We start from the raw sequence: 72089 nt of genomic DNA on the forward strand, positions 1-72089 counted from the left end.
TGCGTGAAACTTTGCACGCACACTCCCTAGAGGCCAAGGAAAAACATTTGCCCTGCATTTTTCACATACATGTATGCCTTTTAGAGTGCCACCAGGAGGCTGAGTTTTGTAAAACAAATTTTTGCTCTTACTCCTTCAGATTCTGTCCAAAAATCACGCAAATCGGTACACAGTATCTCTATAGTCATGTCATCAAGATGGATGCGTCCGATATTTCATATTCCATCCTACTTGGCTAACATTGGCTTCCAAAGTTTGCAGGAGAGGTCCGTTTTGAACAAAATTCCTCAAATCATGAACGCAGTGTGCGATTTCCGTGAAATTTTCCCATTCCCACTAGGCCGAGGAAGAAATGCCACCCTTTTCACATTGGCCTGTTATAGCGCCACCAGCAGGTCCAATTTAGCAAACCACATTTTTGGAACAAAATGCCTCAAATCATGAATGCAGTGTCTGATTGCCGTGCAAGGCCTAAGAAGGAATGTCCCTTTTCACATTGGCCTATTATAGCGCCACCAGGACGCCACAATAATCTACCTGACCTGGCGGAGACCTGTGCTCCGAGGAGCACTTTTTCTAGTTAGATTTGAATTTAGGTTAGTACTGTACATTTAGGCAATGATTTGTTGTGGTTAACCACTATTATGGAAAATATTAATATCCAGACAACAGTTGACAATTTATTGAATAATATTCAAACAGAAAAAAAAAGGAGGGGGCCAAGTACAGACCCCTGGGGGACCCCAGCTAACAAAGTATATTGTCTCTGTCGGGTGGAAACCTCACGTCCAAAACTGTTACTTTTCAGGATTCAAAGCAAAAGTAGCAAAAGTAGCAGATCTACAAGCTCGAAACGTGTCGTTTCGCACCGCGTTTCGAGCCGCGTTTCGAGCTTGCGGATCTGCTACTTTTGATGTTCCTCAAGGAACCTCTGGGTTCCTTGAGGGTCCCTGGGGACTCTTACAGATCTGTAACTCTGAGAGTTATGCGGGGGTCCTTGAAATTACAAGGTTGAGAACCACTGGCATTAGTGTGTCTCTTGACTCTCTTGTCTTCAGCATAACAACCATATCTCTGCTGTCCAGCCTGAAACCGCTAACTCCAAAACGCTCATTGTTCAGGAAACGAGAAAACAAAATATAAGTTTTTCAGGAAATGAAGAAAACCTTATATTTTTAAAACAAATTAATACTGCCTCATCAAAGTTGGTATAGTGACTTTATATATTGTCAGATACTTGCATGTGTCATTATATTATCAACACTTTACCCAAATCGCGGGTAAATCAACACTTTACCCAGCGCTAGTGGAGATAGTAGTTTCAGGCGAGCAGAAATCAAGCTGAAATGGAGTTGTTGTCCAAACAATAGCTCCACTCGCTGCTGAGGGAGAGGTTTCAGCGCGACAGAAATGCTATGAACGCCTTTCTTCTTGTCACATTGCTCTCCTCATTGAACACTTCATAGATTTTAGAAATATAATTACTTGTTTTCATAACATTAGCGTCAGTGCTAAGTTTGATAAACAGGTACACTGCATAGTTTTAACAGACTACGGGGAGTTTGTAACGTGATCCTCCTCCTCGTTCACTGCGCAGTGCGCTCTACTGCTCATGCTGTTAAAAGGCAGCGCTGTAGAGGAGAGGGGGGAGTTGTTTGTTTTTGACGGACAGTTTGAGGATCCAATGGAGTTGGGAGTTTTCGTCAGAGGCGCTTTTTAATACTTTTCATTGGTTCAAATGTTTAGATTTTTTACACAGACGTAAAGGGTGTTCAATAGCGTTGATTTATGAAAAAAAAAAAAAAGCTGAAAATGGAGTTAGCTGGTTCGTCCCGGACACTGACGATATGTTGAATTTAGACCTCTGCGTTTGCAGTTAACATTCTAAACATGTTCTAGGTGTGAACCCAACCAGATGAGGAAGAATGTAATGGCCAGGCTGAAACACCTCAGGACTGCGTGCAGGAGCAGCACCATTTTGCCGGGAGAGGACTGTGAATAAGCTACTGTTACACATGCACACACACTCACAGGTATACATTTTGGAGGTTTGGGCGACAGCGGTGTCTATAGGGAAAACGGTAAAATAAAATATCAGACGTGCCTTCCGTTAAGATGGCAACGGCGTAATCGGAGGTTGAAAACGTAACAAAGTGAAAACCCCCTTGCAGAGTGGAAATCTTTGAAAGCGCTCCACCTCGCGTGTCCATGTAAACGGGCTATACGGGGGAATCCGCAAAACGCGTGATGTCATGGCTCATGTCGCGCATGCTACGTAGTATGCTATTACATTGGTGCAGAGCCGTAGAACCACGCTGCATTGGCGTGTGTAAACCATAGACTGTATAAAAAGAATGGACAAGCGTCACGCCATTGGTTACTACAGACCGTAAATGAAGCCGATTGTTCAGCAATTTTCAAATCCGCCATGTTTCAATATCGCGTCATATCCTGCAGAATGCCACCAGACCATTATTAGTTGGGTAGCTTGTCAATCAAGAGCGGGGGTGGGGAATGAATGCTATTGGTTGTGTAGCTTGTCAATCAAATCATCCCGCCCCTCCTAGAGCATAAACTACTTTATCGTTAATTTTATAATAAATGGGACCATAGTTCACCAAAACGCATATCATGATGATTGAAAGGAGACTTTAAACTAACGACTGGAAGCATATAGTATTTATGAAAAAATGTATTAAGGTAAGAAAATCTAGTCTAAAGTTTGTCAAAAACCCATCCGCTTGCATTAAGATAAATTCTTTCTGACACCAGCAGGGGTATAAACAGCGAAACTACAGGCCATTCATATGAACTGTCTCTTCCGTATTAGCCTCAATGTAAAACTTTCAAGCTGGACCCTTGGTGTAAATAAACAGCTGTGATAGGAAGTAGAACGGAAGCGGTTCTACACATGCGTGGAGTGGTCTGGATCTGGCAGTGCGTCACACCGCCACCTAGCCACCTGGCATGCGCACTACAGCGTTTTTTTAATCACTGTTGCGCCTCCTTCTAAAAACGCAGAATAAAAACTGAGAACGCAACGGCACTTTGTCGTTTTCTCGAGACACCGTCGTCGTCTTAAACGTGGTCTAAGCTATACCTCCCCATCAGCCGGAAAACAAGACCACCAAATGTCTGCCCTCCAACAACACACAGGCAAAATAAAACGGCAAATTGCCTCTCTCACGGTCGCATTGATCGCCTCACCTGAGCAACAGGGCTTGAAATAAGCCACCTTATTGCATGTTACACAGTGGTACACACAGGGTCTGCAAATAATACACACAACTGCGTGAGACTCTGAATTGGCCCGCTCTCCCTATTTGTGCAAAACGAATCCATTGACCACCCGCTCACAGCTCGCACACCTTCAAGCTATATACGTCCCACAATGCACGAAATTACCAATACAAGTTTATTTCCCACGAAGAGACTTTGCAGCTGTGCGCCCAGATTAAACCATTCAATCCAGGAACGCATCTGTGTCGTTTTAAGCTTTCTTTGGCTATTCAAAAATAGCAGATCTACAAGCTCATAGCGCGGCACTGAGTGCCGCGCTATGAGCTTGTAGATCTGCTATTTTTTTTTAAATCGTGAAAATGTGTGCAAATCTTTGAATATATATATTTTTAACCGTTTTTTAAAAAAACGTATGTTGCTATAATATCAGTGGTTCTCAAACTTTTTTCATGTCAAGGATTATAACTCCCAAAATTATATATATTTGGCCACGGACCCCCATCTCAAAATATGTTGTTCTAGGGACCCCCAGAAGGACAGATCAGAGTTAAAAATGTTCGCTTTAAAACATGTATATATATTCAAAGATTTGCACACATTTTCCACGATTTTTCGAAAAATAGCAGATCTACAGCTATGAGCTTGTATATCTGCTATTTTTGAATAGCCAAAGACATCTTAAAATGACTCAGATGCGTGCCCTTCCCGGTCTCAATGGGTTAAGGTTCTGAGAATGAGGAAATGCACTGCTGGGCAGATGATTGGCTGTGGCGACTCATATCTCCCGGCGCAGTGTGTATCGGACCACCGGTGAATCCCTGACCTTATGTTCTGTGAGGGCCAAGTTTGGCACTTTCGAAAGGCTTCTTTGCCAAGTGGCAAATGCTCAACCAGTTGAAACCCAGCATGCCTATTCTTGAGTTGGAGTTTGGAGTTGGCCAAAAATAGCCGATCTACAAGCTCAAAACGCAGCGCGTTTTGAGCTTGTAGATCGTTTCTCATCTTTCTTACAAGGTTTAAAGCGGCACTGTGTCATTTCTTTTATGAATAAAATGTAATTTTGTCCAATCTTGTATGGTAGAGTATGTTAATACAATATAACTTATACATTTGGGGTGGTTGTATTTTATCTCCCTGCTCTTCTATTGAGACATTTAGATCTTGTCAAAGGTCATTTCTCGCCTAGACACAGGATCTGACACAAATTGGGACCTGATGGTCAAGATTCAAGGTATTCCCTGAGCAAGCAGGCAGGCCCTATTAGCTCAATGGTACAAAATGTCAGCACTTGCGAAGGAAACCGAGTTCAAATCCGAGGTAGAAGAGGAAAGTTACATGGTGCAACTTTAAGTGGTTAAGTTGTTAAAAGCTAAGGGGCTTTAGGGTGACATGGATATAAGTGAGCGTGATGCAACCGTTACATATCATCACGTCAGAAACTGCAGTGCAATTACTGTACTGTTCTTTTCCCTTAAATAAAAGTGCATGTTTGTGACCGGGATGCGAAAGAAGTCGTCTCTAAATCAAAGTTAATCCCGCTGCGATTCCTGTGGTGGTGTTGACATCAGAGGATGTCGATTCTTGTGTTGCCAAAATAATGAACATTTGGCTCGGCTGTGCACGTGAATTGTTAATAAAATCTGTTGTTCCGCCGCCTCTGTGATTTGACACCAGTCTGCGTTTGATGCCGTAATTCAATATTTAAAACCGGATCATCATTTATTAATTGGTTTGCAGAAAGAATAGTAGGAAAAAATATTCCTCAGAGGTAGGGCTGCACACATTGATTATTTTCTTATTTATTTCTTCTCTTTTTTTAATACCAAGTGATTAATCTCTTAAGCCTTAAAGGGATATTTCACTTTCAAACGTGTTTGGGGTCATTTTATCTAGTCTACTCTTTTCATGTATTTTATTACATTTTTCTATTTTTTTTCATTTTGCCCCAAAAATTCAAAAAATAAAAAAGTCATTGAAAAAACACGGTCTCCTCACGCAGAAGGACAATATCAGTCAACAGAACCAAGGACTGGTGTTTTCAATGAATCTAACACGGTTAAAATGGTAACGAAGTAATTTTGAGGTACTTTTACTTTACTGGAGTACTTCCAATGTTCAGTACTTTTACTTATACTCCACTACATCTCAGAGGCAAATATTGTACTTTTACCCCACTATTTATTTGAAAACTTTAGTTACTAGTTACTTTGTAGATTTTGATTATTATTACAAAACATATATTAACCACTTCAGCCCTATATACATTTCGGCCATTTGAAAATAGCCGATCTACAAGCTCATAATCCATAATGCGTCGCATCCGAGCTTGTAGATATTGTAGATATTTTCAAAGACTTTTATACATTTGAAAACTTGTGAAATGGGACATTCTGCATAATGATGAGTATACTTTCTACTTTTGGTACTTTAAGTACATTTTTAATTCCGCACTTTTACTTGTAACCGAGTACTTCTACATTGCAGTATTGATACTTTTACTTAAGTAGAAAATATGAGTACTTTTTTCCACCACTGTCGATTAGTTGGGTTACCTGCTGCAACCCTCCTGCAACCCAGCATGTCTCCACTCTCCCCCCTAGAGGGCGCTCTCCATCTATCCCTGCTGCCATGGTAGAGCCTCTAATGATGCTAATATGTGCAAGTGTTGAGAGGCAGACCCACGTGCACACACACACACACACACACACTTACACTTTAGTATTATTATACTTGTGAAGACAAGGTCAACATTTTAGTCAATTTTAGGAATTACATTTACTTTTTTTTTTGCCATTTTCAAATGTAAACCAAAGTTGCCGATCTACAAGCTCTACAGCGGGACACGCTGCGACGCATTGTGATGCGCTGTAAGCTTGGAGATAATCTATTTTCGGTGCACGACAACCGGCATGCAACTACACTGTAAGTGTAAATCAAGCATAACTCCACCTCTAACCCCTACTTAACCTCTAGATGCCTAATTGTAAGTAAAAAAAAAAAAAAAAAAAAAAGAAAGTTTAAACCGTAATTTTTTTTAAATTGTTGCTGTCTGGTAGAAAGCTTGCAAACTCGCCGGCAGGAGCCCCCCCCCTCGACACACACATTAGTGGGGGTGGGGGGGGGGGGGGGGGGGTTAGACGGTGATGTCTTTACCACTGGTAATTATAGTCTTGGTGTAGATCCGAAGAGTGTAGGCTATACGAATGTAACCAAATGGACAATGAGTCCTCGGAATTTAATTAACCAACTATAAGCACTAAGTAGCTCTGGATGAAGACCAGATTGTAAATGTTAAAGTAATTTTCAATGCTGTTCTAACACAGTATAGGCGAGATCTCGGCTTTCACTATAACTGATGGGGGAACAACTTTGTTACCCCTTATATTGCCTGATGTAGGGGGACATTCAGGCCCTTCTAACCCGCAAACACCCCCCCCCCCCTTATGAAACCTTGTATCTACGTATTTCAATGTTTTATATATATTTTTTGGTTTTGGACAAGGTTTCCACACCACAGCGACAATTTGTCTTATGAGGACCAGTATACCTGTTGGGGACATTCGGCACTCACAAGTATAGTAACACACACACACACGCACGCACACACGCACGCACCTGCGTGGGCACAGCTTTGCGTGACTGTTGTGACTGCGTGTCCACACACACAGAGTTCAGAGAGTGGAGGTCATGGGCGGTGAACCCGTGTGGGAGTTGTTGAGGACGGTGGAATAAAATGTCAGAAGACATGGAAATAACAGCCCAGGCTGCTCTTAACGAGGACAGCGGATCTCACCTTCGCTGCAGCTCCAAATGTCACTGCAGAGGATCGCTTTGAATTATTAAACCCTCCGTCCGTCTTTGTTTTATATTTGTTTTTTGGTTTCTTTTGCAGATTTAGACCGCATTGAGCCGCTGCTACACGTTTGATCAACACTGCAGCTGTGGTTCTCAAACCTATTAATGTCAAGGACTCCCAAATTGATATTTGGCTGCGGACTCCCCATCTGAATTTCTTTCCCCGATATTTTTCAAAAATAGCAGATGTACAAGCTCGCAGCACGGCACAAAGTGGCGCGCTGTGATGTTGTTTTTGGCAAGCTAGAAGACTTGTTTAGGTCCAGTTGCAAATTGCAGACAGGTGCTCTTTTATTGTGACCGGACCAATAGACCAATTATTTGTTTACTAACATTGAGACTGGATGCACAGGTGATTGTTTCATGCAATCAATTCCCAACCTGTTGTTTTGGGTTACGCTGGTTTCAGCGCACCCCAACCCCCCCTTGTGTGTTGGCTAGTGAGGCGCGTCCTAGCGAGACCTGACAGAATGGGTTTCATTTGCAACCAGTATGACGCTTGCAACCAGTCTGACGTCATCTGTTAAGGGGTCTATAAGTGGTCTGAAAAGGGTTTTAGTTTAGGTTCTCTCTCTCTCTCTCTCTCTCTCTCTCTCTCTCCCCCCCCTTTCTGTCCACCCACGTTCATTACTCCATAGGGCATAGATATGGCAGCTGCAACATTTCCCTCTCCTCAATATGTCTATCACTCCATCACTTCTGTCTGTGTCCATCAATCAATTTATTCCCCGCAAGTATAGTAGAATATGAGAAATTGACGTTGTGAAGCTCATTTTCCTGGTCCTCACAAGAGAAACGGTTGTTTTAGGATTAATTGTATTTATTTACTTTCAGATAGATTTACAATAAAACAAATGTTCAGTTTGGGTTTAGGCTGAAGACATTTATAGGTTAGGTTTAGAGTTAGAATAATGCTTGATTATACCTAGTTTCGTGTTGGTGTTGTGCACCGAAAAATAGCTGATATATACAAGCTAACAACGCGTCGCAGTGTGACGCATTGTGTGGTTGTACGTTAGATCTGCTATTTTCCGGCTTTAGCCTTACGGTTAAAAATTGTAAAAAACGAAAATGGCATCCATCCTAAAATGTTGATGTCCTCAGAAGCATAGTATTACAAACGTGTGTGTGTGTGTGTGTGTGTGTGTGTGCGCCTGCGTGCCTGCAAGCGTGTGTGAGTTTGTGCGTGTGTGAGTGTTTAATTGTATCACTCTATTTTGTGAGGGCCAAATATCTAGTAGAATTTGAGAAATGGCTATTGTGAGAACAATTTTCCTGGTCCTACCAATAGAAATGGTTGTTTTATGTTTACAAATAGTTTTAAAGTTAGGCTTACAATAAGAAAATTCTAAGGTTGGGGTTAGAGTAAGAATCAAACAGGGTTATGCTAATAGTGTATAGTTGCACCTCAGTGTCGCGCAGATCTACAAGCTCACAAACAAAGCCTTACGGATCTGCAATTTTTTACAACAATAATAAAATCAACTACACTTTAAAAACAAGCCCAAAAGAACGCAACTCGCAAGTACCAATATTTACAAGCAAATTTACAAAAAAACAAGCCGAAAGTCGCTTATAATAAGCGGACATGGCAACCCTGCGTAGAACCACACTGCATTGATGTATGTAAACAAACAGCTGTGACAGGAGAAGTGGAAGTAGAACGGAAGTGGTTAATATGCATGCGTGACTGGTCTATATGGCAGAGTGTCACCGCCACCTAGCCACCTGGCATGCACACTACAGCGTTTTCAATCACTGTTGCGCCTCTGTCTAAATGCAGAATAAAAAGTGAGAACGCAACGGGTATAGCAATATAATGGGTGTGTGCGTGCTTTGCGTGTGTGTACTTGAATAAATGCATTCTGAACCCTCCTTCGTGTGACCTATTCACTTGCCACATTTAGTGTGACATTGTGTTTTAGTTGCGGTTCTCTGCAGAGAACTTTTTGTGCGTTTTCTTTGACCGCCAACCCTGAAACATTCCTTTTGACTTTCAGTATCCTTCTGGGAGCTACTCCGCGGAATGACTTCCAAGTACGGGGCTCCAAATGCCTCTTAGTCCTAGGGCGCGCTTAATTTGTTTGTAATGCTTTTACTCTTGAAGCCAGCTGAGTGTGTTGTGGCAAGAATTACATCAAACCCACCTCAAGTTAATTGCTCTATTTGTGTGTTTGCGTGCAAACCAAAAAAACATGAATCACAAAGACAAACCGAGAGACTGGAACAGCCACAGGGTTCAGAGAGAGAGAAACTTAATTATTTATTTGAGATTTCTGCGGAGGGTGAGGTCACTTGTGTTTATACGAGAGAGAATTCCACTTTGCCTTATTGTCATATCAGCTTAACCTGACAGAGTAATGGGCCTGGCGGAGTGGCCGCCTATGGATATTTGGGCTACCGGCTGAGGCCACGTCCACAGTAATATGTTTTCATTTTAAGAAGCGTTTTAAAAACAGAAACAATCCCCGGCCACATGTGCGTTTTATTTTTTTAAGCACCGTTTCAGAAATAATCTCCGTCCACTCCACACCCAAAAAGCCTGAAAACGCATATTATCACGCGAGCTGTCGCATATACACTGTGGGCAAGGTCAAGGTGAAATCCACAACAACATTTCAGGTGAAATTTTATCTCTGTGGAGGGCGGCTTAACCCATTAACTTCGGGAAAGCATCTGTTTTAGAGATTTTAGCTATATATGTGGGGTCCTTGTTGGGTACCAGGGGGTCCCCAGCAATACTTATACTTTGGCTATTCAAAAATAGCAGATATGCAAGCTCATAGCACATCACTTCGTGCCTATGAGCTTGTAGATCTGCTATTTTTTGAAAAATCTTGAAAAGTTGTGCAAATCTTTGAATATATATATATATATATATATATATATATATATATATATATATATATATATATATATATATATATATATAATCGCCCTCAGGTCTTAATAGAGGAATGGTTAGAGAGGTACAGTCCACCTTAGATGCACAACACGCAGAGAGATGAGCACTGGGTTGCATTGCTCATGGGACGACCTACCCTGTAACACGCAGCGCAACAACCTTTTTGAACAGGAGCACGCGCACGCACATGCATAGATTTAAAACAACTTTAAATTCACGCCTCAACAAAGTTAACAAAGGCTGCCGACCGCCGGGTTGTCACACCAGCATGAATTAACATAGGATTAACATAGGAATGAGCCTATAGATGCATATCAATTGTTAATTGTGTGACCTGTAGTGTAGGTGTTAAGCGACGTGCGCGTTACGTCATTAAAATAGAGTGCAACCACTTTCCAATTCACCACCATGCAGCAGTGGAGATGAGGCTGATTGATTGTGGGGGGGGCTTTCAAAATGACACGGCTGAATTGTATCACGTATGATTAAGCTGAGGAAGGCTTTGTAGCCGAAACGCATCTGTCTTTGTCACGTTGCCAGATTTAATAATAAAATGACAAGTGCCTGAATGGACAGAACGTGAGTGCTGGCTCTCATTCCTTACATGATATGCTTTTGGATCCCTGCAGCTGGCAAGTCTTTGTTGCTTTTTGTGACTGGAGTTTGTGCTTGCATTTCTTCTAATTTGACCCCCTGGAACCTCCTCAAGGACTCCTTGGGAGTCCCCAGACCCCATGTTGAGAACCACTGATGTAAAAAAGTTAAATCCTTAGTTGAACTCTGTGTGAAAACGGATCCGTATTAGCATTGTGGCGTTGTTGTCATATTCGTCCCTTTTCTTTTTCTTCCTTCACCGTGCTTTTACCACGTGACAATTGAAGAAAAGTCACAAATTAGGACAAACTTTGACGTTGTGAGTCAGGAATAATAATAAAAAAACACACTTTCAAACAGCTTAATTTATGCAGTCTTTCATATATTTCTCTCTCAACAGCAGAGCACCTGACATGTCAAGAGTTGGCAACTTCACGCCCCCCATATTGCCAGTGATATTTTAATGATCTTGTCACAACTCTGACTCATGTTTTCAGTGAGCCCGGCGCCGTTGTCTTGCGCGCGCGGTGTCTTCCTTTCCCTCAATGCAACTTGACAAGATGTTTGAATCTCTCTCCAGCTAAAAGGATCGTGTGCCGAAGGAAACGGTTAATTATGTTCTATGAATGACAGCAGGTGTGTGCTGTGTCAGCCACACACGTTTCACCCCTTTTTTCCCCCCAGTTATGAGGTTATGCCCCCCGCCCGAAAAATGCTTATTATGCTTGAGAGAGAGAGAGAGAGATCCGATTTATTTCTCAAATCTGATCTTTTGGCCCGACTGTTCACACTGCCTTTGCAAGTGACCAGATCTGATCTGTCACAGATCTTTGTGTTCAGACTTAAACAAGTCAACCCAAACCGCCCTGCGTCGACATATCTGCTTTCGTTACCGTGGTAGCGACGTAGGCGTCGTGACTTTAATCTCTTTATATGTGTTCTTCAAATTCTTTATTTTCCTCTGACATTACAGATAGGACCTTGTGAACCCATTTTCTGTCATGCCGCGAGCTATGTCTTCATATATTACCATGTTCCTGTACATTCCTACAAGTTTCGCTTACTGAGGCGTCCCTCCAAAGTGCTAGGAGACATTGAATATCTCCGTCTGTCCACTGAATGCTGGTCGCCATTTCTTCTGTAAAACGTATGCTGCACTATTGTTTTGTTTTCATTTCACCCCTTGTGCTCTCGCTCTGTAATGACGTCAGTGGTGCTCGGATCGCGCTGCAAGTGACGTTTTGGACAGTTTGATATGTGACTTGACGTGGTTAGATCAGGTTACTGTGGTCAGACTGATACGCATAATCACGCATCTTTAGGAATCAGATTTGAATCAGATTTGAAACCACCTCTGCATATGGCTCAAGTTGGATTTGTAAAAATCATATTCCAGTGACCTGTCTCTGTTCAGACTTCCTAAAACAAATCGGATTCCAATCTGGATGGCACAGATCTGATTCAGGCTAGATTCAGGCTGGATTTGGCTGCCAGTAATGGGGCCAAAGAGTCTCAGGTTGGATTCAAAATGGGGTCAGCTGTGAGAAGACCTATAGCCTTGTAATGCTATGTGCTCTTACTCACTGAACTACTACTGAGACAGGGAGACTCCTGTTACTGAACAACAAACACTCTGTAGCTATGATATCAGAATATGGTGCTTTAACCTTTCAACAAAAACGCTTTTCGTTGTAGCCCCAAAAATATCACTCACCCTCCCTTTAAGTTCTGTTCTGTGTACCAATTTGCAATGTTTTCCACTCTCACACCTGCCTTAATAGGCCTTTTCTTGAAATGTCAATGTTTTGTCACCTTCAATAACCCATTAAAACTGGGAAAGCATCTGTGTCATTTTAGATTTTGCCGTTGGCTGTTCAAAAATAGCAGATCTACAAGCTCACAGCACGTCACTTCGTGCCGCACTGTGAGCTTCTACATCTGTTCTGGCTCCACAGTGGTGGAATGAACTTCCCACTGCCCAGGCACTGCCCATCTTTCGCCGCAGGCTGAAAACCCACCTCTTCAGGAAACACTACCCTGACCTTTCCTCTTTGCCTTGCCTACTTGTTGTCAATTAGTTGTACGAGCTCTTGGATCTTGTTTTTTCGATACACTTATTTGTTTTAGCTCTTGCTCATTTGAATTTCCCATTTGTCTCATCTGTTTTAAGAAATTAGGTAGCTGATATATTGCACTTTTACATTTTGCTAGGTGTACTCTTAGTTGCTTGTTTTAGAAGAGAATGCACTTAGGACTTCTGGTGATTAGTAGTTTTCTTGCCTACCTATGTTGAATGCACTTATTGTCAGTCGCTTTGGATAAAAGCGTCTGCTAAATGACTGTAATGCTATTTTTGAACATTTTTGAAAAATCTTGATAGTGTGAGAACTACTGATTTGAGAAGGCATTTGTAGAATGGGCCTCGAGGTCTTAATGGCATAAGGTCTGCGGTGCTGTGTGGTTGCATGCGAGTCATTTATGAGTGAATTGTGCAGCAGCAGGGCCTGCCATGCCTCCTGTCTGGTAGTACGTGACATTTCACAGTTTGTCGACAGATGGAACCGCGTGACACGCAACATATGCCAATGTGATACGTTTTTAAAGTGCAGACTAGATTAAGAAGATAGATAAGTGGTTCTCAAACTTTTTACGGACAACTATAACTCAGAGTTACAGACCCCTAAGGGTCCATTTGCAACCCCTCAAGGAACCCTGAAGGGGGACCTTCAGGCACAGAAGGACAGACAGACAGACAGACAGACAGACAGACACATAGACCTTTATTGATCCAACAAGGGAAATTCAAGTGTCATGGCAGTACGTCTTTGGCTAATTAAAAAAGTGCTATATAAATTTGAGATATTATTATTAACCATATCAGCCCTAGCGTCCTTACCGTCCCTGCCTTAGCAAAGCCTTACCACGCCAGGCAATTTTTAAGGGCTGCATTCCTTCGTCAGGCATCTGTCAGCCCAACGTTGTGTAGACAAAATGACGTCCCATAGGCGAACATTATGTGAAAATAGCCGATCTACAAGCTTACAACATAATCGCATTGTGATTGTGTTGTGAGTTGAAGATCGGCTAGAAATGTTTATTTTAATGATCGGTCAATCAATTGTGTTCCGGCTTGGGTCAATGGAACTAACATAGTATACTTTAAGTTCCTATTCATATCACGTATCACAATGAAAACTCTGAAAAAAAGCCTTTTGCCAATTATTTTCGAGGCCCACTTGGGGTACCCTCGAGACCCATGGTTCCATAGAGGGAGGGCGGCCAATTATAGACCCCTTGGTGGACCCCCGGTCAACTGAAGTATATAGGGTTTAAGTGCTTAACCACCTAAACACGATATACTTAAAGGGGTAGTTCACCCCCCAAATAACTTTTTTTCTATTGATTACTCACCCCATGGAGCCTTGAATTCATGGATATTTTTTTGTTTTTGTCGCATTCCTTCCTTTATTATTTGATTATAATAAATTTAGCCCCATTGATTCCGGTAGGAGACACAAATGCATTTGTGTCTCCTACCGGAATCAATGGGGACACATTTATTATAATCAAATTATTGGCTTAGGAATGTGACAAAAACAAAAAGATATCTATGAATTCAAGGCTCCAGATGGTCAGTAATCAATAGAAAAAAAGTTATTTTGGGGGTGAACTACCCCTTTAAGTGGTCAACTAAAGGGCTTCTCCAGGGTGGATTAGGCTCGCACAATTACACACACTCAACACCTCAAAGCTGTCCACAGGCTGATGACCTCGGCCACATGGCCAGCCCCATCATAGCACTGAGGCTTGTTCTATATGCCAGCCATAACCAACCTGGTGGGCCGCGAGGGTATGGCAAGTGGGCCCCCAAATAATTGGCAAAACACTGATAAATAGCAACTTGAAGTATACTACCATAGGAACACGATCCATTGATTGATTAATTAAAGTAAACATATGCTACGTTTAATGCAGCTGCCCCACCTATGACCACTTTACACAGATGCCGTCTTAACCCATTAAAACCGGGAAAGCATCTGTGCCTTTTTAGATTTATTTGGCTATTCAAAAATAGCAGATCTAGAAGGTCATAGCGCTTCACTTCGTGCCATGACCTTGTAGATCTGCTATTTTAGAAAAATCGTGAAAATGTGTGCAAATCTATGACTATATATATATTTTTTAAGCACACATTTTTATCTCAAATCTTTGCTTCTGGGGGTCCCTGGAACAACATATTTTGAGATGGGGGTCCGCGGCCAAATACATAATTATAATTTTGGGGGTCCATGACATGAAAACGTTTGAGAACCACTGATATAGCAACATATGTTTTTTCCGAAAACATTTTTTCAGGTCAGGTTAAGTCGTCAGATGGGTGGGTCGCAAACGCTTTTCAGAGATATTCATGTGGGCCCTGATCGAGAAAAGGTTTTGGAACCATTCTTCTACTGTATGCAGGTTCCTTTAACCTTATCCTGCCCCCTTTGCTAATGCCCTTCCCCACCCAACACAAGACTCAGGAAATGTGACATAAATAGCTATCTGAATCCATTCACAGGGAGCTATCAGATGTTTTGATTCAATTCCCCTTAGAGACGTTGTTTTATTATCATTATTATTAAGTTGTTGTTGCACAGGGACTGACTTAAGTCAGGCAGGGATGGCCTGCTGCCGGCCTGCACTGCCCTGCAGGTATTAACTCATTGAGTGCCCAAATTATTATTATCTATTTCTGGCCATTACGATTTTTATTTTTTCAAATAAAATAAAAAGTGCTTAGGAAGCGAGATACAGCCTTTTTCAGTTATAAGTTAAACAAGGAGTGGATGGAGCTGCAAATCTTTAGATAATGATATCTTGGGTTCAAAAATAATTTTTATTTATTTTTATTTACATTTTTGAGTTTTGAGTTTTTTTCATTTTTTTTTCAAAAACACGTGAAACACGTTAATGGCACGTTGCACCATAGCGCTAAAACACGTGAAACACGTTAATGGCACTCAATGAGTTGATGCAGGCTAATCTTTCAGACAACCTCTTATACTGTGTGCGCGCACACACACACACACACACACACACACACACACACACACACACACGCGCATTCACGTCTACACACACATGCACGCTCACATTTCCATGTGGGCCATAGCCTACAGCAGCCCAAGTTCATATATCAGGCATGATCAAATATACAGTCTAGTCTACAGAATAGGCTATAAATCAGCAAATATGCATACAAAGGCAGCTTCTATTTGTGCTCACACATAGAATTATACAATACAATAAACGCATGTAAAGAGAGAGATAGAAAGAGCTCACACAAATAGAAAAACAAAAACTAGAAAGAATTTGCTCCACATGTCTCCGCCAGGTAGTAGAAGTCAATCTTAGCCAATCAGGATGAAATATGAAGGTCCGTATTGATGACATGACTATAGAGATAATGTGTACCGATTTGTGTGACGTTTGGACAAAAGCTGTAGGAGAATTAGCAAACAAGTGTGTTTTGCAAAAGTCGTGCTCCTGGTCGCCACTCCTGTGGCGCTATAGCACGTGTGCATGCACACATGCACACTCACAAATGCACACACACACACATGCATGCACGCTGATGAACACAAACGCCTGCACACACACTCGCATGCCAAACTGCACACTCTCAAGCACACACAGAGGCACGCACGTACAGGCACACAGACTGTTAACAGCTGCATCTCAGGAGATGTCTGCAGACGGCGATTGCATAACACAACAAAAAAGAAATAGAAAGCACACATACGGGCGGGCCGCTGTCTTGTCTGAGTGCTTTCGATGCTCTTACCGACCACTTTAACCCATTTAGACCGGCAACGCATCTGTGTGTCATTTTAAGATGATCTTTGGGCTATTCAAAAATAGCAGATCTACAAGCTCATAGCACAGCACCGAGTGCGGCGCTATGAGCTTGTAGATCTGGTATTTTTGAAAAATCTTGAAAATGGGTGCAAATCTGTATCTGTTTTTCCGTAGTGAACATTTTCTGTCCTTGAAATGAAAAGGTTTGAGAACCACTGATTATAGCAACGTATTTTCTTTTTTTTCCTCAAAAAAATAGGATTTAGAAGACATTTGTAGAATCCCCCAGAAGCAAAGATTTGAGTTAAAATATTTTAAAAATACATATATTTTCAAAGATTTGCTCAAATTTTCAAGATTATTCAAAAATAGCAGATCTACAAGCTCATAGCGTGGCACTCGGTGCCGCGCTATGAGCTTGTATATCTGCTATTTTTGAATAGCCCAAAGAAATCTAAAAATGACACACAGACGCGTTCCCGATCTTAAAGGGTTAATACATTAACATTATCATCATTGTTATGTCAGTATCATTTTATTATCTGAAGTGTTATTTTACGTCATACTTTGTGCTGTCAAGGCTTATTGCCAGCTATATTAGGTTAATTCATTTTTATTCGACTGTATTGTTTATACTATAATTATTTTCCTGTGAAATTATCATTGCTCAGCAATCATAGTAGTTGTGTCTGCTTTGAAATAAACCCCCTCTTGCCTTTTGAAAAGGAAATGGCATTGTTTTGTTTGCTATTTTCAAACATTTTATTACTTTTATATGTTTGAAACTTTAAGTATATTTTTCAATGCGTGACACCCGGAGGAAGGGGGGGGGGGGGCTCGCGGATAGCTTCGGGAGCTGGGGGGGGGGGGGGGGGGGGGTCGGGCGTGGTCGGGAGCCTGGCACGCTGGTCGTAGCTGGCGACCTAGCTGGCAAGTAACATGCGTCGGGACCTAAGGTCGCAACCCCCCTACATACACGCGCATGGCCGCACGCACACACACACACACACACACACACACACACACACACACACACACACACACACACACACACACACACACACACACACACACGGTTAAGGGTGTGAAGTAGCAGTAACAACCTGCATCAGCACCAAAAAAGAAAAAGAAAAACAAGAGTAACTGTATACTCACTACCAGCATGTTCCACTGGAGGCTGTAGATCTTGAGGATGAGGATGGGAAAAACAAGGGAACCAGGAGACCTGGTACTGCCAGACCCCTAGTGGTTGAAAGATCAGAGCACTACGTCACGCTAAGCTTGGCCAATCAAAAAGAGGACAGAAGACAGACCTCTTTTATGCCCATGTATGGACGAAAACGTTTGGAGAGGGGGACCGACAAAGCCACATTTTATGCCCATGTATGGACGAAAACGTTTGGAGAGGGGGACCGACAAAGCCACATTTTATGCCCATGTATGGACGAAAACGTTTGGAGAGGGGGACCGACAAAGCCACATGTAGGCCCGACCCCCTGGGTCTGGCAACAAATCACACCCAGTGACGGCACTCCAATCAGACTCTTGGAGCAGAGCAAGAGCTGCCAAGGACCAAGTTGGTTGTGGTTGGTGAGAGAGAAGGGTCACCACCATGCAATCTTGTGGTGGACACTTTCTTAAAATTAGATTTTTGCCACGGACATACATAATAAGTGGTCAATAATATTAACAGAAACCTTAGGCAGAGAATGGGGAAGGCTAATATTTGACTATTATAGGCTATATTATTTTAAAGGTTTCATGACATTCAGTTTTACAACACATTAAAAGTCTTTGTCATGGTCCTTCAAACGTGTATAAAAAGTTTTAACTGAAAATTCCACTCCAGTTAGCCATTGCAGGTGTTTTTCTCTCACATTTCTAAAGCCTTTTCAACTGCAATAAAAAAATAAATCTTTGCCTGCGGGTGTCGCTGTTGAGGGATTTTGCCTGTCAATCATCACCTCTGCTCCCCCCCCCCCCCCCCCCCCCCCCCCCCCCAAAGGATAGGGGAGGAGAGTGGGCGCGATTAATGGCCTATGACTTCACACTCCAAGGGCCAATCTCAGATAACTTTTCAGCCTAATTATTCAGAAAACCCCAGACCACAGAAAATCCACTGAATGTTCAAAGTTCAGTTTTTTTGGGTGTAATTGAGGTCATAACACCCCCCAAAAAACAAAAAATAAATAAATACTAATAAAAAAGGGAAAATGAATGTCATAGAACCTTTAAATAGGCTTGTCCCAGACCCACCCCTTCAGGGTGAAGTGTTAACCCAAAACCGCAGCATATAGGGAAGGTATTGTTGTTTGATCATTGAAACCTTATGTCTTGCAGGCGACAGGCCACACCTCTAGGTACAATGGCTCTGTATAATGAAATCAGGTCTATGCAAACTAGAGGCAAATATTGTACTTTTACTCCACTACAATTATTTGATAACTTTAGTTACGAGTTACTTTTCAGATATAAATTATTACATTATAAAACGTACATTAACCACTTTATCCCTATTTTATACATAGGCTATTTGAAAATAGCAGATCTACAAGCTCACAACATGTCGCATCGCGTTGTGAGCTTGTAGATCGGCTATTTTCAAACATTTTAGTACTTTTACTTTTGGTACTTTAAGTACCTTTTGATACAATACCTCCGGACTTTTACTTGTAACAGAGTACTTCTACACTACAGTATTGATGCTTTTACTTAAGTAAATCATTTGAGTACTTTTTCCACCACTGTGTATACCAAACAAGGGGTCCTTGACTTTAAAAACACTGGAATAGACCTTCTAGCAGAATCCCGTACAACAATGTACAGGACATCAACATTGTCATATGAATGACTCTGAATTCTTTTTTATTCTTTTATTGACGCAAGTAAAGACATTGAAGTTATAAGCAGCTTAAATCAAACCATCTGTTCCATTCATGTTCCTCTCATTATCACCACAAGAGCTGATGTCACTGTTAATGTCACCACAACACCTGTTAATGTCACTTGTCTCTTCATTCCTTCAGTAGCGTTACAGCGATAGCAAAGCAGTATATTGCACATGAGTATATGTTTAGATATAGGAGTCACACACACACACACACACACACACACACACACACACACACACACACACACACACACACACACAGAGAGAGACATGTAATAGTGTGTAATTGTGCATGCATGTGTGTAATCTCCATGTTATTCACTGGGCTCCAGCATGTTTTTTGCAGACGGAGGCAAATCTTTTATCACAACCATCATCGTCCCAAAGGTTGGCAGCTGTTATATAAATACAAAGATAAAGTTGAGCATTAAAATTGTTTACAGACACATAAAGTATTATATTGAGTTGTTAAAGGCGTTATTAGTGATATGAAATTGTTTTGTTGAAAGGTTAACCCTTGCATTGTTTTATAAACCTGCATACACTTTTGGTGTTGGTGGGTAACATTTTACTCCCACCTCATAGCTGACTTGTTATGCATTCATATCCATGTAAACACTTTTTAAAATATTATTTTGGGTTAGGGTTAGGTATCTTTCAATATATCTCGTTTTCAATCATAAAAAAAATTAAATTCACTCATTACATTTCCCATAATGAAGACAATGGATAATGATATCTAGCTATAATAGACTAATATTAGAACACACTTAAAAAAAACTTGTTTTAGTTTTACTTTAACATGTTTTAATATTATTAAAAATAGTGACATCTGTGCGGTCAAAAGGGTGAAAATTTAGCCGCATACCATAGAAGGTAAAAGTAATTTATTTTTCATAAACACAAACTTTATTTTACTCCTAATAGCAAATGCAAATTGAGGACGAGTATATCTCACTCTCAAACATGTAAACATTGAATATTGACAATTTGGGGGGAATTGAGCCACACTTCTCTGTCGGGTCATATAGATGTCACTTTTTAAAATCAGAATTAACTACAATGGTGGTAATAAATGTTGTTGCGTTAAAATAGCTGTTTTTGAGGATATCATGAAGCCTTGTTCCAATAAAGAAATGTAAAGGGTACTTTTTACCTATTTAAACTTGAAACGGGTAAAAAATTACCCAAACACAACGGAGGGGTTAAAGGTTAAGGCTGATGGGGTCGCCAAAAACATTCCCTCATAATATGGGGTCGTGGTATAAAAAAGTTTGAGAACCCCTGCTTTAAAGCAATGATAGCCATCAGAATATAGAGCTAATGTATTCAACATGTATACAAAAAAAATAAAAAAATAATTCTTAATATTTTTTGCATTTTTTGCATATATATATATATATATATATATCATCTTATTATTATTTTATTCAATTCAGATTGTTGAGACTTACCTCCCTCGTTCACAACCATGCAGTGCTGTACTCCCCCATTGTTGTTAGGTTCTCCCTGGCCCCAGTCAGTGAAGGTCATTGGGCGACCGTCACTCCACAGCCAAACACCCTCCTAGATGGCAATATAATAATAATAATAATAAATCAATACAATAGAACATGTCACCATTTAGAGTTCTCAACCGGCCTGAAACGTAAACACATCCATGAATGGACCGTAAATATAAAGGCTCACCGGTCATCACTAGGCTACTGCAAAGATCCAATCAGAACTTCCACAGTGCATGGTTTCCACATTGTAAAAAAGTGAGCTTGAGCGAGCCCACTACTTATAATCCATTCATTCATCGGTTTGTTTTGCGCAACAATCATGCACCTTTCTAGTCGTTATTATTATCAAAAGAATAATGACTTAATTGAAGTAAAAGTAGTCTTCATATATAAAAAAGAATTAGAGTAGACACTTTCTTACTCTTGTAATAAAGTGTAGTGAAAAGTCTTCTCAACTACTGAGTTACTTCATAAGATCTGAGTTATTGTTTAAATAATCAGAATGTAATTGAACTGTGTAAAATATAAAGTGCTTGTCCAATAGAAGTAAACATAATTGTCTCTCTGAGTGAATTAAAGGTAGGGCAAGTAATTTTCTTTGGCTAAAATAAGTGTTAAATAGCTATTTTGATAGTACTCATTGCTATAGAGTGTGCATTTCAGAAAATTCATTTTCAGGTCGGGATACCAATATTATCCAATCAGGATAGAGAACTCAGTCAGGATACAGATTAAACAAGTGAAATTGGAATTGATGACACAAATACATGAGCAGACAAAAATGGAACTGGATCACTATCAAATGAAGCTGATAAATGGGTACTCTCTGCTGATTGGCTGAAATTTTGTCACCTGCCTGAAAATGTATTTTCTGTTTATTAAAGAGCTGGAGAGACAGGGAGACTCCTGTGACAGAACAAACACACTAGCAATGATTACTATCAAAATATAGAGCTTTAACCTTTTAACATAAAGCTTTTTGTTTTAATCAAAAAATATCACTTACCCAACCTTTAAGCAAATAGGACACGCATTTTAATAAACATGGGTAACAATGAAAGGAACAAACATAATGTAACCAAATTGTTTGGAAATGTTTGCTTTTACTCCATTACATTTGTAAAAAAGTATAAATACATTTAAAAATTAAAAAGCCTGCAGAAATATACTTCAAAACATTACTTAAGAAAATGCAACTGAGTAAATATAACTAATTAGGTCTCCCTCTGACAATGTCAGGACAATAGACACCATGTTGTGTTGTAGTAGGTGTATGTTGACATTCAGGTACAGTATCAGTGTAATAGGAGGTAAAGTTTCATCAAACAGTGTATTGTTACTGTACCTGTGCTGCATCGGAGGCTCCAATCCACGTGACAGTCATTGTACCAGTTGCGGAATGGATCAGGTCTTGAATGAATGTGTGCTCTGCTTTGCTCTGTATGGATGCAAGGTTTCCACCCTGCAACAAACACCTTTTCTACAGAACAGAATAAACAGAAGACAAAAAAGACTATTAGTCAAATAAGATCGATCGATCGATCGATAGATAGATACTGTAGATCGATCGATCGATCGATCGATCGATAGATACTGTAGATCGATCGATCGATCGATCGATAGATAGATACATATACATAGATACATACTGTACATACCTACATAGACTGACAGATAGAGTAAAAGACAATGTTTTGTGTATTTCATAATATGTTTGTTCATTCTAATTACCTCTGCATGGGCCCAAGGCCTCAGAGTTCTGTCAAATTTGTAACAGTGACCAGACAATTCATTCCATCCACTTGGGCAAGATGGGCAAGGGCATCTCTTGACGACCACATGCTCTCCTGAAAAGACAACGGACACTTGAAGTCAACTGTTTGAAAGCAGCAACAAAAACAATGAAATCCTAGTCCATACATGCATTTCCACACACCATCAATGACTAAGCCCCCCCCCCCCCCTGGAGCAGCAGCAGCAGTCAGAGCCATCACAGCACAGAGAAGTAGAGACACGCTCAGCACCCTCTTGTTCATGATGATGATGACGACGACGAAGAAGATGGTTTCCTTCAGTAAAAGAAACAGACATGTTAGAGATAATTGTCAAAGGAGACAATTGGAGAGCAGAGCAGAGCAGAGCAGAGCAGAGCAGAGCAGAGCAGAGCAGAGGAGAGGAGAGGAGAGGAGAGCAGAGGAGTCAAACGAACCTTCAGTAGAATGATGTGTTGTGGTTCTTCCTGTGTTGAAGTGTTGAATATCAAACAGCAGCTCTTGTTGCTTATATACACTTCATGTGGGTGTGAAATTGGACAAACTTGCACACAAATGGAATGCAGATGAGCAGGACATGTCCAAAAATATCCCTGGCGTCTCTAAGCATGAGACATTTGACCTGCCAAGAGTTTATGCAAAACCTGTAATTATCTGGCTGGAGTTCTTTTAAGTCAGTGAATAAAGAGTATGATGTGGTAAACATATAAACCTTGGTTCCATGACTGGATCTGATTACCGCTGCAGTAAGTTTCTAGTAGAATGTGTTTTACATTTTCATGACAATTTGAACCAATTCAGATCGTCTGACACTCATAAAAAAAAATATGTGATGGCCATATAGTTTGGATTTTTTTTTTGATAGCATTTAACCACTCAAATCCATGCCTTTGTCATATGATGAATAATGAAATAGCCAATCTACGTACAAGGGGGGGGGGGCATTTGGGGAACAACAGCACCATCATCATCCATCGTCTCTAATGTCATCATAGCCAGTGCAGTGCCACTTTGATTACCTCATTAACAAATGACATGACCTGCCTGGTGAAACATGTTCAACAACTCTTATTAAAGGAGGAGTTCACCCAAAAAATGACTTATTTTCTATCAATTACACACCCCATGAAGCCTTGATTTCATGGATTTATTTTAGTTTTTGTGGCATTCCTAACACAATAATTTGATGACTGTGTGTATTTCCGGTAGGAGACACATATAATCTATTTTGTGTCTCCTACCGGATACATTAGCCGGTAGCAGACGGGAATCAAATTATTAGCTTAGGAATGCGACAAAAACAAAAAAGAATCCATGGATTCAAGGCTTCATAGGGTGTGCAATTGATAGAAAATAATTGATAGAAAATAATTCAAAAAATAAAAAGTCATTTGTTTGGGTGAACTCCTCCTTTAATGTGTAGTGTGGTGAAGAAAGTAAGTACGTACATTATATTTGTAAAGTATATAACACATCTCACAGAGAGAACTCACAAACTGCTTTACATACAACAGAAATAAAAACACAGCATGAAACATTCAAATGATTAAAAACAACAAAAACACACACAAACAAATCCAGTGGTGGAAAGTAACTAAGTACATTTACTCAAGTACTGTACTTAAGTACAATTTTTAGGTATTTGTACTTTACTTGAGTGTTTGCAATTTCCAATACTTTTACTTCTACTCCACTACATCTCAGAGGCAAATATTGTACTTTTACTCCACTAAAATTATTTGAAAACTTTAGTTAATAGTTACTTTTCAGATATGAATTATTACATTATGAAACATACATGAACCACTTTAGCCCTATTTTATACCCAGTGGTGTACAGTAACTAAGTACATTTACTCAAGTACTGTTCTTAAGTACAATTTTGAGGTACTTTTACTTTACTGCAGTATTTCCAATTGTCCATACTTTTACTTCTACTCCACTACATCTCAGAGGCAAATATTTTACTTTTACTCCACTACAATTAGTGAAAACTTTAGTTTACTTTGTAGATTTGAATTATTATTACAAAACATACATTAACCTCTTCAGCCCTATTTAAACTTGGCTATTTGAAAATAGTCAATCTACAAGCTCACATTGTAGATCGGCTATTTTCAAAAGATTTTAATACATTTGATATATATTACCTTGTGAAACGGGACATTCTGCATAAAGAGTACTTTTAACGATATTATGTGCCCAGCAGGACCCTAAGGTCAGCTGTCCAGGGTGTATTTATTGGTCATTCCTCGTACCAGGTTGGGCAGCCTAGTGGAATGGTTAGAGCCTGCCTGGGGAGCCTAAGGCTTGAAGAGTCCCTGAGCAGGATACTTAATCCCTAACTGCTCCCCCCTCCACGCTCCGGGCAGCACTTAGCCGGGTGAAGCTGAAAACGGAAGTTCGCCGGTGGGACAAAAAAAGGTCAAAAACAAAACAAGGTATGGAATGCATTTCCACAGGTCTGTGGACATTTTTAAGAACCACTTAAAAACACTACTGTTTAGGCCTAAAGAAACATTTGTCTTGGACTATTAGTTTTTTTTTGTTGCTTTTTGTTGTTTTTAATCATTAGAATGTTTCATGCTGTGTTTTTATTTCTGTTGTATGTATCTTACTTCACCACAGACGGAACACGTTCATAAGAGTTGTTGAACACAGGTCTGTGGACATTTTTAAGAACCACTTAAAAACACTACTGTTTAGGCCTAAAGAAACATTTGTCTTGGACTATTAGTTTTTTTTTTTTGCTTTTTGTTGTTTTTAATCATTAGAATGTTTCATGCTGTGTTTTTATTTCTGTTGTATGTATCTTACTTCACCACAGACGGAACACGTTCATAAGAGTTGTTGAAGACAACGACATTAGAGACTATGGATGATGATGGTGTTCCCCAAATGAGTTGAAAATTGCACAACTCCCATTGTAACTAACCAGAGTGAATCAATGTTTTCCCTCATCGCTGACTCCGCCCCTTGCTATGACACGCTGATGACACTTTGCCATGTCCATGTATGGAAAGGTTGATTATTGCGGTGCACACACATTTAGTTAACCTTTGTTACGATCAAGTTGCTTTATCATTTTTCAGATATAAATGATTACATTATGAAACATACATTAACCACTTTATCCCTATTTTATACCTAGGCTATTTGAAAATAGCCGATCTACAAGCTCACAACGCGTCGCATCGAGACGCATTGTGAGCTTGTAGATCTGCTATTTTCAAATATTTTAGTACTTTTAATTTTGGTACATCAAGTACATTTTTATAGCAATACTTTTGTACTTTTACTCAAGTCAATTTTGAATTCTGGACTTTTACTTGTACAGAATATTTCTATATTGCAGTATTGGTACTTTTACTTAAAGGTAGGGTAAGTGATTTTCTTTGGTTAAAATAAGTGTTAAATAGCTCTATATTCTGATAGTACTCATTGCTATAGACAGTATAGAGTGTTTGTTCAGTAAAAGGAGTCTCCTTCTCTCCAGCTCTTTATAAAACAGAAAATGCATTTTCGTTTCAGTTTCAGTTTCATTTCCAATTTTTCCAATCAGGATAGAGAACTCAATCAGAATATAGATTAAACAAGTGAAATTGGAAGTGATGACACTAAGAAATGAGCAGGCAAAATTGGAACTGGAACACTATGAAAATGGGTACTTTCTCCTGATTGGCTGAGATTTTGACACCTACCAGAAAATCTATTTTCTGTTTATTAAAGAGCTGGAGTGACGGGGAGACTCCTGTTACTGAACAAACACTCTATAGCAATGATTACTATCAGAATATAGTGCTTTAATCTTTTAACAAAATACTTTTTGTTTTAACCAAACAATATCACTTACCCTACCTTTAAGTAAAGAATTTGAGTATGTTTTCCACCACTGAACAAATCTAAGACATTCCACAAGTGGTTCTCAAAAACGTCCGGAGAGGCTGCAGCTTTCAAGACCTGTGGAGGGACATTCCATACCTTTATGTTTTTGACATTTTTTCGTCCCGCGGGGGAACTCCTCCTCCGTCTCCTCCAGCTTAAAAACAACAAAAATAACCAAAAATATAAGACATTCCACAAATTGTTGTGGTTACCTTTCTTCATCTCGTGGGGGAACACGGAGGGGGGAGCAGTTAGGGGTTAAAGGGATATTTCACTTTCAAAACATTTTTGGATCATTTTATCGTCTACTCCAGCTTTTGGGAGCACCCCGGACAGTTTTTAAGTTGCTTGATTCAGTATTTAGATATTTGATATTCATTTTTTCAGACACGCCCCCTTCCTATACAAACCCATTATAACTTCAAACTCCATTTTAACCATGTTAGATTCATCGGAAACACCCGTCCTTGGTAACTGATATATTGTCCTTCTAATATGTGAGGAGACCGTGTTTTTTCAATTACGTTTTTCATTTGTTTTTGTCATCATTTGTTTTTGACTGAATCATGACTGGATCTGATTACCGCTGCAGTAAGTTTCTAGTAGAATGTGTTTTACATTTTCATGACAATTTGAACCAATTCGTCTGACACTCATAAAAAAAAATGTGATGGCCATATAGTTTGGAATTTATTTTGATAGCATTTAAGTCCATGCCTTTGTCATATGATGAATAATGAAATAACCAATCTACGTACAAGCTCATGAGTCCTGTAGATTTGTTTAGCTTTAGCTTTTTGAATAAATATATATACATATTTGTTTTAATTTAAATGAAAGGTTTTTTTCTACAGTATAATGACATGCCCAAAGTAGGTTGCATGTGTTGATAAGCAGTGCCCATTGAATAGAACGACAGTTTGGTGTAAAGCAGTGGTCTCCAAACAGTGGTGCCGTGAGACAAGCCCAGGTGTTCTTCCGCCGTTTTTCGCATAATCGCAGTATTAGCCTAACCAAGAGACAAGACCCAAAACGAGACAAGATCCGACAATATGAAGAGTGTGTGCGCGCGTGTTGCATCGCATAACGACGCGTTGTGAGCTTGTAGATCTGCTATTTTACTTTTGGTACTTTAAGTACATTTTGATGCCAATACTTTTGTACTTTTGCTCAAGTCAATTTTGAATTCCGGACTTTTACTTGTAACGGAGTACTTCATTGCAGTATTGATACTTTTACTTAAGTAAGAAGATATTTGAGTACTTTTTCCACCACTGGACACTTCGAACCTTAGGCTTCCCAGGCAGGCTCTCTAACCATTCAACTATGGCCGCCCAACCTGGTACGAGGAATGACCAATAGACTCTGGACAGCTGACCTTAGGGTCCTGCTGGGCACATAATATTGTTGTAGCAGGTCAGTGAAGGGTCCTGGACAATTTGACATCACTATACGCTTCAAAATGAGGCTCTACTGGCAGCAGTGGTGCACCAAAGTACTCAACTCCAGTGCTTTAGTCAAAGTATAGATACTCCTGGTGAAACATTACTCAACTACAAATGAAAGTTGCTCAGTCAAATTAGTTTCGAGTTGGAGTAGGTGCTTTTAAAAATGCTGAAGTATTCAAAAGCACATTTTATTTTTAATATCAAAGCATGCTGTATTTAAATGTAGACACTTAACAAAAACAAATCAGATATTTAAATAAAATATAAACAATAGTGAAGCAGCTCAACAAGCTCACCGTGACGCATTGTGAGCTTGTAGATCTTTTACTTACACTTTTAAAAAAAAGGCTTAAAGGGATATTTCACTTTCAAAAAAATGTTGGGTCATTTTATCGTCTACTCAGGCTTTTGTGAGCACCCCAGACAGTTGTTAAGTTGCTTGATTCAGTATTTAGATATTTGATATTCATTTTATCAGACACGCCCCCTTCCTATACAAACCCATTATAACTTCAAACTTAGCATGTTAGATTCATCAAAAACACCCGTCCTTTGTTCTGGTGACTCACCTTGCCCTCCTAATACGCGAGGGGGCCGTATTTTTTCGATAACTTTTTTCATTTATTTTTAATATTTTTGGGGGGGAAATGAAAAAAATGAAATACAATAAAGAAATATTATAAAATAAATGAAAAGGGTAATCGAAAAAAAACACGGCCCACTCGGTAATTAGGAGGGCAGGGTGAGTCACCAGAACCAAGGACGGGTGTTTTTGATGAATCTAACATGTTAAAAATGGAGTTTGAAGTTATAATGGGTTTGTATAGGAAGGGGCGTGTCTGATAAAATGAATATAAAATATCTAAATACTGAATCAAGCAACTGAAAGACAGTCTGGGGGGCTCACAAAAGCCTGAGTAGATGATAAAATGACCCAACGTTTTTTTTAAAGTGAAATATTAAGTGTAAACTTGTCTAAACGGTTCCACCTCCACACTCCTCTGTGGGCAGCACTCAGCTGGGTGAAGTTTAAAACTGAAGAAGGTCAAAAACATAAATGAATGGAATGCCCCTCCACAGGTCTTCTGTGGACATTTTTAAGAACCACTTAAAAAATACTTTTTAAACAAGCATATGTCTTTTTTTTCTTCTTTTTGATGATGATGATGATGGGGCTGACATTCCCCAAATGGAAGGAAAGTTTTAAGCCTAGCCTGCAAGCCTGATTGTGTGTGTGTGTGTGTCTGGTACCTGGCAGAATCTTGAAAAACACACTTCAAGGATTAAGAAATGCAGTTGATAAGAAGAAGTATTTAGTAGAAACAGAAATATATATGTGATATGAAGCATTTATAGGCTGTTGTTATAAATGCTGCCTTAATGATCGTGGGTTTTTCTTCAATGACATAGGCTACATATCCTGAAGATGAAGCATAGCATTTCTCTTATTTCAATTGAATTTTCGAACTTGCCATTTCATTTGAATTATGGCATCTATTCGCTTCCATACTAAAGCAGTGGTTCCCAAACGTTTTATTTGCCTAGGAACCCAAACTTGTGAAAATAGCAGATCTACAAGCTCACAACACGTGCAAACTTCTTCTTAAATGTTTTTTTATTATTATTTGTGGTACTGTATTTGATTTTATGTATGAAATACTTTTGAAAAATGTTGGAATAGTTTTTAATTGATGAAAAGTTGTGATTGTTTTGTTTAAACTTTTTTTTTTAATCTTTTGAAATATATGTGTTTGGTAATCAGAGGGCTAAAGGTTGCACAGCTATTTAGTAAGAAATACAATAATTCATGATGGAAACATGGCACTACATACACAGACTGCATTATTATGATTATTATGATGATTATTATTATCATCATATTGAGTGTTTTGGGGTGTATATTTATACCGTATAAAAGCACATGTTTCAAATTCAACACGTTTCAACAGTTCCAAATTCTAAAAGTACTGAAAATCCAGTAAAGTAAAAAATACCTCAAAATTGTACAGTACTTGAGTAAATGTACTCAGTTACTTTCCACCACTGGTGGTGGGCAGGTACTTTTCGCCTGCCCGACCCGGGCGCCAAAGTGGTCCCCTCCTCCAAACGGCTATATTTCCCAAGAATTTGGTAGTTTGTTGACATGACCTTCAGGTGGCGCTGCAGACTCCAGCGCACACCTCTGACTCAAGGGTGATAGCGTTTATTGGCCTTTGTTTCTATCTCTCTCTCTCCACTTTCATTAAGGAGGAAGAGGGCCGTTTCAGAGCATGACTGACAGGGAAGTAAAGAATGATATCCGTATGGCTCCCCTATCTGAGAATTGGATATTTGGTGAGCTTGTCAGCCTGATTGCCGTTGACGGTTGGTGGCAGGCGTAAAAAAAGTCACACTTTCATCACAGCCCTGTGAGGTGTGTGCACTGTTGCATTAAATAGGCCACCAACAGCAAAAATGTGGAACTCATAAATCCCCCCTGACATCTCCATGGACGGGGGGAAAAACAAATGTTTGCTTTTGATGAGGAAAAGCAAACGGCAAATGAAATCCCCTCCCTCCCCTTTCTATTATTTTCTCTTCCTTAGGAGAGTGGGCCAGTTGGTTTGGACGTTTTTTGGAGCGAGCAGCGAAAACAGTTAATGAGTCGAGGGAGGGTCCCGAAACCCCCAGGCTTCACGGGGGTTCCTTCAGGGGGGGGGGTTGCACCGATTGGATTCCGTGGCCAAAATGTTGAGGCTGCCATGCAATTCACTTCATAATAATAATAGGGTGGCATTCAGTGCACTGTCTCTGATGGCCAGGACTGGCGCTTTTCCAAGGCATGGTTCCAGCTCGGCTCGACTCAACTCTAGATAAGTCGAATAGACAGACAGACACAACAGATACAGGTACAGGTAGAGAACAAGTACAGAGGAGTGTTAACACTAGTAGCAAAAAAATGTTATATAACAATATAATATCGGGTGGAAACCTCATATGTCCGAAACTGTTACTTTTCAGGAATCACATTTTTTGTTGTTGTTGCAAAAGTAGCAGATGCACAAGCTTGAAATGTGGGGCTTTGTGCCAGGTTTCGAGCTTGTAGATCGGCTACTTTTGCGACGCTGTAGTATGATCAAGACCCTCCAGAAAAACGCGGGCAAAAATCCTTGATCATACGGGATAAAATACTTGATTATGCGGGCTAAAATCTTCGCTTTTGCGATGAAATATGCAGGTTTTTTATGTGATTTTATGCTGTGAAATTGCGAAATATGCGGAAATTTGCGAAATATACGATGCGATGCGCATAATATGCGATGCGATGCACATATTATGCGATGCTATGGGATGCGATGCGCATATTATGTGATGTGATGCAGCCTTTTTGAAAAGAAATGACCCCCGCATAATTATGTGCCATTTTGCTGATTATGCGGTAAATTATGCGACCGCATAATCGCGTTTTTCTGTAGGGTCTATCAAGTAGGGCGTTAATTTACGAAAAAACACAAAGTTAGAGTATGGAGATAAGAGTTTTCTGCCTGACAGCGATGATATCAAAACGTTATAAAGATGACTTTCGGGGGACTGTTCGCCTATTTTCGGCCTACAGGATAAAATGATATGTCCAGAATAGGGATCGCTATAGCGCTCATGTGGCTCAGTTCTTTTTTTGAAGTGTTTTTTTTGTGCGTGTGTTGCATTTTATGCTTTATTCCAGACGGTAGAGTGGTAGAGAGGGCAGAGAGAGAGAGAGGAGAGACGTGCGAGTCGAGACAAGACTGGGGGCGGATTCAGACCCTGGTCCAGTCGCACCTACAAGGGACCATATGGTCTGTGTGCCACCACCATGCACCAGTTCAAGTGCCTTAAAAGACCTGAGGCGATTCTTAAATTTTTTTTCTAAATCCTAGCAGTTTTTTGAAAAGAAATCTAAAAACATTTTTTTCAAGATTTTTTAAAAATAGCAGATCTACAAGCTCATAGCGCGGCACTCGGTGCCGCGCTATGAGCTTGTATATCTGCTATTTTTCAATAGCCAAATAAATCTCAAAGTGACACAGATGCGTTCCAGGTCTTAATGGGTTAAATTGAGTTGATTCTACATAATTCGGTGTGTTGGTCATTTGTAGGATCCAGTACAAAATGTGTAGGCAGTTGGAACAACAACCGAGCCAACTTTTGAAAAGGGAAGTGATGGAAGCGTGAAAACTAATATCATCTAGTGTCAAACAAAAGGAGAAATACGAGAGAAAAAACCTGTTCTCCCGGGCCGTGTATGAAACCGCATGAAGACCAGGCAGCAGCTCTAATACACTAGTCCATTTGGTTCCATTTGTACTCTCTTCCATTTGTACTACTTTTACTTTACTGGAGTATTTCCAATTATCTATACTTTGACTTCTACTCCACTACAACTCAGGGGGCAAATATTGTACTTTTACTCCACTACAATTATTTGAAAACTGTATTACTAGTTACTTTGCAGATATGAATGATTACATTATAAAACATACATTAGCCACCCTATTTTATACCTAGGCTATTTGAAAATAGCAGATCTACAAGCTCACAACGCGTCGCAATTCAATACTTTTGTACTTTTACTCAAGTACATTTTGCATTCCTGACTTTTACTTGTAACAGATTACTTCTACATTGCCGTATTGATACTTTTACTTAAGTAAAACATTTGAGTACTTTTTCCACCCCTGGTAATGGAAGGGATTCCACATTGAGTCACAGCACCGGTTTCTCCAATACAGTCTTGTCACGGTGTCATCGTTATTGTGTTGACACTTGTATACGTGACATGAATGTGCAGTGGTATCATGCAATAACTAAGCTTTGATGCATAGATTAATACATTTCACAGCGGCACATTCCAATCGCACAGGCGTGTGCACGACACGTGCATGCGCACACGCAACCACGTGTCTCCCGTGTCAAGATCTCTTATCACGCCGTGCATGTAATTATCAACGGATTTCTCTGTCATTCAAATTCCTCTGTAATCTGCAAAGTCTTGATGGCCAATTCCTTCGTGTCAGGTGTGTTTTCATCAACAGTCAATCACAGATTAACTTATTATGATTCCAAAATGTTTTCGCCACTCTAGCGAGTCAATTCATTTGCTTTCCAGACAGAGAGCGAGACAGAGGGAGAGAGAATTTAAAAATCGATTTAGGCATTTAGCAGACGTTTTTTATGCAGACTTGTCTCTCTCTATCACTCTATCACTCTATCACTCTCTCATTCACTCACTCACTCGCACGCACGTGCACGCACTACCTTTCGTAGGCCTATTTATTCCGCTTGCAGTACAGGCTGGATGCAGTGTTGATTTCGGCGACTAAAACTATGACGAAAAATGTTTGTCGACTACCTTTTTTCACTGACGAAAGCTCAATAAAAACCAAATAAAAACTAAGCTATGATGACTAAAACTAAGACTAAATGTATTGACAATTTTGTCAACAAATAAAAACTACACTAATATGTCAGGGAGGGACTAGTGGAGAAGAGATCCAGTAGAACTAGTCATTTGATGTTTGCTTGTGCTCGGGTGTTGTGCTCTGAAAATAGCAGATCTACAAGCTCACAACGCGGCTATTTTCAGCATACAACCAAGTGTAAAATAAGGCATTACGACGACATCAAGGCACCGCCAAAATACATTTTAGTCGACTAAATCAACTGTAGATTTAGTCGACTAAAGTCTTCGTCTAAAACTAGACAAAAACTAAAACATTTCAGATGACTAAAATATGACTAAAACTAAATGGAATTTTATTCAAAAGACTATGACTAAAACTAAATAAGAATGTGTTGTCAAAATCAACACTGGCTGGACGGGAGCGCACAGAGTGCACAGACGCATGCATGTTCAGCACCAGGTATATGTAGAGCAGTGGTTCCCAAACTGAGGTTCTGCGGGACCCCCAGCAAAAGTAGTTAATATAATAGCATCACAATAATTTTAACCACTTTATCCATTTAGTATGTTGGCTATTCAAAAACAGCAGATCTACAAGCTCATGTAGGCTCATGTAGCGCATGCTACAAATATCACTGTTTTCACTTCTGCCCATAGGGGTGCCACAAACTCGCACAGTTACACTGTCTGTCGAAAGGGGGATTTTCTGATAGAAAGCCTTGAGCGGAGACCTCTTCCTTCTGCTCGTAGCAACACTATTTACCAGTGGTGGAAAGTAACTAAGTGCATTTACTCAAGTACAATTTTGAGGTATTTTTTACTTTACTGGAGTGTTTCCAATTTTCTGTACTTTTACTTCTACTCCACTACATGATCTCAGAGGCAAATGAAATATTGTACTTTTACTCCACTATAATTATTTGAAAACTTTAGTAAGTTACTTTGCAGATATAAATATACTACATTATAAAACATACATTAACCACTTTAGCACTATTTTATACGTAGGCTATTTGAAAATAGCCGATCTACAAGCTCTATTTTCAAACATTTTAGTACTTTTACTTCTGGTACTTTAAGTGCATTTTGATACCAATACTTTTGTACTTTTAATCAAGTCGATTTTTAATTCCTGACTTTTACTTGTAACAGAGTACTTCTACATTGCAGTATTGATACTTTTACTTAAGTAAACATTTGAGTACTTTTTCCACCACTGCTATTTACCCCGCAGCTTCCTCATGTCCATGACAGCTGCACCTTGTGACTGACACAGGGCAGACCTGATAGGCAACCCGACCTGGTGGAGACCATTCATATAATCATTCATATACGGTAATTACTGTTGACACTTGTAGTGGACACATTCATAGTGGACACATTCATCCTGTTGATAATACACACACAGTCATATGCATTCATATATTCATTGGAAATTCATTCATATTCACTGGTGAAAGACTGTACGTGTATACTTTCAATTATTGATAGAATGTATTATGTTAACCTATTCAGAAACCCAGAGGAGATGATTTGTCACAACTACAGTCTTTATTTTTTATTGTATTTTATACTATCTTTATTGCCAGTGGTGTAAAGTAACTAAGTACATTTACTCAAGTACTGTACTTAAGTACAGTTTTGAGGTACTTTTACTTTACTGGAGTATTTCCAATTGTCTATACTTTTACTTCTACTCCACTACATCTCAGAGGCAAATATTGTACTTTTACTCCACTACAATTATTTGAAAACTTAATACTGGTTACTTTGTAGATATAAATTATTACATTATAAAACATACATTAACCACTTTAGCCCTATTTTATACCTAGGCAGTTTGAAAATAGCCGATCTACAAGCTCACAACGCGTCCATTGTATTACATTTACTTTTGGTACTTTAAGTACATTTTTAATCCTGGACTTTTACTTGTAACAGAGTACTTCTACGTTGCAGTATTGATACTTTTACTTAAGTAAAACATTTGAGTACTTTTTCCACCACTGTTTGTTGCTTTATTGGCTCTATTGGCTCTTCCTGTATTTCCTGTTCCTGTTACTATAACCCCTGAATTATCGAGGTTGATCTTATCGTATCCTTTTGGTTCTGTAAAGCACCTTGAGCTGCATCTGTATTCATCGCTGTCATCGCTTGTATGTCCAAAAAAACATTCCTTTTTATTATTATAGAAAAAAAGGACGATGTCCTTGAGTAAAAGTACAAAAGTATTGGTTTGCGACGCGTTGTGAGCTTGTAGATATACAAGCTCATAGATCTGCTATTTTTGAAAAATCGACAACATTTTTAACTCAAGCCAGACTATCTCTGTCCACAATGTTGGAATGCTAATGCGAGTGTCTGGACAGCAAGCTGTCAGCTGCTCCGCAGACCTGGAGGGTATTCCAACAGTCACGAGGGGAGCTGTCCACGACAGAGAGCGAGACGGAGGGAGAGAGAATTAAAAAAAAATCGATGCAGGCACTTAGCAGACGTTTATATGCAGAGACTTGTCTCTCTCTATCACTCTCGTCGTGGTGGAACTTTGGTGGAAGGGCAAAGCAAAGGCCCCCCAAATTAATTTGCATTCGAGATGTTTTGAAAATAGCTGGATATTGGCTATCTTAAAGAGCCGATGTATAAATCGTTGCTGTCGGGTGGAAACCTTGTATGTCCAAAACCGTTACCCTTCTATTAAAATGATAATAATAATGAAATGGTGAAAATAGCCCATCTACAAATTCACAACTTGTGAACTTGTAGATCACCTATTTTCACTCCTTTTGTCGAAATAGGGCATTAATCTGCGAAATAAAGTTGAAATATGGAGATTAGAGGTTTCTGCCTGACGGCGACGATATGTTTAAAGTGGTTAATGTTGATGCTATATTAACTAATTTAGCTGGAGACCCCCCGGAACCGCACTTTGAGAACCGCTGGGCTGAGGTACAAAAGAGACAAGAGCAGAGGTCATTCCAGGTAACAGGCATGGGTCAGAAAAAAAGAATGAACATTGCAGAATAAACTGGATTAATTGGGTTCTAGCTGCTTAAACAAAACAGACAGAAAACAGGTCCGATTAGCAGGCAAAGTAGAATGGCAAGTGGCAGGCAATAAATACTGAGACTACTCAGTGAGTGGAAATGGACCCAGGTGTGTGGAGAGACCGTGGACGTGAGCGTGGCACTTTTTGAAATTCCATTTCTGCTAAGCTGTGTGTGTGTGGGGGGGACAACTGCATTATTTTCTACTCATTTTCAGAGTCTCTGAATTGCCGACTGTTAGGCGGAAGAGTTCGAAAATGGTGGGTCAAAAGTACTGTACAAATACACTTTATTATTGTCATTATTATTATTATCATTGCGTGCATATAGCCTTGAAGCACCACAAAGCCAAGGTTCCTAGGTGAAAAAAGTTCACATTCTTGTATTGCATTGTACAGTACATACAGAATATGTGCTTCCATTGTTAATGTATTGGCCCGGGAACATACGTAATCATACCACTGTATGGCAGCTGAAATCAAGAGAAAGTTGAAGAGGTATATGGATCTGCTGTGGGATTTTACTTTCTTTCATACACTGAAGGTACATGGATGGCTTACATTCAACATTTTCTGAAGGTACGTGGACAGTGGTGGAAAGTAACTAAGTACATGTACTCAAGTACTATACTTAAGTACACATTTGATGCATTTTCACTTTACTAGAGTATTTCCAGTTTTCTGTACTTTTACTTCTACTCCACTACATCTCAGAAGCAAATGTACTTTTTCTCCACTACTATCACAAAACATGCATTAACCACTTTATCCCTATATACTTCGGTTATTTGAAAATAGCCGATCTACAAGCTCACAATGCGTCGCGATGCGGCGCATTGTGAGCTTGTAGATCTGCTATTTTCAAAATAATTTTCCACCACTGTACGTGGATGGCTTACATTCAACATGTTTTGAAAGTACGTTTATGGCTTACATTCAACATGTTTTGAAGGTATGTGGATGGCACATGCAATATGTTTCTGAAGGTACGTGGATGGCTTACATTCAACATGTTCACCCGACACGGCGTGTTCTCATGTGAGACATTTGCTGTGATTATGGGAAGGCCTCTGGTCTTCCACCATACCCAGATAGCAAAATATGGGTGAATCAACGTTGAAAAATAGTCGGCCATAACGGTTGACTCAACGTTCAATCTCAACGTTGAAACTGTACTGAAATCACAACGCCATTATTATTTGATTCAACGTTGGGTTTCAACCACTAACTAACACTATATCAACGTTGATTCAACCATCATCTAAATGGTATTCTGCATGCTGATTTTAGTTGATTTTATGTTGAATCAACATTATGACTCAATATTGATTCAACCATCATCTAAATGATAATCTGCATGCACATTTTAGTTGATTTAATGTTGAATCAACATTAGGAATCAACATTGATTCAACCATCATCTAAATGGTAATCTGCATGCACATTTTAGTTGATTTTATGTTGAATCAACATCAGGAATCGAACACTGATTTAATTTATTAATTGGATTATACTGAATCATATTAGGAATCAATATTGATCCTGATCATCCAACAACCTAATGGTAATCTGCATGTACATTTTAAATTATGTATGCTGATATACTGTAAGGCTACATCTTGTTCAAAATTACCTTACATTTCCCAAAATGTGAAAATATAAAAATAAAGACAGACAATATGATTTGAATCTTCACATTTATTGAACCAAGGCATTTAGACCTGCGTTGAACTGCTTTAACCATTGTTTTTATGCTTTAACAGATGAAATATAGAACATATACAAGATTGTAGATCTGCTATTTATGAAAGAAATCGTGAAAATGTCTGCAAGCATTTGGATATTTTGACCCGATTCTGTGAATGTCTTCTAAATGATAGATCTGCTATTTTTGAAAAATCGTAAACATTTGTTCAAATCTTTGAATATATATTTTTCAAAGGAAACTTTTGTAACTGAAATCTGTTTCTGGGGGTCCCTGGAAAGATATTTTTCTAGGTGGGGGTCTGCGTCCAAATACATGTGATTTTGGGGGTCCTTGACATGGAAAAATTTGAGAACCACAGATTTGGAAGAAGTATTTAGAAGACAGAATCGGGGACAAAATATTCATTTTCACGATTTTTTTTGAGTTGTTTTTTATAAAAAGAAAAGAAAAAAAGGTCCAAGTTCAAACGCAAAACGCTGTCCCGGTCTAGATGGGTTAAAGAAAAGAAAAAATGGTTGAAGTTCAAACGCAAAACGCTGTCCCGGTTGTAATGGGTTAATCCCTTCAGGGAGGGAGGGAACCTGCAGAGGTGCCACCTGCATCCAGATCCGGTCCCTGCTGCTCCAGAGCATTCCTCGGGATGCCTCCCTGACGGCCAGGCGCAAACTGCAGCCAAGACTTGACCGTCTTTTCATAGTTCAACTGGGTTAATTTTCGGTCCGATCGTTGAGCAGCAGCTGAAAGATAAGATAACAAGAAAGCACATGGGATTTAAACACTCAATTTTGTATACATATAAAACACAAAGACACTTAATCTGCAGCAGCCAGTGCGGGTTGGCTAAAAGACTGGACTGGAATTTGAAATGAGCATCTAAAGCATTGCATACACTTTCACCAGCACCTGACTCCAACCTAAACTTTTTTTAAATATTAATTTAGGAAATTGTGCTCAACTAGTCAACAGGAGATTCTGGTTAAATCAGTCTAAATGCACACATCCGAGTTGAAATCTGAGTTGAAATCTGATTTGAAACCACCTCCAGAGGTGGTTCGAAATCAGATTTAACTCGCACATACAGCACAATAGGCAGGTCGCACTCTGGAGCCCTGTGCCTGCCACAGTCTGTGTAGACAGAGTTTACAGCTGATCAACTGGTTATGAGGGGAGGGGAGGGGCCCTTGGCAGCCTCCTTGCTCTCTGCAAATTTTACTTGGAGGCTATTTATTCCGAATGTATCATATTTTTAAGTTTAATTGTTATAGCACGCCCGTCCCCCGAAATAAAAGCCCTAAAAACACAACACAGTAAGACAGACATGTGTATACATTGTCACAAGATACCCCAAGATATATATCTATACAGGCATGCAAACAGCCCGAGGTGAAAAAGGTGACAACATGTTGTTTTCTTTCGGGTCAGGTGTCACACAATTGCCCTATTTGGTCTCTAGGTGGTCTCTAGGTGGTCTCTGGGTGGTATACGGGTGGTCTATGGGTGGTATACGGGTGGTATACGGGTGGTCTATGGGTGGTCTAAGGGTGGTCTCTAGGTGGTCTATGGGTGGTCTATGGGTGGTATACGGGTGGTATACGGGTGGTATATGGGTGGTCTATGGGTGGTCTCTAGGTGGTCTATGGGTGGTATATGGGTGGTCTATGGGTGGTCTATGGGTGGTCTCTAGGTGGTCTATGGGTGGTATACGGGTGGTCTCTAGGTGGTCTATGGGTGGTCTCTAGGTGGTATACAGGTGGTATACAGGTGGACTCTAGGTGGTCTCTAGGTGGACTCTAGGTGGTATACAGGTGGTCTCTAGGTGGTATACGGGTGGACTATAGGTGGTCTCTAGGTGGTATACGGGTGGACTATAGGTGGTCTCTAGGTGGTCTCGAGGTGGTCTATGGGTGGTATACGGGTGGTCTATAGGTGGTATACAGGTGGACTATAGGCGGTATACGGGTGGTCTATAGTTGGTATACAGGTGGTCTATAGGTGGTATACAGGTGGTCTATAGGTGGTATACAGGTGGTATATAGGTGGTATACAGGTGGTCTCTAGGTGGTATACAGGTGGTATACAGGTGGTCTATAGGTGGTATACAGGTGGTCTCTAGGTGGTCTATGGGTGGTCTCTAGGTGGTATACAGGTGGTATACGGGTGGTATACAGGTGGTCTATAGGTGGACTCTAGGTGGACTCTAGGTGGTCTCTAGGTGGACTCTAGGTGGTCTCTAGGTGGTCTACGGGTGGTATACGGGTGGTCTATGGGTGGTATACAGGTGGTCTCTAGGTGGTCTATGGGTGGTCTCTAGGTGGTATACAGGTGGTATACGGGTGGTATACAGGTGGTCTATAGGTGGACTCTAGGTGGTCTCTAGGTGGACTCTAGGTGGTCTCTAGGTGGTCTCTAGGTGGTATACGGGTGGTATACGGGTGGTATACAGGTGGTATACAGGTGGTCTATAGGTGGTATACAGGTGGTATACAGGTGGTATACAGGTGGTATACAGGTGGTCTCTAGGTGGTATACAGGTGGTCTATAGGTGGTCTACAGGTGGTCTATAGGTGGTATACAGGTGGTCTCTAGGTGGTATACAGGTGGTATACAGGTGGTCTATAGGTGGTCTACAGGTGGTCTATAGGTGGTATACAGGTGGTCTATAGGTGGTATACAGGTGGTCTCTAGGTGGTATACAGGTGGTATACAGGTGGTCTATAGGTGGTATACAGGTGGTCTATGGGTGGTATACGGGTGGTATACAGGTGGTATACGGGTGGTATACAGGTGGTCTATAGGTGGACTCTAGGTGGTCTCTAGGTGGTCTACAGGTGGTCTACAGGTGGTCTACGGGTGGTATACGGGTGGTATACAGGTGGTCTCTAGGTGGTCTCTAGGTGGTCTCTAGGTGGTCTCTGGGTGGTCTACAGGTGGTATACAGGTGGTCTATAGGTGGTCTATAGGTGGTATACAGGTGGTCTATAGGTGGTCTCTAGGTGGTCTCTAGGTGGTATACAGGTGGACTATAGGTGGTCTCTAGGTGGTATACGGGTGGACTATAGGTGGTCTCTAGGTGGTCTATGGGTGGTATACGGGTGGTATACAGGTGGTCTATAGGTGGTACACAGGTGGACTATAGGTGGTATACGGGTGGTCTATAGGTGGTATACAGGTGGTATACAGGTGGTCTATAGGTGGTCTATGGGTGGTATACGGGTGGTATACAGGTGGACTATAGGTGGTCTCTAGGTGGTCTCTAGGTGGTCTCTAGGTGGTATACAGGTGGTCTCTAGGTGGTATACGGGTGGACTATAGGTGGTCTCTAGGTGGTCTCTAGGTGGTATACAGGTGGTCTCTAGGTGGTATACGGGTGGACTATAGGTGGTCTCTAGGTGGTATACAGGTGGTCTCTAGGTGGTATACGGGTGGACTATAGGTGGTCTCTAGGTGGTATACGGGTGGACTATAGGTGGTCTCTAGGTGGTATACAGGTGGTCTCTAGGTGGTATACGGGTGGACTATAGGTGGTCTCTAGGTGGTATACGGGTGGACTATAGGTGGTCTCTAGGTGGTCTATGGGTGGTATACGGGTGGTATACAGGTGGTCTATAGGTGGTATACAGGTGGACTATAGGTGGTATACGGGTGGTATACAGGTGGTATACAGGTGGTCTATAGGTGGTCTATGGGTGGTATACGGGTGGTATACAGGTGGTATACAGGTGGACTATAGGTGGTCTCTAGGTGGTATACAGGTGGTCTATAGGTGGTATACGGGTGGTATACAGGTGGTATACAGGTGGACTATAGGTGGTCTCTAGGTGGTATACAGGTGGTCTACAGGTGGTCTCTAGGTGGTCTCTAGGTGGTATACGGGTGGTCTATAGGTGGTATACAGGTGGTATACGGGTGGTATACAGGTGGTGGTATACAGGTGGTCTAGAGGTGGTATACAGGTGGTCTATAGGTGGTCTACGGGTGGTATACAGGTGGTCTATGGGTGGTATACAGGTGGTATACGGGTGGTATACAGGTGGTGGTATACAGGTGGTCTAGAGGTGGTATACAGGTGGTCTATAGGTGGTCTATAGGTGGTCTATGGGTGGTCTACGGGTGGTATACAGGTGGTCTATAGGTGGTCTACGGGTGGTATACGGGTGGTATACGGGTGGTATACAGGTGGTCTATGGGTGGTCTATGGGTGGTATACGGGTGGTATACAGGTGGTCTACAGGTGGTCTACAGGTGGTATACAGGTGGTCTCTAGGTGGTCTCTAGGTGGTCTCTAGGTGGTATACGGGTGGTCTATGGGTGGTATACAGGTGGTCTCTAGGTGGTCTATGGGTGGTCTCTAGGTGGTATACAGGTGGTATACGGGTGGTATACAGGTGGTCTAGAGGTGGACTCTAGGTGGACTCTAGGTGGACTCAGCATTTATAGGATGCCAGGTCAACAATGACCTGGTATCTGTCCTTTGCATAATCCTGCAAGGTCATCAAGGCTAGGAGGGCAAGTGCTACGGGCTGAGGTGGAGTCTGAAGAGGTGAGTCTATGGGTGGTATACAGGTGGTATACAGGTGGTCTCTAGGTGGTCTCTAGGTGGTATACGGGTGGACTATAGGTGGTCTCTAGGTGGTCTATGGGTGGTATACGGGTGGTCTATAGGTGGTATACAGGTGGTATACGGGTGGTATACAGGTGGTCTCTAGGTGGTATACGGGTGGACTATAGGTGGTCTCTAGGTGGTCTATGGGTGGTATACGGGTGGTCTATAGGTGGTATACAGGTGGACTATAGGTGGTATACAGGTGGTATACAGGTGGTCTATAGGTGGTCTATGGGTGGTATACAGGTGGTATACACAGGCATGCAAACAGCCCGAGGTGAAAAAGGTGACAACATGTTGTTTTCTTTCGGGTCAGGTGTCACACAATTGCCCTATTTGAGTTCAAAAAGGTGACTGTAGCTGAAAAGTGACACTTTTGCATGTCTGTCTATAAGTGGTTACCAACTCCACTGACTGGCCATCTATAACACTACTCTGAGGAACTAGTGGTGTGACAAATACTTACTGAACAGTGCCTCTTCGCCTCATCCAGTTTGTTCTTCCCCTCTGGGATGACACCATGCTTTCCGTATACGACGGCATTGCGGCACTCCTCATGGGTGAAGAACACCTCGAACAAGGCGTGGAATAGCCTCTTGCAGTCCTTCCTGGCACGCTGGTGTATGGCTGCCAGCTGCACAGATGAAATCATCTGTCCACAGCCTGTGAATAGAGAGCGAGCAATTAACAAACTGCATTTTAAGACATCAGCTACATTGACCCCTTTCTGCGCTCAGTGCACCATGAAAACAGACAACTGTGACCTTCTGAAAACTTCACTATCTAGTTGCAGCTCACAACACGGATCACTCGCTACCAAGAACGTCAGGTTCAGTGTGAAATGTATGGCAAACGTATACATCCATACCTGGATATAGCTCCTGCTGCCCGAGACTGGACACTCCAGACTCTAGGTCACCGACCAGGGTGATAAAGCCCTTCAGTGCGTCTAGTTTCTCAGAGCCTAGAACAAAGACAAAAAAATCTGAGTCTACTGAGTGTATTTGTAAAACAATAAGATTGAGTACTGTTCTACAAAGCTCTACAGTATATTCTGATAGCAGTCATTGATGAGTATTTGTTCAGTAGCAGGGGTCGATCTCCCCAGCTCTTCAGTAAACAGAAAACAGTTTTATTTTGGGATACCAATGTTTTCCAGTCATGTCAGAGAACTCACAAAAGAGGTACAGGATAAAGTAAAGTTTCAAGTGAGACAAAGAAATTAGCAGACAACTGAAAACTGCAACATTACAGGCAATAAAACGTACTGATACTGGAGAGCACAGTGGTTATCCTCCTCAACTGGAGCTGGAGCTTCTCCACCTCAGACCGACAAGAGTCGCAAGGCTGCCACCCTTGACCCTCTGGTATGCTCTGGTCAGATGGATTTGGTTGACCTAGAAAGATTGAAAGCACGTCAAAAACTGTAAAGAAAAGTTTTTTAAAAAAAAGCAAAACTCATCTATGAATCCTGAATTTGAAGGACAACAGTGCCAAGTCTGCTGACACTTAGCTGAGGAACCACACCTTCTACTGGAGCATCACTGGACGGAGATGGAGGTTGCAGTACACTGGGTGTTTCTTGGTTCCACTGATCCAAGTCCATATATGTAGCTGCATACGGCTGTGCAGAAAAGACAAAAGGCCCTTAATTGTACTTGGTCAAAAATCATCAAAACTATAGGCTACTATACAAGCTCATAGCGCAGCACCGAGTGCTGTGCTAAGAGCTTGTAGGTCTACATGGGTTAAATCTAAAGAAAACATACCTCATCAACAGGTCGGCAGGCCTGTGTAGAAGAGGCTGGAGGGTATGGCTGTAAATCGGGGTAGAAGGTATCACAAGGTTGCAGAGACATAGAAAAGTAACCTTAGTTTGTAGTCTGTCAAAGATCTTTAAAAAATAGCTATGCCTTTATGCAATGCATTGTGGATTTTAGATAGACCAATCAAAAGTAATGTGGAATGTAATACAAGTCACAAATAAATTCAATTTATATTCAATTATAACCTTAGCAATACAAAAATCAAAATGAGTGCAATAAATCAATGGTTATTATAACCGTAACAATCAAAATTAAAGTGTCTGCATTAAATTGATGGTTATTCAAAGCTAAACAATCAAAGTGCCTGCATTAATCCAGTGGTTATTCTAATCTTAACAATCACTAACTCCATCAGTTTTTGAGAGATTGTATTTTGGGTTTTAGGGATTTATGTCCAAGTGAGAGAAGAACTCTTTGAATAAAATCAAAGGTGTTCTTCATTGATTTGGGGTACTCCAAATTCAGTGCGTAAATCAGTCCAAACAGTAGGCAGATGGCATGTGGGAGACTTTGAAGGTCATCACTGTTGTACCTTCCAAGACGATGCATGATAGTGAAGAGTCCAAGTGCAGTGAGTGAGGAGAAGCCGGGCTGTCTTCAGGAACCACGGTCAGGATCCCAATGGAGAGGTGGGACATGTCTGGAAGGTCATCGGTGTCCTAACAACCACAACCACAATTACATGTCAAATGTCGCCTTTTTATATGGTAGAAAACACAATACACACCCACTAAGGGGAAGTAAAATTCTGGAATGACTATATTCAATAGAAAGAACAGACTGTAAATACTGTACACGCATAAATAATTAACAGATCAATTAATGATTTAAGTACATCTAGACAGCTGTAAACATTCTGTCTGCTTGAAAGTAGAGTTGTTATCCCAAGATCTATTATGACCAGATAGTGTATCACGTTGTTAAACATAGCCATGTCCTGAACTAAACAGTTGTCATGTTGGCACCATTTTCAAATAGTATAGCAAACTTATTTACCAAGAGTATCAGTGAAGTGTTGATGTTGTTTGAAGAGAAACAGTCTAACATTGATGTGTTAGACTGCAGACTAGCAAGGCAAGGTGGAGGGAACAGTGGAAAGCAGCAGAACCATCTAGGCTTCACAACTACATCGAGGATCCCACAGATGTCCCTGGCCAGCACCTGCCCCGTAAGCAGTGGACAACCCTCAACCGCCTGAGGACAAGCGTGGGATGCTTCGGTGAAGCAATGCAACAGTGGGGCCTCTCGGACAGTGCCCACTGTGAACCTGGAGACCCCCTAAAGACTGTGGAACACATCATGACCAGCTGCCCGAAACACCGCCCACCACATGGCGACCTAGGCCTGATGAACCTGGATGACGAGACGCTGGACTGGCTTGCTGCAACGGAGCTGAGGATCTGATGACATACGCAAGAAGAAGAAGATTGATGTGTTAGACTTTAATTAATTAGTTATAGGAAATATTAGTAGATCCCCTCATAAAGACAAGTGAAGGTGTACAGATACCTGTGTCTATAGATAAATGACATTTGTTTTATCATTTAGTTTTTGAAAGCATAGTGGGAGAATGCCATTAAATGCAATCAGATACAAGTTTTAATTATCATGAATAGGGCAGTCTATGGAGGGATGACTTTGTATCTTAGAAACTTAACAGTGGAGGTACAGCTGATAAGGAGAAAGTGGAGCAGGATTAGTCACACATTCAGGAGAAACAAAACAGCAATAATTAAACATTAACATGGAACGCACCAGGCAAACGGAGCAGAGGAAGACCCAAAAACACCTGGAGAAGGAGCACAGATTTAACATAGGTTTAACATAGGTTACTGCATCCAAATAGCTCTAATGAGGTGAATGCCAGTGTAACACTTTTTTCTGCCCAGTGTGATGTGGTATTTCTTTACTGTTTGGTTAGGATTTATAATGGTAAATTATGTTTTTTAAATTGCGTGGTTCTGGCATGGCTTCCATGTTTAAAGCGATAGTGCTTAAAAGGGTAAGACCACTTTGGTAGAGGTTTGTGTTGTGTATTTACCTTGCCATGATGTAACTCCAAAGGAGGACAAGAAATCAAATATAATTGCTCCATTGATTAGAAATTGATCATTCAAAATATGCTCCTCATTGACTTACATTGTACGCTGAAACAGCTCTCAAAGTCACTATTTTAGCACATAAACAAACACAATCAAAGCTAATTCAGACAATATAGAACATCACCAAACCCAGTACTGTTTATTTTTTGAATAAAAATGTCAACTTCCTGCTGATTTTACTATTTGAAGATCCGGATCCACAGATCCAGTCGGGGTTTTCTTCTTAATAAAAATAGTAAAATCAACAGGTTGTGAGCTTGTAGATTGGCGATTTTTTTAAGCAACGCTGTTGTACGACAAAAGTATAAAATAGGGCTAAAGTACTTAATCAGACTTATTGATTTACTAATTATAAACATCACTTGGATACAATTATATTTTAATCATGTGTAAATATGTTTCTACCAACGACTAGTTTCAAAATTTGCGAGTCAGGCCTGCCTTATAGTCATGGATCACGAGCGTCATGGATAAACTGCAAACTAGTGTTTGCACTTTCTCCATTTATAGCCCGTACATCCACATAAACGTTCAGATTCCAAATATAAAGTGCTGACCTCATGGCCACGAATGTTACAAGTATGTACGGACCCTCAGATGTACACGTATCTTCCGTATTGTTCAATAAAAAGCATTTTAATCCGATCGGTGGCCATTTTCTTAGGTTTTTCGCCATATGCTAACTGTGACCCTATCGGTTGGGAAGTGTATTGCACTCTACATACGTTATAACTCTATGAGGAAATGGCCATCGATCGGATGAAAATGCTTTTTATTAAACAATACGGAAAATACGGGTACTTCTGAGATACCATATATAATTGTAACATCCGTGGCCATGGGTTAAGCACTTTATATTTGAAATCTGAACGTTTATTTAGATGTAAGGACCGTAAAGTTGAAAGTGCAAACACCAGGTTGAAGTTTCGTCATGACTATCATATCATATATGACAGTCATGTTTCAGGGCTATACTCGGGCAAATACACGCCACGGTCATGAACTAACAAGTTGGACAACATTTTAATTCCATAAACTAATTCAATTTACCTGTTATAGTAGATTAGAAGCATGGAAACATCCATGTCTGTAAGGTTCGCTCCTCCTGAGCCGTTAGTTCGACTTCCTGCAGCTCCCCGGTCCGTCTGAGTGTGTGTTCAAAACGGATAAGCTCCGCCTCCGCCTAACCCCTTTGTAATGTTGACGCAATTTTGGGTCAGTGGTACTCAACCTGTGGATCGGGACCAGCCAGGGGTCCCCACATGATTTTTTTTTCTGGGGGGGGGGGGGGGGGGGGGTCCCCAGATGACAGTGAAGGGACAATTTAAGTAACCTTTTTAATAAATGAAAAAGTAAAAATATAGCAAATAAAAAGACCATTGCTGCATCAAGAGTAATCAACAAACTATACAAAAAGAAAATTGTCAAACATTGGCTAAATTCTCAAATAATATAAGAAAGAGGCAAACAGCCGATCTGCAAGTTGTGAGCTTGTAGATCGGCTGAAGTTGAAGGATAAAATTAATAATGATAATAATAACTGATATTAATGATGATGTTCACATCATGTAAAAACATTTAACATTTTTGTGCCTTTTGTTTTTTAACCTGTTGTTTTTTAACCTGATTTCCAAAAATGTAAAGTGTGCTATAAATAAAATGTATTATTATTATTTTTTTATTATTATTATTAATATTATTATTACTATTATTATGTATACTTTACATTACTGTCTGCAGGTGGCACATCTCTGTGCAGTGTCTGAGCTCTGCCGTGTAAAGGGTGAAGAGAAGGGAGGCCAGCACAGTCCCCTGGGGGACTCTTGTGCTGCAGGTCACAGTGTCAGATGTAAAGTCCCTCAACCTGACGTATTGTGGTCTGTCAGTGAGGTAGTCCATGATCCAGGACACAAGGTGTGGGCCAACATGCATGCTGTTCAGTTTGTCTTTCAGAAGGGGAAGGAGGGGGGGGGGGCTGTATGGTGTTAAAGGCGCTTCGAAAATCAAAAAATAATATCCTCACAGCACCACTTTCCTTGTCCAGGTATGTAGTCGAAGCTATTGAGGTCTGAATTAAAATCCCTGTATAAGGTCGCAGGCACCCCAACTTTAAGCTGGTTCCCTAGGCCTAGTAGGCCTAGAGCCTAGGGAAGTTGAATCGCATTCTTATGCTTTCCTCTGGGAAACACGTCCATGTAAGACACTACAAGACCATTCAACCCTAAGACCACTCAAAATGGTCTTAGGGTTTTAGATTCTTAGGACCATAGTGAAAGTGGAGATCTTCGCCATAAAAGTGTCAAAGAAATTAGACACATATCCACGTGTTCGCATGGACAAGCTCTACAACATATCAAAAGATGGGCCCGTAATACATTATCAAGTTAAAGCATGTTGAAGTGAAGCGGTAACACTAGGCCAGGGGTTCTCAAACTTTTTCATACCACGACCCCATATAATAAGGGAAATCTTTTGGCGACCCCAGCAAACCGCCCCCAAAATATCTCGCTAGAACCACATCATTTCTTTATCCGACATAGCGGTGCAGCTGTTGGTAGTAGGCTACTGGTGGTCTCTGGTTGTCTGTAATTGTTGTCTGACGGTAACGTTACGACGCAGTCTAAGTTAAACTCCGTGCGAGGGCTACAGATGAAACCACATGGATCCGCGGTTCTTGTATTTTGTACCCTCTCGCTTACGGACTAAGTAAATCGTTTTGAAGAGCTCAGCTAAATCATCTGTGTCCTCCTGTGTTGTTGCTACGCTGTGTGCATTGTGTGCAGTGTCAGTGTCGTGTCGGGGTGTGTGTGTGTGGTGTCGGGGTGTGTGAGAGAGAGAGAGAGAGAGAGGTTTCACGTTGGTCGTGGACGCAGCCCCCCCAAATTATACATGCATGATGTGTATTGAAGCACAGCCTATCGGCCTCAGTTGATGCGCGAGACAGGACAAATACACAAACGACTGCCTGGTGTAAAATCCGAGTGAAGGACATCGTCTTTTTTTCCTTCCACTTTGGGTTGCGACCCATAGTTTGAGAATCGCTGCACTAGGCAATTAAGAGCCTAGGTTGTAAACCGTAGGTCTGTGTGGAAGGAAACTTATATTGGGCGAATCGGACACGCACTGATCGAGAATCTGATTTCGGATTCACTCCATGGGCTCCAGAAGGCTAACCCTAACCCAAGGGCAGCTAAGGTTAGGGTTAGCGAAGGTAGGGGGAGGAGGGGAGGGGAGGCGAAGGCATCCCCCCTCCCTCACCCGTCAAAAAAAGAATAAGGCAAATGTCATAGATTCAACATTGAATCAATGTTGGTATTTCAATAATTAAATGGGAGGAGGGGGGAGGGGGAGGAGGGGGTTGCCCCCCCTCCCCCCAACAAGAAAAAAAGAAAAGAAAACGGCAAACTGCATGGATAAAACGTTGAATCAATGTTGTCATTTCAATCATTAAATGGGGGGAGGGGGGGTGTGAGGAGGGGTGTGCCTCCCCCCCTCCCCCCATCAAGAAAAAAGAAAAGAAAAAGGCAAACAGCATAGATTCAATGCTGATTCAATGTTGGCATTTCAATCATTGAATTTGCACCATAGATTCAACGCTGATTCAATGTTGGCATTTCAATCATTGAATTTTGCACTGCAATACAACAGTGATTCAATGTTGAAAAACCATCAGTCTTCAATCGTAACCAAAAATCAACCCTAACGACTATAATTCAACGTTGAATAACCATATTTTGCTATCTGGGTATGCACCATAATGATGAAATGTTTGCATACAACCGTTGCCAAAGTTTTGGTGTCGGATGCAAAAGATTTGTTGTTGTTGTTCGTCTTTCACTGTGAGATGCAAAAAAAACTTGAAAGGGAAGTCTGATGGTGAACTAGCTTCTTGTTTATCACTAATTAGCTTAGTAAGCATGCTGCAAACAGAGGCATGTGTTTGTTTGCAGACTTTACAGGCTCAAAGCCTTCATAGGGAAAACCTCTTGTACTCCTCTAGGAAGAACCCATTGTGTCATGTACTATGAGACGGCTAGCAAAAGGCTTGAATAAGTACATAGTGTGTTTGTGTTTGATGTATATACTGTATTCACAAAGGCAATGGGAGAGTAGGATTTGATCGTTTTACTTTTATTTGATTTTCATTTGTTTGCCTTTCAAACCATTGTTTGATCTTCCAATGGACCACATTATGCTTTATGCATACAATTACTCATACCTAATGCAACGCATAATTGTTAGCATATATGCCTCTGAGATGTAGTGGAGTAGAAGTAAAATTGGAAATACTCAAGTAAAGTACAAATACCTCAAAATTGTACTTAAGTAAAGTACTTGAATCCACCACTGTTTGAAACCCTAGTGCCCCTGCTCACAACTCTATGGCCTGCTCGATTGGCTTGGCTCCGATATTGGCTCCAATATTGGTACTTAAGGCAGACTTAATTCCGGGTGCTTCAAACGCCACTGAGAAACTTTCATTGAAATTAATAGCTGGGGGGCGGGGCAGTCCGCCCTCTAGATTATATTATAACTCTATGGTATGCACGGACACGAATAAAATGACTGCTGTGCGGGCCTGCTAGGCGAACATCTGCTTATAGGGTCCGCTATATTTTTTGCGTGGACCCATAAGTAAACCCTGAGCAGATGGCCGTCTATATGTGAGGTCTATGCAGCAGTCATTTTCTGTGCCCATGATGGATAAACTATACTATAATCTATGCAGATGGACAGTCCATCTGCATAGATGATTTTGCCGTATTCATTTTGCTTATGAACTGGGTTTAACAAGGAGAAACGCTGGACCAGTGCCAAACGTAACTGCATTTGTTATTTCCTCCCAGGAGACACTCGCAGCACATTAGGTGTCAGACGAATTCCAAACTCTTCAAAGTCTTTTCAAAGTCTTCTAGGATATGGAAATTTATTATTTGACATTCTGTCCTTTGTTTTATTGTTGTTTAGACAGTTTTGTTTTACGGTTTTGAGCATTTGTTTTATTGCGCTGGCTGGGCATATCTCGTAATATTATGAGTGCTGTCTTTCGAGTTCACAAATCATCTAATCATGGACCTATAACACGAGTTAATTGACAGTCTTCAGAGCAGAGAGACAGATATGGGAAGCACCCCGCTATCCCCTTAACAGCCACCCAAAACAAAGCATTGAATAATATTGGTGACTGTGAACCTTATTTTTAACTCTATGCTGTGAACGTATAGATGAATGTAATATGTATTATTCATTCATCTTTCATCACCCCCTTTCTATGATATCAGCACTTGGAATGCGACTGTGGAATCCCTCAAATTAAAAGCGTGCTTTGGGTTTCTGGCATGCTACAGTATACTTCTCCTGCAGGGTCCTGTGGAAAGAAAATGAAAAAAGAAAAACCCTGCACTGTACATAATTACCATCCCACTGGCACACGCACACATACCATCGACCGACGAAACAAACGCATAAGGTCGGCGGAATCCTTTCAATTAACGTGTGCTCCAGATTGGTCCGGTGGTGTAGCATCCTCCTACTCCTACCCCCTTTGGCTTTTGTGTTACATTCTGTGCACGCTATGCTCTCTTGCATGGCATCTAAATTGCATCGCGAGATATTTGCATTTTTTTGCTGCCGTCTACAGTACCCCACACTGTGCTGAGCAGTGCGTGTTGAGACATTACATTACATTACATTACATTACAGTCATTTAGCAGACGCTTTTATCCAAATCGACTTACAATAAGTGCATTCAACATAGGTAGGCAAGAAAACTACTAATCACCGAAAGTGCATTTTCTTCTAAAACAAGCAACTAAGAGTATACCTAGCACTAAGGTAAAAGTGCAATATATCAGCTACCTACTTTCTTAGACAGATGAGACAAATAGGAAAATCAAATGAGCAAGAGCTAAAACCAATAAGTCTATCAAAATAACCAAGATCCAATAAAACAAGAGCTCGCACAAATAATTGACAACAAGTAGGCAAGGCTAAGTTGTTCACGAGACCTGTGTCATATCACGTTGTGAGCTTGTATAGATCTATTTTTGAAAATCTTTGAAAAGTCTTAGATTATGAACAATTTGTAGTACGTCTGGCCAATTTTAGGGGTCTTTGGACATAAAAATGTTGGAGAACCACTGCTTTAAAGCCTGCAGCCAGTGGTTCTTACACCGGTGTGAGACGTACCCTGACACACACACACACACACACACACACACACACACACACACACACACACACACACACACACACACACACACACACACACACACACACACACACAACAATATTAATAATTTGAATGCAACACTGGCCAAATTATCAGTAGAACATCCTGTTCCAGACAGTGGAGGGTGCCAGTGCCTTCTCATAACCCTGTAATTAGGCCAAACAAACTCCAAAAAAGTGAATTGTTTTGAAACATTTTGATAACACAAATCTTGTATTTCAGATACATATTATTTTGAGGGTCTTTGACGTGAAAAAGTTTGAGAACCACTGATATAGGTTGTGTGGCATGCACTAAACAATTCTGTGCTACGGGCAGTGGTGGAAAAAGTACTCAAATGTTTTACTTGAGTAAAAGTATCAAATACTGCAATGTAGAAGTAGTTAAAAAAGTTACAAATAATAGTCCGGAATTCAAAATTGACCTGAGTGAAAGCACAAAAGTATTGGTATCAAAATGTACTTAAAGTACAAAGAGTAAAAGTAATAAAATGTTTGAAAATAGCAGATCTACAAGCTCACAACGCGTCGCATCGCGACGCGTTGTGAGCTTGTAGATCGGCTATTTTCAAATAGCCTAGGTATAAAATAGGGCTAAAGTGGTTAATGTATGTTTTATCATGTAATAATTTATATCTGTAAACTGTAACTAAAGTTTTCTAATAATTGTAGTTGAGTAAAAGTACAATATTTGCCTCTGAGATGTAGTGGAGTACAAGTAAAAGTACAGAAAATTGGAAGTACTCCAGTAAAGTAAAAAATACCTCAAAATTGTACTTAAGTACAGTACTTGAGTACATGTACTTAGTTACTTTACACCACTGGCTACGGGCACACTGCTCAATGTTTCAGTAGCATGATGCAACACGCCAAAGTCTCCTTTGACACAGTGACAATCACTGCCATGTCACGTACACGGGTGTCAACACATTAATAATCGTACAGGAGCCTATAGAAAGAAGTGCTGATGTGATTCAATGTGGAATCCTTTCCATTAAATAATGCATTATAGAGCTGCTGCCTGCATGGCCTTCACACCGTTTTCATTCACAGCCCGGGAGAACATTTTTCTCTTGTTTGTCTCTTGTGCTGTTATTGATTTCCCATGAAGATTAGTGTTTTTCATGCTTCTACGATCGAAGATTAGTGTTTTTCATGCTTCTTCGATCGCTTTATCTTTTCGAAAGTTGTCTTGTTTGTTGTTCCGATCCCGGATGGTCACTGCCTACGCATTTTATCTTTGTACATACTGTACATACAAGTTACTCTGATGCACGTGGTTCTCAAAGTTGGGTCCAGGGACCCTCATGGTTCCATGAGGGGGTTCCAAATGGATCCTTATGTCTGTAACTCTGAGAGTGTACAGATGGAACTAAATGGACCCGTAACGGGTCCATTTAGTTCCATCTGGGTCCATTTGGGTCCACAAGAGTCCATTTGTACACTCTCAGAGTTATGGGAGACCTTGAAATGGTTCTAAAAAAAACACGTTTGAGAACCGCTGCTCTAGTGCCTGACTTATACCTGTTTGGACACAGTGTCACGCACCTGAAATAGCCGATCTACAAGCACACAACGCAACGCGTTGCTACACCGAAGCGCAGCCAAAGTATAAATCATTCTTCTCAGGCCATTTACTTAAATGTTGCCACATGCCGTTGAATCCTCTTTACACTTTTGTTTCTCTCTTGTGCTGCTGATTTCCCAAGAAGATAGCAGATCTACAAGCTCATAGCGCGGCAGTCGGTGCCGCGCTATGAGCTTGTATATCTGCTATCTTCTTGGGAGTCTTTTCACGCTTCTACGGTCCCTTATCTTTTCCAAAGTTGTCTTGTTTGTTGTTCTGATGGCAGTCACAGCTGGGAGTGGACTTGTGTAAGTGTAATTTCATTGTATACACAAAGAAAGCGTCAATTGTATTAACAATGGGGGCCAATGGCGTAATAAGCGATGCAACTATGAAAATAGTGTCTAGGACAGCAGTGTTGTGACTCAATGTGTAAAGTAATAGAGCTGCTGCCTGGCCTTCACACCGTTTCATGACAGCCTGGGAGAAAAACGATTCTCTCGATTTCTGTTTGTCTTTTGTGCTATTATTGATATATTATTCTCGCTTCCAGGGAGCATCTATTGTGCTTCTATTGTGCAGTCAGAGTGTATTTAAAACATTGTTTTGTTGTTGTTGTTGTTGTTGTTAAGAGTACAATTAGAGTAGAGATACAGTAATCAATCAGTCAAGGTAAAATACCAGAGTATGAAGTCAAATTGCAGCATGCCGTGAACGAACATGGACAATGGGAAACATGAATGGAATTTGAGCCTGTGCTTGATGCAGGATTGAGTGTGTGATTAAGGATGAGAGCGGTTAACCCATTAAGACCTGAGGCCGATTCTACAAATGTCTTCTAAATCCTAAAAGTTTTTTGAAAAATATTTAGATTTTTCTTTTTTATAAAAAGAATAATATATGTATATATATTCAAAGATTTGCAAAATCTTTGAATATAAGATTTGCGATTAAAAAAATAAATAGCAGATCTACAAGTTCATAGCGCGGCACTCTGTGCCGCGCTATGAACTTGTATATCTGCTATTTTTGAATAGCCAAAGAAATCAAAAAATGACACTTACCCGGTCTAAATGGATTAGGTGCCACTTAAGAGTTTTTCAGCTATTATTAGCACATAAAGCTTTTTAATGTCTGGGGAAAAAAGTTAATGAAGAAACCCTTTGCCTTTCAACATGCTGTCTGTTCAAAACCAAACCCATTTAGTTGTATCAATACTGACGCACGCATCGTTCAACACGTCGTATATTTGTCGAATTAAAAGAATAAACTTGAAGCTGCGATGAAGAGAGGTCGCCTTATAGCCTCCCACTGACAGGGTATCACAGAAATGAGCTTGAGAAAGTGTGAAATTTTGACACGTCTGCAATGTTAGAGATATCTTAGGACCGCTGCACCGTAGGCTACAATCTCTGTCAAAGCAGCCTCGAGGATTGTGTATACTGTTGAAATATGTATTGGTTGCTGTGTCTTAGATGTTGCCCTCTTGGCCTCGATATATGTGCATTTATGTACAGTATGCATCTATGCATACATACATTGCTAAGTGCATATATACTGTATATGCATGAACCTAGATACATATGGTTGATAAATAAATATAAACTGTTTTTTATATAAAACCAGTTCTCACTGGTTTGAGAACCACTGAGAGAGAGATAGATAATACCTAATATCTAACTCAAAACTTGTATCTATTGGAAGGATTAACACATAATTGTAAAGGCCATGGGTGCATCCTCCAGGAAGCATGTGCTTATTATGTTTCATGGTGAGCTGGCCAGTAGACTGGTCTAGTTTGCAAATGGAATTATTGACTGTTTGTTTGATTGATTGAATTCATTCATTCTCTGGGAAGCATGATTGTGCACAAGAGAATTCTATGGCAATCCAGCCATTAGTTTTCCCAGATATCTTGTTTGGGGACAAAGAGATACACGGACAGATAGACAGACTGAGAGCCCCGCGGCTCGCAGGGCTTAACCCATTATAAGACCGAGAAACTTTGTCTATTCAAACATAGCAGATATATGCTCATGAGCTTGTACTGTAGATTTGCTATTTTTGAAAAATTATGAAAATATGTGCAAATCTTTAAATATATATTTTTTAAAGCGAACATTTGTTACTCAAATCTTTGCTTCTGGGGGATTCTACAAATGTCTTCTAAATCTTAACAGTTTTTTTTTTATGTTCTGTTTTATTTATTAAAGAGCTGGAGAGACGGGAAGAGCCCTGTTACTGAACAAACACTATAGCAATGATTACTATCAGAATATAGTGCTTTAACCTATTAACCTTTTAACAAAAAGGATGTTCTAACCAAATATCACTAACCCTATCTTTAAACTTTCTATGTATGTACTGTACTGTAGTGGAAGAGACGCTGAAATTTGCTTCTAACGTCATTGCCCCTTTTTTCCCTTTTACTCACATGTTGTTTTCAAAACCACAAATATCATTCGAGTTTAGTATCGATACAAGCTCCACAATCAGCGCTGCCAGTCTGCCACCAGGAAACGATGAGTCATCAACATGGCTCTCTAAAAGCTATAATATCAGTGGTTCTCAAACTTTTTTCATGTCAAGGACCCCCAAAACGATATGTATTTGACCCCCATCTCGAAATAGGTTGTTCCAGGGACCCCCATGGAGCAAATATTTGAATAAAAAATGTTCGCTTTAAAATATATATATATTCAAAGATTTGCGAACATTTTCACGATTTTTCAAAAATAGCAGATAGCGTGGCACTCGGTGCTGCGCTACGAGTTTGTATATCTGCTATTTTTGATTAGCCAAAGTATAAAATAATAGTTAAAGTGGTTACACAGCAGATGCGTTCCCGGTTTTAATGGGTTAAGAAGAAAGAATGTTCCTTGTGCATCATGACCGTACACAGTATATTTTCATTGCAAACATGCATGACATATGCTGTGGCATTTGACCTTTAGCTGTCACAACATGCCGTATACTATGTATGTTAACATGGCACACACGTGTTGCACTCCAACTCCATACACAGCCAGTGTTGAGTCTCCAGTGTGTGTTTCGTATGCCCTTTCCTGTGGCATTTAACCTGGCTGTCCTTTTAACAGCTAGACCTTTTAAAGACGAGCCAAAATAAAAAAAACATGTTTTTCACACCTTTAGAGCATATCCGTGGTCATAATGGAGACAATAGAAGCCAAAAACAAAGCATTTTTGTGTATTTTTATAAAAGTCAAATCTTACTAACCTCATGTCAAACACGAACGTATAGTACTAACCAATGTCACCGAATAAAATAATGAGTGACAGCTGTCCCACAGCTCGATGGTCAATCCATCATCTGTAAAAGAATCAAACCCTTTCCAGTTTGATTGATTGAATACTTTATTAACAGTTTGCAAAAAAGTTACAGTTAAACAATAATGCAAAAAGGAATTAATCGAAGAGATCGTCAATTTACAGAAAAACAGTGGGGTCCAGGCAAGGTTATTATAGTAAAAAACAAAAACTAACAAAATAACAAAAACTTAAACTTAAAAAACTGTTTTGTTAACTAAAAAAAAAAAATAAAAAAAAAAGATAACTAACTGAAACTGTTTTGTGTGTTTAAAAAAATAACAAAAAAGAACTGCGTGAAATGGTAGATAAAAGGCCCTTCGTTTTCGTAACTGTATTCCGTTTCTTAATCTGTAACTGAATATATTTTTTAGATGCTATCTTTTCTTGAGTTTTTATTACACAATACTTACTCTGGCCCTTTTCAATCCTGCACCTGACTCATTTGTTTATTTGGTGCAGGATTGAAAAGGGAAGAAAGTATGAAAAAACTAAAACTAATAAAAACTAACAAACTATATTAGCATTATCAAGAATCAAAACAAATAAAAACTAGCAAATCCGCTCTAGAAACGAATTAAAACTGAATTGAGAAAAAAATCCCAAACTAATATAACCAGGTGGGTCCAGGTCCAAATTGCAGACAGGTGCTCTTTTATGTTTTTTTTTTTTGAGGAGGGTATAGGGAGTCGTAACTTTCAACTTTCACTCCGCACTGCCTTGCTGCAGTGCACGATGAAAGTTGAAATTGCATAATTTAAATAGCCCCGTATAGCCTGAGGGGACGAGATAGTCGGCTGAACCCGGGGCTGTATGTGTTGCGCTGCTGACTCATCAGTCAGTAAACGACCCGCCCCCCCAACCCATCGGCCATCTTTGAATATAATATATTTTTTCAAGCATACATTTTTTACTCAAATATTTAATTCTGGGGGGTCTCTGGAACTAAATGTTGTGAGATGGGGGTCCTCTGCCAAATGCATATAATTGTGCGGGTCCTTGACGTGAAAAGGTTTGAGCACCACTGATATGGCAAGCTAGGTTTTTTTCAGAAAACTGTTAGGATTTAGAAGACGTTTGTTGAATCGGCCTCAGGTCTCAATGGGTTAAATGTGTATGGTTTCACTCTTAGGAGATGATTTCTAGTCAGTGGTGTAAAGTAACTAAGGACATTTACTTGTAACAGAGTACTTCTACATTGCAGTATTGATACTTTTACTTATTTGAGTACTTTTTCCACCACTGTTTGCAGGGCATCTTCCGTGGCCTAGGTGCCCGACATCACTCGGCCGCGAACGAGCCAAACGACAGTGGACAAGTGTTCGACCTTGCACTCAGATCCCACATTGTGTAATCTGCATAGTCAGGTGATAATTGGCAGCCAGTACTCGCCCCGCTGTCATGTGTCTCTAAAGTGACAGTTTGGGACCACAAATTGGGTCACCGGTGCGACCCCACTGTGTTCGTGATGAGAGATTTGGCCAAAGGACAATTGAGCCCCCCCCTTTGCTGTAATTAAACACAGCGTGATTGATGGAAAAAGCTATCAATTAAAACACGGTGATTCCCATAGAGCGGAGCAATGAGCTTGCTATTTTAGGAAAAATCGTGAAAATCTTTGCAAATTTTTTTTAAGTGAACATTTGTAACTCAAATCTTTGCTTCTGGGGATTCTGCTAATGTCTTCTAAATCCTAAATCCTAGTTTTCTGCTGCGGACCCCCATCTCAAAATATTTTGTTCCAGGGACCCCCCAGAAGCAAAGATTTGAGTTCAAAGTATTTGCTTTAAATATTCAAAGATTTGCCCAAATGTTCAAGATTTTTCAAAAATAGCAGATCTACAAGCTCGTAGCGCGGCACTTGGTGCCGTGCTATGAGCTTGTATATCTGCTATTTGGTGCCGTGCTATGAGCTTGTATATCTGCTATTTTTGAATAGCCAAAGTATTAAATAACGGTTATAGCTAAAATCCAAAATGACACAGATGCGTTCCTAGATTGAACGAGTTAAAGAAAAAGGCTCAGATCATAAGAGTTGCTCCGATGCCCTTTTTATTCAGCTATAATATGTCTGCTCCTGAGATGCACTGTACCAACCTGATTTAGGCTCGAGGCGCGGTGGACCCCCCCTTTATTCCTGGCACAAACACTGTTCGGGGGTCTGCCACGACAAAGCCACACCAGGCGGCCACATATGTGTCACCAAAACTTGGCAGGAACACTGTTCTGGGGGTCTGCCACGAGAACTGCCACAATAGTCACACCAGGAGCCACAGGCGGTCCCTTTACCTCATCACTTTAGATGCATGTCATTCACCGCATCTCTTTCCAACATATTTACTGTTACTCATCACTATATATGCACACAACACTGTCAATGGAAGGCCAAAAATAGAAGATTAAAAATGTGCTAATTACTTGGAAGCATAGCTATTGTATGGCAACATTACAATCGAAATCCTTTCAATTAAATTATGTGTGTGTGTGTGTGTGTGTGTGTGTGTGTGTGTGTGTGTGTGTGTGTGTGTGTGTGTGTGTGTGTGTGTGTGTGTGTGTGTGTGTGTGTGTGTGTGTGTGTGTGTGTGTGATTGGAATATGCCTCGATGAAATATACTTTCATTTATACACTGAAGATTAGTAATTGTATTAGACATACTTCACGTGATATCACTGCACATTCATGTCACCGTGACAATACTGTATAGGAGCCTAGAAAGCAGTGTTATGACTCAGAATATGGAATCCCTTCCATTGAATAATGCATTATAGTGCTGCTGCCTGCATGGCCTTCGTACCGTTTCATTCACAGCCCGGGACAAACATTTTCGCTTCGTTTTCAGTTTGTCTTTTGTGCTATTATTGATTTCCCATGAAGATTAGAGTTTTTCATGCTTCTACGATCGCTTATCTTTTCGAAAGTTGTCTTGTTTGTTGTTCTGATCCCGGATGGTCACTGCCTACACATGCTGTGTTGATACGTACAGTACAAATCACTCTAATGCAGTGGTGTTCAAACTCTGAGAGTGTACAGATGGAACCAAATGGACCCGTAATCTGTACACTCTCAGAGTTATGGGGGTCCTTGAAATGAAAACATTTGAGAACCACTGCTCTAGTGCCTGATATGTATACTTGGTTGCACATAGTGTCACGCACCGGAAATAGCCGATCTACAAGTGCACAACGCATTGTGCAACTAAGGATAAATCATCCTCCACATACCAATGACTTAAACGTTGCCTCCACCGTTGAATCCTCTGCCGGATTTACACTGTGTGTGTGTGTGTGTGTGTGTGTGTGTGTGTGTGTGTGTGCGTGTGTGCGTGTGTGCGTGTGTGTGTGCGTGCGTGTGTGCGTGTGTGCGTGCGTGCGTGCGTGCGTGCGTGCGTGCGTGCGTGTTTTCTTGGAAGGATTAAAGCCCGTAGCAGTTTTAATCTCGGCTACGGATTACGTTTTCCACAAAAGGCCTCGCTAACTCAGACCGCGGTGAGCGGGACGGTAAAACGAAGCGGAAAAAAAACACGGTGCTTCAACCCATTTAGAACGGGAACCCCTATACGTAACTATACCTTTCAAGCCGGGAACCCCCTTTAGGGTAGTTGTTGCTATGTACAGTATATAGCAACATATAGTTTTTAATTTTTTTGAATAAATATTTGAAGTTTTTCAGAATACTTAAATCAGGATTTAGAAGGTGTTTTTAGAATCGGCCTCAGGTCTATACGCGAAAGCAGATTTTTGGAAGCACAGTCTGACGCAGGGTTCCTGTGAAAGACAATGCTGCCTGTTGCTGACTGATGGGGGTACTCTGTAGATAACATTGTTCTTTTTATATCTACAGTATAAATAGATGGATAGATTGACTGACAGACTGACACCTTATTGATCCCCTGGGGGAAATGCAGTCGCCAAGGGCAGTACAGCATTCAGAAACACAGGGCAGATACAGAAGAAAAGAGTAATAGTAATGAGATGAGATGCTTTAAGCCGTCATCCCACTATCTAGAGCAGTGGTTCTCAAACTTTTTCATGTTCGAGGACCCCCAAATTGGTTAACATTTGGGCTGAAAATATTGTGCCAGGGACCCCCAATAAGCAAAGATTTGTGCGTAAAAATGTTCACTAATGTTCCAGATTTTTGAAAAATAGCAGATCTACAAGCTCGTAGCGCGGCACTCGGTGCCGTGCTATGAGCTTGTATATCTGCTATTTTTGAATAGCCAAAGTATAAAAGGTTAAAGTGGTTAAAATGATAGTGATGCTACATTAACTACTTTAGCTGGGGACTCCCTGGAACCCCCCCACCAAGGATCCTTGGCTTGGGGGTCCCCGGACCCCACTTTGAGAACCAATGATCTAGATCAACAAGGTCACAAAGCGTCGCACCGCAACGCGTGGCGAGCTTGTAGACGTGCCATTTTCACCATATTTGAAATGGGGCCGAAGTGGTTCATCTATAATGTACTCTTTCCTCTTCCTAGAAATGTAGTCGAGTCAAAAGTACAACATTTGTCTTTGTAGTGGAGTGAAAGTATCCAAAAATACAAATATTGAAGTATAGTCAGACATTTGCTAAATTACTTAGTACCGTGTTCAATTTAGCGCACTTTGTTACTGTCTACCGCTGCTGTCCCTTTCCTGTCGCTTTCACTACCACTCATCTCCTAAAAGGAAGCTGGATGAGGCTTTTATTGGATGCTGATACGACCTGCGAACGACCCTTTAAAAACAGCTCTTCAGTAAAGTACTTACGTCAACAGCGACATGAAAATTAATGAACTGAATTTTGAACACAAAAATGAATCTAACTTTTTTTGTCAGCAACTGTGGCTTTTTATAAAAAGCTTAGTTTGGCACTCTTCAGAAAGTACCAAAGCGAACACTTTCAGGTAAACGAGTCTAAATATTTTATCACTATAATGCGCGCGCTGTGCACTCGCCCGCCCGTCTCCGTCTGAGACGTGTGGCGTCTGATTGGTCTGCTGGGCCTGTGCCAATCAACCACTTTACTTCCTGAAGAAGGCACACCTGGGTTGAATCTCAAGTATGGTGCCTGACGTCTCCTCGCTCCTCTGTCCTCTTTTGACCTGGAAGTTCAACTCTGCCCGCCATTTTGACCATAGATATAGAAACCTAGATACCTCATTGGCCTCCGCAGTTCATTGGAGCGACCTGTATCGCAATACAAGGCTCTTCCGCAGGGCGAGCTGCCACTCAAAGTGACTACTGGCCAATCACAGCGCGTCTAACTGACTAGTTGCTGCACGGCTGCCTCTTAAGAAAAGACCCGCCCCACCTGCCTCTGATTGGCCTACCGAACGCCCCCCCCCCCCTTCTGTGACGCACGTGGAAGTTTCCAGCTTGCCCTGCAGAAGCGGAAGCGCGCCCGAGATACAGACGCCTCAGAGCCGGAGGAGGCGTCTATATGTCTATGATTTTGACAGTCATGCCAGAGGTCAAAGATGGATGGAGCAACCAAGGCAAAGATGGTTAATTTGTGAAGATACGCCATCCCAATTACAAATGGTCTCCTAAGTGGGTGCTGGTTTTGCTGCCTGGGACAGAGAGATTTAGTCCAATATTTAGTTCAGTGACCATGGGGGCTGAAGAATGGTTCAAAAGCTGTGTTCATGTTGCACTCTTCCATTGGAATGAATAGACTCCAACCTGCTGCCGGTTTCCTAAAAAGGCGGCCGACCTACTTCACACAGATACACGAAGTAAACCGGAGATGGCAGGCCTTTTTATGTTTTTGTCTTGGACCAAGGCTCGCCGATTTATTTTCCCGTATCTGTATCTCATCGGTTTCGGACAGCGATTCTCAAGCATAAGACGTCAGGGTGGCCAAGGCCAAAACAACAAACCAAAGACCACACTAAATACCGTCTGATTGGTAACGACGACCAGGTGCTGTCACTCCACCTACAATCACCTTCGGCACGGCGGGGAAAAAAGTAAACAGAAGATATGCACCCACAGCCACACAACCTGCGGCCCCAATTTCTTCTACAGGGCCGTAACAATCCACTACTGTGACCTTGAATAGCTTATAACGTCAACCTGGGCCACCGCAATCAACTTTCCTGATTGCCAGGTGCATTACTGGTTAATTGAAACGCTGACACTCATTTCAATCACAATCGGAGTAAACAATCTCGAGAACTCCTTCCACAACTGCAAAAAAAACCTCTTGAATAATATCCACAGGCATAGGCCTGTTTGTAAACAGCCCGACTGCAGCGCACGCGCACGCGCACGCACACACACACACACACACACACACACACACACACACACACACACACACACACACACACACACACACACACACACACACCGCTGCGCCGAATGATTTGGGCTGTTAAGGATAGCATAGTGGTTATTATAGTTTATACTGATGGTATGTTATAGATACTGTACAGTTTGGGAAATGAATTATACCGATGGGATGTTGTTGATAAGTGTACGCTTATCCACTTAAACCCTACAGACCTATATTATCGTCTCTGTCGGGTGGAAACCTCATATGTCCAAAACTATTACTTTTCAGCATTCAAATTCAAAAGCATTCAAAAGTAGCAGCTAGTAGTTAGAATATGGAGAAAAGAGGTTTCTGCCCGACAGCAACGATATTTAGTGGTTATGGTTTGTACTGATAGCATTTTTTAGATAGCATTTGGATGTAGTTTACTGATAGGCTAGTATGTTATGCATAATGTACAGTTTGGGAAATGAATTATACCGATGGGATGTTGTTGATAGTGTACGGTTTGCTTGTCCACTTAAGCCATTATGACCTGAGGCTGATTCTAGTACTAATGTCTTCTAAATCCTAACAGTTTCCTAAAAAAACGTATGTTGCTATTCAAAAAATAGCCGATACTAGCTCAGATCTGCTATTTTCGCTGAATGTTTACCTACGGTATGACACGCACAGAAAATTGACACTATAGGGTTCATGTGGATGTGGTTATGGTTCTTAATAGGCTCTTGTGGTTAGTGTATACGGTTATACCGTGTGCTTCTGCGTGGCAGAATGACATCACGCCATAACATTGAAGAATGTGGGAATGTTATAACAGAGTTCCTGTGGGAGAAATAAAATAAAAAGTTTCAGAGCTACTATAAATTCTAATGATGACTGTATTCCATGGAGAGAACATGTTTACTCACAGCAACAGCCTCTGGGGAGTATAGAGGAAAAAAACACAACAACAGGAAAGCTAGACACATCCGTCCTCACAGGAGCGTTCTTGTAAATGCGTTGGCCCACACACACTGAGCTAGGTCTGCTAGAGTAGTGCTTCTCGAACTTTTTCATGTCAAGGACCCCCACATTGATCAATATTTGCCCGCGGACCCCCATCTGACAATATGTTGTGCCTGGGACTCCCAAGAAGCAAAGATTTGTGTTCAAAGATTTTAGAAAAATAGCAGATCTACAAGCTCGTAGCGCTGCACCGAGTGCCGCGCTATGAGCTTGTATATCTGCTATTTTTGAATAGCCAAAGTATAAGGTTAAAGTGGTTGAAATGATTGTGATTGCTACATTAACTGCTTTTGCTGGGGACCCCCTAGAACCCCCCTCCCCCCAAGGACCCCACTTTGAGAACAGATTTGCTAGAGTAGTTTAGGTGTCAGTGTGTATGCACCTAATATGTATACAGTATGTATTTGTGTACATGAGCATTAAAGGGATAGTTCACCCCCAAAATGACTTTTTTTCTATTGATTAGTCACCCCATGGAGATTTGAATTCATGGATATTTTTTAGTTTTTGTCGCATTCCTAAGCCAATAATTTGATGACGGGCAGCGGTTCCGGTAGGAGACACAAAGAGTCTCCTTTGTGTCTCCTACCGGAACCACTGCCTACCGGTCCGCTAGTCATCAAATTATTGGCTTATGAATGTGAAAAAAAAATATATATATCCATGAATTTTGGGTGAACTATCCCTTTAATTGATTTCCTCTGCATATACAGTATGCGTGTCTCTGTGTGTCTGGAATGAATCAGAGTACATTGACTATTGAGCTTAAAGCCTCCTCCGGCTTCAATAAAGGCTGATTTATACAGAGTTGTGCATCGAATTTTTCAGTGCACGACCCAGTATATATCGTTGCTGCCGGGGCAGAAAACTCTTATCTCCATATTATTCAAACTTTAGGTGTTTTTTTCGGAAATTAACGCCCGACTTGAACATACTACAGCGTCACACAGAAAGCAATCAAAAGCAGCAGATCTGCAAGCTCGAAACGCGGCGCGAAGCGTCGCGTTTTGCGCTTGTAGATCTGCCACCTTTGCTATTTTATTTTATTTGAATCCTGAAAAGTAACAGTGTTGGACATATGAGGTTTCCACCCGACAGAGACGATATAAGCCACTGGTCCAGAGGCTTATACTGGAGAGAACGTAAATTATACTGGTTTTAAAATCAATTATTTGATTAAAATAGATTACATTTTGTAGTTAAATGAATCGATTCATTTGATTAACTGTTGCACTGTAGACTCAAATGTACAGGAATGTGTGCACATCATGCAAATATTGTATACCGTGCATGTATGCATGCACACATGTAGGCTACTGTATGCATAAATGCGTTTATGCATGCATGATTACAAAAAAAGCACCCATGCTGTGCACTGGCTCCCACTATCCCTGTTGTGGTGTGATGTCTGAGTTGTGTAACCCTTGTCTGCAGTGCTGTCAAGACAATGAAGACATATTTATATCCCTCACAGCATGCCACCCCCCTGCAGACACACGCACGCACGCACACACACGCACGCACGCACGCACGCAAGCGCGCACGCAAGCGCGCACGCAAGCGCGCACGCAAGCGCGCACGCAGGCAGGCAGACAGACAGACAGACAAACGTTTGTATTACTATAGCCCACTTGTGAGAACATTGACATTATATAGGACTTGCCATTTGTTCACATTTTTGAATGCCGAAATAGCCGATCTATAAGCTCAGAAAGCTAAGAATTGCGCTGTGTTGTGAGCTTGAAGATCTGCTATTTTCGGTGCGTGACACCAACTATGTAAATCAGGCAGGACTCCAAGTCCTGTCCAACCCTAACCCTTTTCAGATGGGCGTCCACGGCCAAATGCATGTCAATTTAGGGGTTCTTGACTTGAAAAAGTTTGAGAAGCACTGGTTTAGTTCTCAAAATCTACTATACTTCTGGGGACATCTGGCCCTTACAAGTATAGTAATTCAGGTACATTCACACACACACAGGCAGGGGTTATTTATCAATGTACAGTAACAGGTTCGGAGTCTCATGTCATTCCAGCCAAGCAGGTGATTTTTTTTATTGCTATGGAGAGCCATGAACCCATCAGAAGTATTGACCAACAAATCACAGAAAAATCATTTTTAGTTTTGCGCCAGTGGGTTGAACCGGCTGACCCGATCTTATTATATAGAATGTGGATGCAGACAGTGAGTGGGTCGATGTTTGTTTGCACATTTGTCTGCTCATGTGTGCTCTGTGTCTCTGTGTGGGTTCTTATATCATGATTTCAGTTTGTGCCGCGCGCGCGTCCATGCGTGGGACGATAATCTATTGACATATCAGACTCGGTGCACAGCTGGTGTCGAAGCCCTTCTGGGATGACTGACACACACACACACACACACACAAACACACACACACACACACACACACACACACACACACACACACACACACACACACACACACACACACACACACACACACACACACACACACACACACACACACACACACACACACACACACACACACCAGGGATCAGCATCACAGCTGCTTGTGGGACACAGATAGGACTAAGGATTACTGGGTTACTAGGGTGTCAACGTGTGTGTGTGTGTGTGTGTGTGTGTGTGTGTGTGTGTGTGTGTGTGTGTGTGTGTGTGTGTGTGTGTGTGTGTGTGTGTGTGTGTGTGTGTGTGTGTGTGTGTGTGTGTGTGTGTGTGTGTGTGTGTGTGTGTGTGTGTGTGTGTGTGTGTGTGTGTGTGTGTGTGTGTGTGTATATTTGTATGCCAGTATACGTAAGGTTCCGTTTGATTGCATGGACCTTGTCCCGTTGATGTAGTGTGATTTAAATCTAAATGATGATCATACGATGTCCACCCATCAGTCATTTGCACCTCATGATAAACACCTCATGAGATTAAATATTGATCTGACCCCTGCAGAGAGAAAGACACACACACACACTCACCCACACACACACTCAAATCTTACAGCCTACGTACCGTATGTCATTACCTGCTGTCTGCGTGCCAAGCTATAAAGTACGTAGTTAAGTGTGATTTGTTGGCTGTTGCATGGACCATATATTTTATGGTTTATTGTCAGGGTTCACACGCTCTATCACGTTCTGGCCAGTGGGGGCCGGCGTGATTATAGACTCGGACTAGGGCTGAGCGTTATGACTTTATCACCATTATATTTCAAACCTTTGCCTCGATTATGATTACTTACTTAATCCTCTTCGTCGTCCCTAGTGGGACAGAAGGCTTTAACGATCTGCCTCCATCAGGACCAGTCTTGTGCTGCATGTTGTGCCTCGCCCCTTATCAGGTTCATCTCCTTTAGCTCAGCTGTCACAGTACGTCGCCAGGATGTTTTGGGCCGACCTTTCTTCCTTTTCCCTGCAGGAGTCCATCCTAAAGCAATCTTTGGGATACGATCCTGGGCCATTCTGAACACCCTGTGTAGCTCTTCGTTTGATGTTCTCTCAGGCCAGAAGATGCTGCTGATTTTCCTGAGGCATCGTTTTTGGGAGGCATCGATCTTCTTCATATCACTTATTGTGACTCGCCAGCATTCCGATCCATACAACATCACTGACTTCACATTGTTGAGACATGATTAATGAACGATTTATACAAAAAAAGAAAAATAGCTGATCTACAAGCTCACAATGTGTCGCGATGCAACACATTGTGAGCTGGTAATTCTTTTTCGTGTCGATTCATTATATGAAATTATAAAAAAAAAAAAAAGGCTTCTTGTTTATTCGATTAACCTACATGAGCAAGAATAAGTCGGTTATTCGTTCTAAATATGGATTTCAATATTTTTTTTTTAGCTTTTTGATCGATTGAATACTTTATTAGGTGTTTACATTGTGGTCCCTAGTTAAGCTGCAGCAGAGTGAGGCGTACGGGTGAAACTTTGTGCTGATTTGATGCTTTATTCATACCGTGTGTATAGAACATGTGTTGAGTTGAAATATTCACAAGGACTTTTTTTTTTTTTGGACACTTTTTGTGTCGGGTTCAGGCGCCTGCAGCCCTGCACACATAGACATCAAAGGGGGAGCTTGCCCTTTTAACCCATCTGTAAAAAGTGCCCTCTCCAGACCATGAATTCATTATTTACTATGGTGAAAGAAGAATGCCATACCCAAAGGCAGCATTCAAGAGAACTGCCTTTTTCCAAACGCTCCTGAAGTTGAAATGCAGCAATTCATGTTGAGAGAATCGCCCTCTTTGTAGAAATCCATACGCCGCATCTCCGGTAAAGGCTTGATTACTTAGTTGAGCGCGGCGACGTGTGCGCCGAAAACATCCGATCTACAAGCTCACGACGCGGTGCAGCGCACCGCGTTGTGAGCTTGTCGATCGGCTGTTTCCGGTGCTAGAAATGTCAAACTAAAATTCCGGCCTTTTATAAATGTCAGTCCCTGGCCCCTCTCTAACATTCCCTGCACGTCCCTGGTGGGGTGGGTGCTGTGTGATGTCCTATTGATCCTGCAGGTTTCATTGCCAAATTCTACAATGAAATAACTCCAATTTAGGGTTAACAGCAAATACGCAACGTTGGCAGCAGTCATTTCACCGCAGCGTTGCGGAAGAGGCAGTCGATTGTTCGATTCGGCAGCCCCTCCGTATTTGGTGGTGGAAGAAGTACTCCCTTTTTTCTTTTCTTACTTAAGTAAAAGTAGCAATACCGCAATGTAGAAATACTCTGTTCCAAGTAGAAGGCCTTTATTGATCTCCCCCCCCCCCGCCTCTTCTTCTTCCCCTTCTCTTATGGAAATAACAAAAACAACGTAGAGCTTGCACAAAAACACATTTCACCCACTGTTTTACACCTTTAAACCTGTGATGTGACAATAAAGTTCCTTCTGTTAAAATTTTGACTTGAGTAAAAGTTAAAAAATATATACAATACTGGCATAAAAGTACTCAAACCTGTCAAAAAAAATGTGTCAAACCTTATTGACCTTATTTAACCTTATCTACAAGCCGCAGTGCGACGACTCTGCATTGCAGAAGGATGGATGAGCCTCTGGCATTGACCGGCTCCCTCCACCAGTGGTGTAAAGTAACTAAGTACATTTACTCAAGTACTGTACTTAAGTACAATTTTGAGGTGTTTTGACTTTACTGGAGTGTTTCCAATTTTCATTACATTTCACTTCTACTCCACGACATCTCAGAGGCAAATATTGTACTTTTACGCCACTACAATTATTTGAAAACTTTAGTCACTAGTTACTTTGTAGATTTTGAGTATTATTACAAAACATACAGTAACCACTTCAGCCCTGTATACATTTCGGCCATTTGAAAATAGCCGATCTACAAGCTCACAATGCGTCGCATCGCGACGCATTGTGAGCTTATAGATCTGCTTTTTCAAAAGATTTGTATACATTTGAAAACTTGTGAAATGGGACATTCTGCATAATGAATACTTTCTGCTCTTGGTACTTTAAGTACATTTTCATAATACTTTTGTACTTTTACTCAAGTAAATTTGTAATTCCAGACTTTTAGTAACAGAGTATTTCTACATTGCAGTATTGATACTTTTACTTGAGTACTTTTTCCACCACTGCCCTCCACCAACGTCAAGGACAGTAGTGGGCCTTATGTCTGCAGCCTGCCTGCAGCAGTATAGTGTCTCCATGGGGTGTGAGAGAGCATGATATATGGAGGGTGTGAACTCACCATTATAAAGCATTGATTCCTAACACCTTCCATCCCAGAGTGATGGGCAGTAATGAGTGGAGACACTCCTCCTTCCTCCAGTGCGGGTATATTTATCATTTTTTTTCAGGGCGGGTTATATATCGTCTCTTGTCGGGTGGAAACCTCTTATCTAAAATATTTAACCTTTTTTTTGTAAATGAATGCCCTACTTGATCATGTCATGCTGACAGACTGCTTATTTATTTGTGTTATAGCTGGCTTTGTGTTGATTCCTTTTGATTTTGTGTGCATGCATGCTTTTCTTTATTATTTCATTTTGAGTTGCAGTGCTTTGGAAGCCAGTCTATAGACGAATCCACAGAACAGTATTCATAACTGCGGTGTCAAGCGGCTTCCGCTCTGTACAGCGACACCGCAGCTATGGCAGCGCAGTGCCAGTGCTCTTGTGGATTCGTCTATAGTGGCAGTGGCAGCAGTTCAGCATTGAGGACTCCAATTGGACAAGTGAGTTTAACAGGTGCAGGGCATGAGCTAATGACTATGCAGGCTGCTATTGGTGCTGGGCTGGATGGCTCTCCCTATTTAAAAGCCACTGTTGCAGAGTGAGACTAGATTCTAACAGATGATGCAGAGACGCACAGACCTCTAGTAAGGGCAGAGGAGGAGGACCTGGAAGAGGTTGGAAGGGACCAACCGGACCCCCCCCCCCCCCCAGGAAAGGGAAGTAAACCCTCATACACTAGACACGAGAGAACATTACTCTGATTTTATCTGGATTTTAATGCTGGGTTCTGTGGCACTAATGACTCTGACTCTTACAGTTATTTTAATGGCTTTTAACCCTGGACAGCTCTGAAAGAACCCCCCCCCCCCCCCCCGCATTGGACATTGGATTGATGCAGCCCTTTTGAAATGCAGCATTTCATGTTGAAAGAATCGCCTTCTGTATAGAAATCCATACGTCGCATCTCCAGTAAAGGCTAGATTACTTAGTTGAGCGCGGCGACGTGTGCACCGAAAACAGCCGATCGACAAGCTCACAACGCGGTGATACACAGCACAGCCTAACCCTGCACCATTTTAATATGGTGCAGGGCCTACCATATTACACTGCTCTGCTTTTATTAGTGTTAAGCCAAATAAAAGAACATTGGTTTTGGATTTCCTGCCTCACTGTGTGGTTTTGTGTGGTGTCTCCCCATTTATGGTCACTGTTTAGAACCAAAGCCTTTGGCTTATTTGATTGTTCGCACTATTGAGTAACAATCACACTACAGCGTCACGCGAGGGTTTCAAAAGTAGCAGATCCACAAGCTTGAAACGCGGCGCGAAGCGACGCGTTTTGTGCTTGCAGATCTGCTACTTTTGATGCATTCGAATCTTGA

The 72089-nt window shown here is 41.0% G+C and overlaps 2 protein-coding genes and 1 long non-coding RNA gene across 6 annotated transcripts in view; 1 reads left to right on the forward strand and 2 right to left on the reverse strand.

Annotated features, from left to right (window-relative positions):
• Positions 1–2087, forward strand: part of cfap221 (cilia and flagella associated protein 221) — a gene marked incomplete at its 5' end in the record, with an annotated part of 49726 nt that extends 47639 nt beyond the window's left edge. The window contains one exon of the mRNA XM_080422400.1: positions 1900–2087. Coding sequence (XP_080278526.1) covers positions 1900–2002 — 103 coding nt within the window. The 3' untranslated portion in view covers positions 2003–2087. The remainder of the gene's footprint in view (positions 1–1899) is intronic.
• Positions 2088–20786: 18699 nt separating this feature from the next.
• Positions 20787–22678, reverse strand: LOC308080866. The gene is made up of 3 exons (XR_013932755.1): positions 22562–22678; positions 22176–22310; positions 20787–20891 (listed from the first exon to the last, which is right to left on the reverse strand). It is a non-coding gene; the product is annotated as an uncharacterized lncRNA (long non-coding RNA).
• A 15407-nt stretch (positions 22679–38085) lies between these two features.
• LOC308080349 (uncharacterized protein) lies at positions 38086–47887 on the reverse strand. 4 transcript variants are annotated; one of them, XM_080422171.1, is made up of 9 exons: positions 47686–47887; positions 46289–46322; positions 45530–45933; positions 45066–45192; positions 44477–44524; positions 44235–44331; positions 43976–44104; positions 43576–43671; positions 43013–43370 (listed from the first exon to the last, which is right to left on the reverse strand). In XM_080422171.1, exons 6-9 carry the CDS (start codon positions 44311–44313, stop codon positions 43138–43140), a joined length of 537 nt encoding a protein of 178 aa, XP_080278297.1. In that variant the 5' UTR covers positions 44314–44331; positions 44477–44524; positions 45066–45192; positions 45530–45933; positions 46289–46322; positions 47686–47887; the 3' UTR covers positions 43013–43137. The 4 variants fall into 4 exon arrangements, with proteins under 4 accessions (XP_080278299.1, XP_080278297.1, XP_080278298.1 ...); XM_080422173.1 differs by adding an exon at positions 38086–38841 and having other exon boundaries at positions 43174–43370; positions 45530–47887; XM_080422172.1 differs by lacking the exon at positions 46289–46322.
• Positions 47888–72089: the final 24202 nt, after the last annotated feature.

The sequence above is a fragment of the Gymnoscopelus braueri genome (genome assembly GCF_963280865.1).
Source record: "Gymnoscopelus braueri genome assembly, chromosome: 24".
Taxonomy (NCBI): domain Eukaryota; kingdom Metazoa; phylum Chordata; class Actinopteri; order Myctophiformes; family Myctophidae; genus Gymnoscopelus; species Gymnoscopelus braueri.

Coding starts and splice junctions, on each gene's coding strand:
- LOC308080349 (XM_080422172.1), bottom strand. CDS start 44,313: ATGGACTTGGATCAGTGGAACCAAGAAACACCCAGTGTACTGCAACCT. Junction 44,105..44,234: donor CAGTGATGCTCCAGTAGAAG/GTGTGGTTCCTC, acceptor CAATCTTTCTAG/GTCAACCAAATCCATCTGAC. Junction 43,371..43,575: donor GCAGCAGGAGCTATATCCAG/GTATGGATGTAT, acceptor CTCTATTCACAG/GCTGTGGACAGATGATTTCA.